At 43.1% G+C, this 72,089-nt stretch overlaps 1 protein-coding gene across 1 annotated transcript; it reads right to left on the bottom strand.

Annotated features, from left to right (window-relative positions):
• Positions 1-12,161: 12,161 nt before the first annotated feature.
• Enpp1 (ectonucleotide pyrophosphatase/phosphodiesterase 1) lies at positions 12,162-68,752 on the bottom strand. Its single transcript, XM_051164205.1, has 25 exons — positions 68,529-68,752; positions 44,633-44,705; positions 43,203-43,319; positions 41,737-41,862; positions 40,463-40,523; positions 39,304-39,401; positions 37,467-37,546; positions 37,210-37,329; positions 36,518-36,627; positions 34,601-34,666; positions 34,234-34,306; positions 30,852-30,960; positions 29,344-29,475; positions 26,849-26,880; positions 26,214-26,341; positions 24,927-24,996; positions 24,136-24,223; positions 22,036-22,205; positions 21,112-21,163; positions 18,897-19,051; positions 18,285-18,414; positions 17,056-17,136; positions 16,153-16,285; positions 15,758-15,920; positions 12,162-13,080 (listed from the first exon to the last, which is right to left on the bottom strand). The coding sequence occupies exons 1-25, from the start codon at positions 68,712-68,714 to the stop codon at positions 12,910-12,912; spliced, it is 2,724 nt and encodes a 907-aa protein (XP_051020162.1). The 5' UTR covers positions 68,715-68,752; the 3' UTR covers positions 12,162-12,909.
• Between the last annotated feature and the right edge of the window lie 3,337 nt (positions 68,753-72,089).

The following is a 72,089-nucleotide window of genomic DNA, read 5'->3' as shown; positions in this document are numbered from 1 at the left end:
GACCACCGAGGGGTGGGAGTACAGAAGATGTGAAGGTGACAAAGGGCACACCAAGGCGCAGTGTGCAGTAAAATATAACAAGATGATTGAAAACGAAAAAATAATATTAATAAGTTGCTTGGACTCAGATGGTAGGATATACTGGGAGGCTATCCTGCACCAATAAACCAAGGCCACCAGCATTAGTGAGCATCTACTATGTGCCCAGCTCCACGATGGCCACTACGGTCCCACACTGTCACAGACACAGGACTGAGAGCCCTCTAAGAACACAAAACACTGTCTATAGTCACTCAACCTTTGAGAAAACACACTATGAAATAAGAGTAACCTTGTGACGTAAGAAAATGATTTGGGAAGCCAGATGTAAGGGAAGAAGTGATTGTGGCAAAGTGATTAAATTCAGTGTCACTGGGGGGGGGCAGGTAGGTTTGGACTGAATTTTGTAGAATGAGGTGATGGGAGGTTTGTATGTTTGTGGGGTGTTTCCCACAATGTACAATGGATATCATGGGACCTCCCCACATTGTGGCAAGGTTGCTAAGGAATAGCAGAAGCATGCCTGTACAGTGGAGTATTGGTAAGTATTTCAAAGCCAGTGTGAGTAGAAGGAAGTATTGATTGTGGTAATAAAATCCATCTATTGCAAGTTCTTCCACCCCAGAAAGTTTCAGGCTAGTGAGCTGAAGTCAATCAAAGCTTGCAACATCTGACGGTTTATGAGTGGCTCAGTTTACCACAAAAGAATGACCCTACCAAAACACTCTTTGCCTTGAATGTGTTAATCTGAGATGAGTGCGAGGAATCTAAGTGGAGGTGAATAGCTAGACTTACAGACTCGGGCCTCCATAAGATGATAGTCTAAAACAGAGAGTGTATTCGACACGCCCAAATGCGACTGCTCAGAGAGGGAGGGAGAGGCGTTAGGAAGTTGACTCTGGACAGCAAGTCCAGATTCATCTCTGGTGTAAGTTTGTTTATGCCAACTAAAAGAGCAGTTAGCTTGATATCCCAACCAAAATCTCTAACCAGACACGCAGAATATTCAGTGTCCTTCTGGAGTTAGCTTCAGCGCCCCATCCCTAACTCCAAGGCCCTTTACACCTACTTTACTGTATTTCTCGTGATCACATACTGCCACCTGCTGGGTGGAAAGTTGTAGCACAGAAGGGTATAGTATCTAGAAAAGCCACCCAATCCTAAACAGCTGTGGCTTCCAGCTCTTTGTTTTCTTGTGTATCACTGCTAATTGACATGAAGTCTGACATATTAACGAATGTCCCTGGTGGCTTCCGGATCCATTGACAGTCCTACCAAACTCGTTCACAGACATGTTGCTAAGTCCATCGACAGGCCCAGACTTTATAGACCCTCGAGATACAAAGAAAGCCAGGCCTCCCTGTGTGATGTCCCCCTCAGTGCTGAGATCCCTCATAAGTTAGTCAGATAAGCAGGCTTAGGACATGTTTCCCAAGAAACTCATGTTGTACCTGTGTACCTGGTCCACAAACACCAGCTTAAATGCCCCAAGATTGCCTAAACCAGCCACAATGAAGGACAATATTTCATAGATACAATGCTACTACAAAGGTGCCATGATATCTATTGTACATAAACAATGACATGAGAGATGGATTTTTGGCAAAACGACTATAAGTTTTCAATTCTACATGAAATATAATTGAAGGGGGCAACCAGAATTTGTTGCAATTTATTTTCTTTAGGATGAGAATTTTATAGTATGGGGAGAAAATGGAAGGTACAATGATCATTGCAGGAGCGATTATTAATGTAATTGCTGATTTTCATATAATTACGAGGTAAAATTTAATTATAAATATTGTAGTTATAATAAAAAAATTTTCCCAAAGTACAAGTTTTTCTTCATATTGCTTTTCTAAGTGATTTTTAAATGCACTTAGTAGGTGTGTGTGTGTGTATTGTGCATGTGTGTGTGTGTGTGTATTGTGCATGTGTGTGTGTGTGTTTGTGTTTGTTGCTAAGCCTTATGTATCAAGGTGAAGGCTCTACCATGGAGCTATAATATCAGTCCAGCAAGCGAGATACTTATGCCTCAATATGAGATGTTATTAGGAAACAAAGATTCAATTGTGTTTCTTGTACGTTATGGTGAAGTGGATGTTGAAATGTTAAACTTGCTGTTACCATTAGAGACTACCACTGTCCTCAGCACCTGAGAAACCCCTGCAATGTTTGCCGAGTGTGATGTAATCCTTGATGGGATCAGGCCAATGATGGTATCACTCACCCACCGCTGCTTTCAACATTGCACCACATATTATGGCCCAACAAGTGAAGAAGCAAGGCCACAGACATCAGAAAATGAAGAGGAAGATTCTCCCAGTTGGAAGTGGCATTAGTGCCTATGTGAAACTATCACAAGGAATTAAAAAAAACATCCTAGTAGTAGAGCTAAAGTGAGTTTAGCAAGAGTATGGAATATAAGACAGTTTTACAAAAAAAATAAAAAATATTTTCAGTTCTCTATGTTAGTAGTGACCACTGGGATTCCAATATTGCAGCCACTGAAAGAAAATAAGAACACAGATCTAGATTAAAGATAAATGCACTAAAGCTACCAAACACTCATGAGAGAGAGGCTGAGTCAGATGTAATCACGGACGGACCCAGTGAACCAGTGAAGCGCTCATCTCTCCCTGCGTTGATACAGGACTTCACTGCATCGGTACAATGTGGCGGCCTAAGACCTTGCTGGACTCTTTCTGTGTCTCTAGAGCAGTGGGTCCCAACCTTCCTAGTGCTGCAAAACACAGTCCTCATGGTGCAGAGGCCCATAAAGTTACATTGTTGCTACTTCATAACAATTTGCTACTGTTATGAATTGGAACCTAAATACATGACATGCCACCCCAGAGGGTCACAACCCACACGTTGAGAATTGTTTCTCTGGTGGCTTTGTTGGTTTGCTTTTTTTTTTTTTTTTTTTTTTGGTTTTCTCTAGTGGTTTGTAGGTTATCTGGGGTTTGTATACATAAACAATTGTGACATCTATAAACTTGGTTGTGTTTCTGCTTCACCAATCTGTATAACTGCTATTTCCTTTTTTCTCATTGCACTGGCTGGGACATATAGCACCATGTTTAAAGTAGAAAAATTAACAGGACACAGACAGCTTACCTTGTCCCAGTTATAACCTGGGTAGAAAGCCCTGCTGCCGTCCCCGCTCTCCCCACAACCATGGAGAATGAGCTGCCCATTGCCTACATCTGAACAGGGGGTCTAGATTCACTGCATGCATTGTCCTTGGTTGGTACAACAGTTTGTACAGGGGCCCCCTGGGTCCAGATCCACCAGCCTTGATGGTCTCCTTGTGGGGCCTCTAAACTCTCTGGGTCCTTCCATCCACTCATTTATCCATACCACACTCTCAGCGCTCCATCCGGGGAGGCCAGGCAGCACACAGAGGAAGAGGGTGAGACTTGGTAGGCTGTGGCAATATGGTGGGGTAGGAAGTCCCCTTCTGTCAGAAGTCTAGGGCAGGGGAATAGGTTGGAAGAGGGAGGGAGGGTGGGAACAGGAAGATACAAGGAAGAGCATAACAAAATGAATAAATTATAATAATTTTATTAAAATTAAGAAAGAGAGAGAGAGAGAGAGAAACCCCTGCTGCTCGTCAGTTCAAAAGCCAATGAGCAGACAAGATCTGGGGTTCACTCAGAAGACTGGCAAACTGGCAAAGAGCCGCAACTTCCTCTAGCCATCTCCCAGTAGTATGTTTGTAAGAAACCAGAAGAGAGTTTAGCTTTGGCCCTCTGGTCATGTTGTTCTCCTTGACTTTGAGATTCATCATGCTGGTGCTGTTCTCCTTACTTCCCCTTGGTACCACCCCTCCTTGTGCAGGGAGTTTTATACACTGCAGGGTGGACTATGAGTCTTGATGCCTCATTATCAGGGTTACCCTTAGGTTAAAGATTAACTCCAGTTCACAACGTGTACTTGCTGGGTAGTCATGGCGTGCCCGTCCAGATGCCTTCGTACAGTTGGAAGTACAAATGTGTTCCTGTGGCCCAGAGAATCAAGTGCCTGTATTCCTTTGCACAGTATGAGGTACAAGTGTGCTCTTAGAATCTAGAACACAAAGTGTCCTGTCCCCTGTCACTGTCAAGTTTCAGCAAGATGTGTGTTTCAATAAAGACATGGGTACCTTGGAATCGGGAGATCAACAACAGAACTAAAGCAAATATAAAACCCAATGTAAATATAAAAATAAATAATCTGGGAGGATTCATTCTATATAAAATATAAAAATATATTTATATATAAGTATAAATATATACATAAATATATGCTTACTACGTAACAAAGCAAATTCCACATGGTCATTAAATAGACAGAAATAAAAACAGTATGTTCACGTAAAAACTGGGAACCCCACAGTCATCCTATATGCGACGGATTAAATATAGAAACAGTCCACAAAGTGTCCATCAGAGGGGAATGAGCAACCTAAGTTGTACAGCCATTACCAAGAACACTACTTGCTCATAAAAAGCACAGCTGGACTGATCACAGGAAGGTGTGCCCACTGAGGGGACAGTTTTAAAATGTCACGCAGTGTGCGTTCACATATGTTCTTGAAATGATAACTGAATTTTCTGCACTGACATGAAGCCTGGTTTTCACATCCTTCTCTGTGTCAGCGCTCACTTCCAGACGGAGCATCGTTTTCTCACAGACTAACAAGTGTCTAACCATTTCCTCTGAGATAAAACCCTTCCACTTCGGAGAGAAGCTTGTTGAGATGCAGGCTGTTGGAAAGCAGAAGCAACAGGATCTGGCAATGAAAGATGAAATAGCCCATCTTTCAGGCAAGCTCACTAAGCCCAGTTAGGGGAAAACCCAGAGGCTCCAGGAAGTCCCTGAAACTGACCAGATACAAGCTATGTGTTGGCTTCACATGATGACTTCCAATTTCCAGAATCCTGAGGACAGTCCTCTCAGCCAGATAGCTCTTCTGTCTGCTCTCTGGGGTCACTCAGTGAAGGGCACCGAGCAGCTCCGCAAGTGCCTTACAGTCTGAGTCGTCTTTCCCTTGTGTGAGTCCTTGATGACCCCTGTCAACATAGCCTCTGTCTTCACACCATCTTTCTTTACCTGACAACCTAGACTGCACTTCCTTGCCTGACTACAGTGGAGACAGAGGGTATCTCACACTGTTCCTTACACACATTCATTATGCAGCATGACTAAGTCCTAGAGATGCACTTGCAGAACTCTGCCTAGACTTCAGGGCACTTCTAGAGCAGCGGTTCTCAGCCTGTGGGTCAAACGACCCCTTCACAGGGGTCACATACCAGATATCCTGCGTATCAGATAATTTACATTATGATTCATAATAGTAGCAAAATTGTAGTTATGAAGTAGCAATAAAATAATTTTATGGTTGGGGATCGCTGTTATATATTAAATATGTGCCACACAACGCGTATGAAAAGAGATTTATTATAGAAAGGGAGAAGAGAGAAAGGGAAGGGGGTAGAGGGACTCCTCCGGGGGAGAGACAGAGAGAGAATGAAAGAGGAAGAGACAAGGTGGGCTTGCCCTTTTATATCCTGGGCTCCTGGTACATACCTGGTGCTGAGCTGTGATGATGTCAGAGGTTGCTAAGCAACTTAGAGGCAGCTATGTTAACAATCCCCACAACGTGAGGAACTGTATTAAAGGGTCACAGGATTAGGAAGGGTGCGAACCCCTGGAAGACTGGGAAGAGACACTGAGGAGGAGTGAGAGGGAAGGCGAGGGACAGAAGAGCCCAGAGGCAAGGAGAAGGGGGGGAGTATTCTATTCCCCCATTCGCCAAAATAGACGCGTCACCACTGCCACTTAGAAAGCTGCGGGTCGTGATTTATGTACTGTACAGCTTTCCACTTGGCTGAATGGAGACAGGCGCCATATTGTCAGACGGTGCCCTGTTGTATGAGTACTCGGTGATCTCTCCAGCGAGCCAGGGTTCACATTCAATAGCACTATGTTTTTCTTTTCTTTTTAATTTTTTATTAATTTATTCTTGTTACATCTCAATGGTTATCCCATCCCTTGTACCCTCCCATTCTCCCCTCCCTCCCATTTTCCCCTTACTCCCCTCCCCTATGACTGTTCCTGAGGGGGATTTCCTCCCCCTGTATATGCTCATACACCATGGAATACTACTCAGCTATTAAAAACAAGGAATTCCCGAAATTTGTGGACAAATGAATTGAGCTAGAAATGATCATAATGAGTGAGTTCACCCACAAGCAGAAAGACTCAAATGGTATATGCTCACTTATATCTGCATACTAGCCCAAGGGGCATGTCCCACAAAAGCCTTCACTTACCAGGAAACTGGGACAGAGGGGAGGGCATCCTATTGGGACTCTAGATGAGAGAAGCACTATGTTTTTCTAAAGTTGTCTACCGCTTCCCTCAAAACAAAGAACTGAAGAAATTCGTGTTATAGTTTATGAACTATTCTTCAATCTTTTGAAACAAATTATCAGCTCACCCTCAGTGCAACAATCCCCAAGATATAGCGGTCCAGAGCCCCACCTCGACTGGGATGGCTGAAACATTGCACCTATTCTCATGCGCAGAGTTTCCCGTGTGACTTAGTAAATGAGAGAAAATATTTTCTGTGTTTGTTAAATTTTGCATCTGTTTCCTGTCAGTGTTATCATCTGCAGCATCACTTGCTTTTCAGTGGAGAATTAACACCTTTCTTGCTTCATTAGCACACTTCTACTCTCCTTAGTAGTGATTTTCTACTTGCGGGCACCGTCTGCTGTCTAGGATCTGAGGAGACACCTCAGTAGGTAAATGTACTTTCTGTGGAAATGTGAGGACCTGAGTTCAAATCCCAAACACCTGTGTAAGCCAAGTACATTTTTTTTTTTTTTTAGTCCCCACACTGGGAAGCAGACAGGAGGTTTACTAAGGATTGCTGGCTGTCAGCCTAGTTCCAAGTCCAGTGAGAGACTCTTAAGAGGACTGAGTGGAATACTTTACTCTGGCCTCCATGTATGCATTCTGCCATACAATGCGTATATACAACACACACACACACACACACACACACACACACACACACACACACACACACACCAATGGAAGTAAAATAAGATTGAAAACAATGTTGCTTAAAAAGCACGATTCTGGTTTGGGCAGAGACCTTGAAGAGTGAACTTGAACATGATAAACATGATTTTAAACAAACGGGACATCTTGATTACATGTATGAACTGGTCATAATGCAGGCTCAAGTTCCTCGCCAGGGTTAGAATTAGTGTTCCTATTACAGACACGGAAGGCATTTAGAGCAAATATTTGAAAGAAAAGCAGCAGGCAGCATCAGGTGATAGAACCATCAGCAGCATCCAGTGACTCATCTTCAGGGATGCCTTTGCAACCTCAGCATCAACAATCGCTGGACGTGTGAACATCTATGCTCCGTTATCACTGTCAGCCTCTCGTGGGACACTGAAGGATGAATGTGGAGGCCAAGGCACTGTTTAGTTCTCTGAATTTGAACCTAGATTCACCCCATCACCTATGAAACACTACACTGGCAGACCATAAATCTTATCGGCTACAGTTCTGGGAACCAGTTCAAACAAGCTACGGTCTCAGCAAGCTCAGCAGGGACCCAGGCTGGAAAATGCCCATAGTACAGCTTCTAGGGGACAGGGCGCGTCTCTGTTGTCTTATGAAGTTTGTGGTGATGGCGTTCTCTTTAGGAACAGACCACGCCAGAGCCCTGTTGACCCTGTGGAAGCTAAGGACCCTTGCGTTTGAACATGTGGCCCCACCTAGTGTTGCTGCCCTGAAATCTCAGGAAGTGCCACCTTAGAGGGAGGAAACACGTGCAGGGGGATCTGAGGGGGGAGAAGATGGGGGGGCGATGACAGGGAACAGGCTTTGAGGTTCTGTAGCCTGACCCCACCTCCTGTGTTCTCTCTGCTTCCGACTGCAGGTAATAGGCAGGTAGGTTTTCCCCCTGTGCCAAACTTTGTTCACCAAAATGAACTGTTATCTCCTTTTCACCAAAAGCCAGAATGGAGCCATTCCACCTTAAGTTGCCTTGATTAGGTATTTTAGTGCCACAATGTGTGAAGCAACTGAGCCATCTCGAAACTGCTTTATTTCCCCTGCTGGTTGTAGACACTGCCATCAGCAAGCACGTACTTGGTGTTGTGTCTAGGGTCTGGGTACAACTTCCTGTGGCCACCAGCCCACCAAGGCAGGAGGAGCAGAAGACGCAGGCCTGGAAGGCCGTAAGCACGACAGAGGTCAAACACTCTAGGAACCACTTCAGGAGATACCTCAACTTTACTCAGGGAGAACAAAAGCTATATACTCCTTGGGGAGTGGTTGAGGGGGGGCTTCCAAGATAGGCGTTCATAATTGGTTGAAATCAGGTACTTTAAAGATGCTTGGGCTGCATTTGGCAGCACGCTCCTATCATGAACAGGAACACAGTACCAATTATCCTCTAGGTGCAGGGTGGGGGAAGGCTAGCAGGAAGCTGTGTCAAGGGTCATGTACCAAGTGTGGTTAGGGGCATCTGTGTCTAAAGACTCTCCAGATGGAGTCAGGCAGAGAGGTGGAGGCCGTGCTGAGGAGAGGGAGCCCTGCACTTAATGCCGAGCTCAGAATGGCTATCCGAACGTGGAAGACTGCAACCTCATCCAGCAAGGTCCTTCCAACACTTCCTGATACACAGTGCTGTCTAGCCACACAGTGCACAACCTACAGGACAGCAACAAATTGTGCTATATACCCACAGCCATGTTAAAGCCATGTAACAACTAGCATTTCACATCTTGAGGGGGTCTGACAGATCTCGGACTAAAGCAGTGCTTCTCAACCCTCCGAATGCTGCTGCGACCCTTTACTACTGTTCCTCATGTTATGGTGACCCCCCCCCCCAAAGACCATAGAATTATTTTTGTTGCTACTCCCTAACTGTAGTTTTGCCACTGATATGAATAGTAATGTACATATCTGATGTGCCGACTCCAAAGGGGTCACGACCCACAGTTTGAGAACCAATGTTAAAGGCTAAAGTTCAGCTTACCCTGCATGCCTCACACCCTGACATGAGCTAAGCACAGCTTTGGAACTCGCTTCTGGTTCTGCTCTGGTTAAATATTAGCAGGTCCCTGTGTTAAAGTGGGCTGAGCAGAACACAATGGCCGTATCTTAGACACGCATGCAGGGCACTGCAGGTGCTTGTAACTTAATCTGCATGCGCAGCTCTTCAAACCGGCGACATTGTCTGGATACAGAGCAGTGGTAAGGTTCCAGGATTAGAGAAGTCACCCAAAATACTTTTAAAACAATGCAAATTTGAGCAATGAAACACATCCACTAGATGAAGAAACTTTGTCTCACTTAAAATACTTTCAACTTTTCCATGTTAAACTTCTAGTTCTGAGGCCTTTTTGCCACACACAACACATTGTTACACATATAGCTGTAAAGCTTTTGTGTGTGTGTGTGTGTACACACACATCAGACAGCATTTTTCTACATAGCCCAGGCTGGCCTTGAACTCACGATCCTTCTGCCTCAGCGCCCCAGTGCTGAGAGCACAGGCATGTGCCTCCATGCCCAGTTCTATAAATGTTTTCTATAGTGAAAATTATCTGGGCATTTGAAGATAAAATCCTTGAGATATCACTAACAGTCCTCTCGTCTTGTATAATACTGTTCTGTATCTTTACCATGTGAGTGAAGGCTGAAGTGAATTCTACTTCTGAATTCTGATCCTTTTTATTTTACGTCTATGAGTGTTTTTGCTCGCATGCACCATGTGCGTGTAGTGCCTGCAGGGGCCAGAAGAGGCTTCAGGACCCTCAACAACTGGAGTCAGACATCTGTGAGCCTTGATGTGGGTGCTGGGAAGTGAACGCAGTCCTCTGGAAGAGCAGTCAATGCTCTTAACTGCTGAGCCATCTCTCCAGGGGATGAATTTTGAATTTTTGGTAGATAACAAAATTGGAATTTTAAGCCAAAGCATTAATTCTTATTAAAACCTGAAATTGTCCCCTGAACTGATAATTTATACTTAGGCATAAAGTTATTTTGAAACAGTGTTGGTTGCGGGGGTGGGGTTGGAGTGAGCATTAGGTGAGGTCAGCTGCATTTTAAACTCATGGGATATAAGAAGTCTCTTCACAGAACAGGAGGAAGGAAAGGCTACTCTGGAAAGCAACGTGTGATCTCTGTGACATCCATATTGAATCTTCTGCTTGTACCAAGTCAGGACACACTTCGTGCATTCACAGTTTCTGCTAATAGGTACAACTTCTCTTCAACAGCCTTTTCTTTTCTTCACTCGTTGCTAAAAGTGGGCGGGACAAATGCAAAACCTCCACACTGAAGGGTTTTGCAGTTTTACAAGTGGGTGGGTGACCTTTCCTCCAGTATCTGACTATCACAGACACTGGAGCAATGGTCATGGGCACTTGCCTCCAAAGTGGATGCAAGGTACAGGCTGGCAGTGTCTATGGATCTCAAGTGAACTTTACTTCTTTTTCTCCTTCTAGCAACACAGCCATAGTCTAATGTCGACAACACATGTACAGGGTATCATTTTCTATGGGGAGCTCCGCCCCTCCCCCTCTGCCCGCTCCTTGCCCCCACACATAGCCATGTAGGAAAGCTGCCAAGGCTCAGCATATTAAAGTTTTATTAAGAAACCTATATTTCTTAGCATGGGCACGCCTATATCCTGTAGAAGAATATTTTTTTTTTGTCTTTTATAATATTTAGGCTGACCAAAACCAGTCCCCATTGTCCCTGCTTTGTAGCCCTGATAAACTTTAATTCAGTGCTTATGGATGCATTTACCCTCACCCCTTCCTCCTACAAGCTTCTACATGAAGGGTGGTTTGACTATTCCAACGTTCAAATGCCAGTTCCTCTAGTAGATAAGCACCATGCCCACAGGATAAAAGTTACTGTGCCTAACAACAGAAAAAAAAAAATCAAGGGGGACAAAACTCCTCTGGGAGAGGCAGTCATCTGCCCTATCTCATCATAGCTTAAAAAACATAAGGAATTGGTGAGACACTTCTACTGAAGCAAAACATGTTTGGGACAAAACACGTTTGCAAGACGTGTTTAGGACAAAGCCTTTGCATTACAAATAAAACCAATCCAGGAGGACTGGACAGAGGATAGGCAGACTTGAGTACCTCAGGACTCTAGAATAGTGTTGGACTATGTCCCACGGTTACCTTTTAGCTCATGTATCTGAGACTTGATGAGGAAGGAACAACATGAAAACACCAGAGTTGGGGGTAGGGGGACACGGCCTGATCTCCTCTCCCCATCCAAAGAGCAAGAAAAGGGCAAAGTAGGGCCCTTAAACTAGCAACTGCAAACACACATGAAACAAGTGAAAAAGTTGACACTCAATAGAAGTGATAAAAATTCTCAGCAAGGGAGATGGAGAGATGGCTCAGAGGTTAAGAGCACCGACTACTCTCCCAGAGGTCCTGAGTTCAATTCCCAGCAACCACATGGTGGCTCACAACCATCTATAATGTGATCCAATGTCCTCTTCTGGCCTGCAGGTGTATATGGAGGCACAACACTGTATACATAATAATAAATAAATAAATCTTTAAAAATAATCTCAGCAAGTAGAAGCATAAAAAATTAACATTTTAGAAATGAAACGATAGCTTATGTATAAAATTAGTGGGAAGGACCAACAGCAGAATGGAATGGATAAGATAAAATCAAACAAAGCATCAGAAAGAATGACAGGCAATACTAAAACTGAACAAGGAAAGAACAGACTGAAAATTATGTGCATCAGAGACAATGGGCTAAAAATAAAACGACGCTTTCTAAGTTTTATGTAAATTTTTTCTTGCAAGTTTTATTATCTGAACATCTTTATGGATGACACAAAAATGATTATCCCATGAAGAATGTATGAAAATCTTCGGTAGACTAATATCAAAAATGGACCCAGGAAACCTAGAATTTAACAAAGCCTTTGGAGGTTCACAGGGTAGAACAAAGGCATAATCAACGCTGAGGAAAAATTGCCTTCATTGTGTCATTCGCTGTTGTCTTCAGATCTACTCAGCTCCAAGCCAAGCTCAGAGCTGAGCCAGGCTACCTGTGGACCACAAGAGCCAACAAGTTCTCTGGTCATTCACCCGAATAAAACCCAATTTTAATGGACTAAGAGAGCCATTTTCAAGGCTGTTTTCAGTTTCTGTTTATTTCTCTGTGTGTGTGTATGTGTGTGTGTGTGTGTGTGTGTACAAATGTAGAGAACAACTTTTATAATAACTAGCAATACACGAGTCAAAAATTTCCCATCAAAGTCCAATTTGTGAGAGCCACTAAATCTGAAGAGATCCAATCACCATTTGTTTTAAAAGCACAAGACTAATGATTTGGCTTTTGGAGGAGGAGACAGAAAAGACAGAAATGGGGCCTCAAAATAATAGTTAAAACTGAAACTCCAAGTAAAAATTAATCCAGGACCACTTTCTATTTTTCAACGTGACATGGACTGCCCCATCCTTTAGTTAGCTTTGTCAACAATAATTCCACCACCAGGTCTGCAGACCATGTTCATGGCCCCTTCTCCCTGACCCAAGAGCACTTCTGGGTGTGAAGTAAAGCCCTGTTACTCCCAGTGTGCTAATAACACATCTAATTCTCACACAGGAAATCTGCACGACACAGGACAGGAACACCCCGCCAGTGTGCCGAGTCACCCTGCAGCCCAGAGATGCTGGCATCATGCAGGATTCCCAGTTTCAACTCCACTTGAGAGTTTCCAAACAATGCAAAAGTGTAACAGACGGTATAAAATATAAGATCCTCTGAAAAAGATTTCTGGTGCATTAAAAAAAATATTCAGTCTTCTTGGCTATAGATTGGCAAATGTGTTTTCAACCTCAGCAGGTCTGAAACTGACTCTTGACGCTCATGGTAGAAGCTGAGGCCAGTGATGAGCTCCACATCGGTGACCCGGGCTCTGTGCAACGTCAGCAACTCTTCGATCCACGAGGACTCCCGCTTCCCGTGCTGGAACGACAGAAGATGGGAGAGTCACCAGTGACACTCAGCCCACTTCTCAGTAAGGCCTCTCTCTTCCCAGTGTCTATACTTAGGACGTTACAGAGTGTGAGATGACAGAAGTCACAGGATCCATTTAGGGCATGAACCACACTTTTGAGTAGCATATTTTCCAATATGCACAACATACATGTCTGTTGAATGATATGTATAGAATTTGAGGGAAAGAAAACAAACTGAGAATAGATGGTTACATGTTGCATGGGTGCAAAAATAATTATTGCTGCAAGTTAAAACAAATACCGTAAGATGGCAACTATATAGCATGGTAGAGAAGAAATGGGAGTGGAGGGGCAGGGAATGGATTCAGTTTCTGGTTACATGAATGTGTTGTACTCCTTTCCCATATTGTTCTAGGGGAGTTATTTTATTTATTTTTTATTGAAATTTATTTATTTTGAAATGTCATACGAATAGATATTTTGCCCGCATGCATGATCTGTGCACCAAGACAGACAAGGTGACCGCTTCTCCCAGAACTAGAGCTACAGATGGTGGCTAGCTTCCATGTTGGTGCTAAGACTCCACCCCAGAGGTGCTGAAAAAGCAGCTGGTGCTCTTAACCACTGAGCCATCTCTCCCGCCCCTATGCTGGGGGGGGGGGGGGGTTAAAGATCAAGTACAAAGAGGCGAACAAGTGCATGATATAAACTCTAGGTACCGTAGGAAGGTGTTATCCTTATGGCTGCATGAAAATGGCACTGGGAAATAATGTGAAGGGCAATTTCACTCCTGAAGAGAGTCAAAACTTAGATGAGAGCGGAGCAGAACCACAGGCAGCCTTTCTGTGCAGTGGACGTAGAGATCATAGCTAAGTGAGGTAACATGGATAGAAACGATTCACCCATACACCGTAAGCATTTCTGAAAATGGCCATGGAAGGAAGTCAAAAACATGTCAAAAAGGCCTATGAGGCCAGTCGATGGCTCAGCAGGCAAAGGTCCTTGCTGCCACACGTCACTGCATGAGTTTAATCCCCTGGGCAAACGTGGGAGCAAGGAAAGAACCAATGCCTGAAAGCAGTTCTCTGAGATCAACATGGCATTTGCACGCACACACACGCATTATAAATAAATGTAATGGCTACATTCTTGGGACCTTATTACTTGAAAAATGACAGACAGACCTTTCCCATACAAAGCAGAGCAGCCACTTCCCACCAAGCTTCTTCCGTTTCCTTCTGCCTACTGCTCAGTTCATCCCTGGCCACAAGCCTCCCCTCTGGCTTTGAGGGGAGCAGCTGACTCCAAGAACTCCTCACCAGTAGGTAGTTTCCATTTGTTTCAACATTCACAAGTATGGGCAAAGAGTACGCATAAAGAGAGTGTCTCTTCAGGCAACTAATCTTTAGTCACTCCTCCAGAGGTGGAGCAGAAGGACCAGTGACTATGTGTGACACTCCTTAAAACAACCCTCTTTCTGGCTTACGTCCCGTATTTAGCATCTCCTAAGTATGCTGCCATTAACAAACTGGATACAATGTTTCCATCAACAAACGGAGGCGGTCCTTCTTGGAATGCCAGAGTAGAAGAAGGGAGGGATGCCTGACTCTTGACAGTCAACATCATTTTGATGAAAGAGTAAGTTTAGCACTGCTTTTTTTTTTTTTTTTTTGCAGGGGAGGGGGGTGTGCGGGGGTGCAGCGGGGGAAGCTTGGTACAAAATTCAAATGTGAAATCTAAAAAGCAGAAACCATTGTTAGCTCAGATAGTCCCAAATCACACGCTAAGCATGGTGGGACAGAAGAAAGGAACGGCTTGGGTCCCTACAGCACCACTGACTCACACAGCAGGGCACCAAAGCGGTTTACTGCTGAACCCCTGCTACAGGAGACTCCCTGTTCACTTCAGTCTCTGTATTGATGTTTCAGCTACTTGCTCCAGAACATACTTAATGTTTAGTACTTATTAAGCCATTCCTATGGGCTTATAAAACATACTGGGCAACTGGTGTACTTAATAACAATTTTATCTCTCAAGGAAAAGAAGGGATGAAGAAAATAAACAATTGCTCAACAACAAAAAAGCCTCCCGCTGGCATGACAAATACTATGTAAGAAAGATTTCCATAAAAAGTTACACGTGAAAACTTTCTTGAAGCGCTGTCTGACTACAACATTGCCCACTCATCTGTACTAGCGGAATTACAAGTCTAGTGTTGGAATATCAAAAAAATTCTTAACATAAAACAGTCTAGACTTTAGCAACTGATCCATATGAGAAGTTTCTGACCTGGTTTTTTAATGTTTGTAAAAATAAGGTATTCTTCTACAAAGATGTGTCTTTTTCAAAATCAATTTCAGAGCCACAGAGATGAAGACTGAGTGGGTAAGCCTGACTGCCTGAGGTCAATCCCTGAATCGCACATGGTGGAGGAAGAGACTCAACTCCTCACACCCATCCACGGGCCTCACATGCATGATGCACCAAGGCATGGGAGCCCAGAGATACTCTCTCTCAAAACATATTTAATAATATAATATAAAAACAAGGACTATGTGTAACACCATCATATAACTCTAAAGCCTATGTACACCTAGGGGTCTGTTTCTTCCAGAGTGTGAACAAATGTAAGACACACACACTTTCCACGTCAGTGTGTGAGGGCGGCAAGGAAGGCTGCTTACCGTGCAACTCTCAATGTTATCAGGCCTGTGAGGCAATATGAAGGCAGAGGAGTCCAAGCCTGCGCAATCTAAGGGAATCTGAGACCGTTGTTTGCAACTGGTGAGCACGATAAAGAAGTGAGTTGGAATCAGAAGTTCTTGGCTGCGGATGACTCTGCTGTTTCTGTAAAAATACACAACATACACTTTCATTAAGAACTATCTTTTGAGCCCAGTGTGGTGGCGCACGCCTTTAATCCCAGCACTCAGGGAGGCAGAGGCAGGTGGATCTCTTGAGTTCGAGGCCAGCTTAGTCTACAAAGCGAGTCCAGGATAGCCAAGAAAGCATAGAGAAACCTTGTCTAGGAAACCAAATAAATGAATAAACAAATAAATAGTATGAGATATGTTCTTACTGTTTCAGGGTCGCTAAGGAGTCGTAACGTCCGTCATAATCAAAGTCAAACACGGGACCGCTGACAACATTGATGCCGTTCTTCTCTTTGGTGTACCGCTGCAGTAGGGTGTCATGAAGGTACTGCCATATAACTGAAAGACAAGAGGAGATGCTACAGGGTCAAAAGGATGGCGTGCCCCGCCACTGTGTGAAACCAGCTAACGACACAAAGCAAAGGTAGTCTTTGTGATAAGTGAAGACTAGGTCAAGATTGGCTTAAGTCTTAGGGCCAGCCTCACCCCCCCAAAAAAAATCGATGACTCCCTTTTGGCTTTCAGAGGGACTAAAGGGCAAACATGGGATTCAGCCCTGTCCCTGTATTTAGAAATATGCACCGTAAGCTGTAGTAATGATCATGTGACCACAAGCACCAAAGCAGCAAGAACAATGATTCAGACTCAACTACTCATGTCTGAATTGGTCCTCTGTAAAATATACATGAATCATAGACAAAAATTGTCCTTATTTGTGGTATACTGTGATATTCTGTATCATAAGTTTACATAGAAATGCCTACTTACTCTTACAGGAATCAGATACTGAAATGGCTAATGATGCTATTCATTTAAAAAATAAAAATAACTACCCAAACTTTATTTATATAAGGAACCATACTGAAAAGTGATCTGTTAGTTGATGGGATTCACTAGGCAACTTTAGAGGAAATGCCATATACTTTTTTCCCAAAAATATTTGTAACATTTAAATACAAAGCAAACAGATACTAGAATGTATATGTGGTTTTTGTGTTCAAATACTTGAAGAATGCATTTGATAAGTGTACACTTGTAATAAAAACCATAAACTCTATTACATACCAACCAAATTTACATTTACTGAAACCATCATTAAAGGCTTTTACCTTGAAAACTCTGGTACATTGGCACTATATTAGAAGTAAGCAATGCTTCAGAATATATTTGAGTTGAAGCTCTATTTAGTCCTGTAAAGAAAAAAAAAGAAAGAAAGAGGACTCTTTCATACGGCAAAAGCAGTGTTTTGCAACTTCCTGTGGTGCAGACAGAAACATTTTACAAGTTAGCTGAGTGTCGTCTGCAACTTGTGAGAGCTGCCTAGGTTCTAGGAGAAGGAAACGCAATACATTTTCCCAAGTTCCTTAGAAAAATAAAAGATTTAAACTCATTTCTTTATTCTGATTACTTATCAAAGAAACACAAATTTTAATAAGAAAGCCCCAAGCTGTATATTGTCAAACTTTTACCTCATTTGTTTTATTCCAGCTGACAGAGTATTGTGTTTACAACCTTCTTAAACTTTTTTTTTTACAGTCAAAGGAAGAAAGTTCAGAAGTTCTGGCTTCAGCACACCTACCACCCAGAGAAAACCACCCGGGAGCCCACCCCAGCATGCCACACAAGGCTCCTTTGTGTAAAATGAGTTAGCTCTAACAGTCCAATGGCCAAGTTTTGTCTGTGGACACTTGCTGGGGGCTGGACTGGAAGCTGAGGGCTTGGAGACTTGGAGACTTTTTTTTTTTTTTTTTGGTTTTTAAGGCTGGCCTTAGAAAGTCTTCTTGTTGGGAGCCATCCCTTCAAAAGCGGCCATTCTGGAAGCTCAACAGCAATGGACAAGCTTAAGAAAGTGCCACCGTCACCTACTTCCTTCCTCAGTCACCTTCACCATTACCAAGCTGTACCTCCTTCCTAAGAACTGGACACAGCCTTTCACCCCCCACAGAGCTTTCAAGGAAATGCAGGAAAAAGGCATTTGCACCAGGTCAATCACTCCCCCAACACATAATGAGTCACACATTCAAGCCTTAGACCAATGTCACGTTTCCCACATTGTGTTCCTAATGTGTAATTTTCACTAGTAATTTTTATTTTTAAAAAGGGGAGGGAGAAAGCTTCACACAGTGTCACAGAATTCATGGAAGATATTTCTCACTCATTTATTTTATTACTTTCGTTTTTGCTATTGTTAATCTGATGCTGACACTTGGCCCAGAGATTCCCAAAGGCTAGGGATATTCTCTGGCAGTGACTCACATCTCAGAATCACGAGAGGTTTATGAGTAAGCTGAGAGAGAAGGGAAGGGAAAGCTATGGGGCAGAGGTGGGAGGTACTTACGCGGAGGCATGAGGAACCCGTAACTGAGCTTAGAATTGCTTTTATAAAAGGAACATTTGTGGGTGAGACTGGGAGGAATCCTAAGGTCCTGGTATAGACAGTTGGAAAAGTCCTCTGTAGAGAAACTGTCCTGAAGAACAAACAGTGACGAGTCAGCAAGTGTCACACGGGGAGCAGAGAAGGAAGCAGAACACTGCATGGCCCAGGCATGGAGTCACCACCCTCTCCAGCTTCCCATTGGCCTATGGGTGTTTTCTAGGAAAAGGACAAATGCTCTCAGGTAGTCCTTGTATGTGCAAACAGCTTCTGCTGTGATGGTTTTGTGTTTTGCTCATACACTGTAAGAGATAAAACTCTACTTCGTCTTTCATATCAGAAATCACAGGCAAAAGTTGCCGAAGAGAGGAGAAGAGCCACTGGGGCTGCAGCCAAAGTGGCTTCAAATGGCTTTGCTTAGCTAAGAAAACCAAACTCAAGCAGAATGAACAAGTATACCACCAACTACAGCAGTGTGCGACAATGAACATTGATGAGCACCAACCGTGGTGAATGCTACATACTAACGCCAGTAAGCTGCTTTCCACATAGTTGGAAGAGGTAACAGGTACTTGCATTACTGAGGATGGTGTAAGATGTCCAGAGGGGCATGAGGAGGTCCTGGCTGTATCCACTCACAAACTGTCGCTGGTAAAGAAGACAGATGCTGTGCTTCTTCTGCAGAATCCGGGGCCTTCCGTAGGGTAGAGTACTACCATCAATATCCGCTACTTGGGTCATAAGGGAAGAAGAGAACCACGCTTTATGTTATTTGGTGCCACACAATGGACAACTCATCTAACCCTCTCCTCTTTTAAGCATTAACCCTCTCCTCTTTTAAGCATCATTGGCGTAATGTTTTTGCGGCCTGTGTACAATTTACCCTTGTTCATTCAAATGCTGATTTCTCTGCCCCGCTGTCTGGTTTCCAGCTGGACACTGGGTTGTGATGTTGATTCTAAGTATCACCTGTCTCAAGTTTGTGTAAACATGCTCATCATTTGTTCTAGGGATTGCCAATAAAACACCAACCAGCCAATGCTGAGCAATACACAGAATAGGGCAGGATGTCTGGGACCAATGAGGGTTGGAGAACAAGAGAGGAAGTGGAGACTGAGCCAGGAGAGAGGACCAGGAAGCATCGGGAGGAATGAACTGGAGCTAGGACATCATTAAAAAGCAAGTACGGCTGGGAAATCTGAATGGAAGGAAACTAGACTGGCTTGGAGGGTTAGGATGGAGTAATTATTACTCAAGAGTGTGTTCTAGGCTAATTAAATAAATCATAGTCTCCGTGTATTGTTATTTGAGTACACAGCTGGTTAAAAAGTAACAACTGCGTTACTAATAATACGAATCAATATTAAATATTTATAATCTACAAAGGACACAAAGAAATTAGCTTTTAACCATAAATATGTAACAGATACTACAGAGTACAGAACCACACACAAACATGAATCCCTGAAACTTTGCCATTTTTACTGAAGTATCAGTGTTTTATAAAAGTATCACAAGAGAACACTACATTGAATAACTAGAAATTGTTGTTCATGAGGATTTACACTACTAAAAAAAGAAAAAATTCTTTTTGAGACAAAGTCTCATGTAGCCCAGGTTGGTCTCACAATCAGTGTGTATGTAGCCAAGGATGACCTTGAACTTCTGCCTCCTGGGTCCTGGCATTACAGGTGCATGACACCATGCCTAATTCTACATGGTGCTGGAGGACCAACCCAGGATTTCACAAGTACTGGCAATCAACCTACCAATTTAACTGCAGCAGAAGTCCCCTGAAATTCCTTAATATTATTTTAATCATTCTTCACTTGGTTAGTAGGTGAAGAAAACACACGTGGATATTTAGAAGGCAAACACTAAGAAGAAGTGACTGACACAGCGACACCTTGGACAGTGGCTTGATGGCCTTTTTCTAGGGCTTGGGTACATCACAGGACTATGGTCATCCTGTCTCCTACATCCTCTTAACAAGTAAGCCTGTACCTGCTTGACAGATGAGATGATGGAAGCCTGTAAGGAATAAACACTTTGCCCACCCTGTTGCTCCTGAGCCCACAAACTCAGCTCCAGAGTGGTCTGAGGCTATCAGTCTTTACCACACATTGTGTCACCATGGGGATAAAAGCTTTCCCCAATCCCAACAGTTACAAGAGTAATTTCACACAGAACGCCTCAACAAGGACTGGCGCAGAATTCAGCACTTTGTTCCAGCAAAGAGAAAGTATCAGTGAAATCATTTCAAGATCAATATTGGAGCAAAGTGACCCTGAGCGTCCAGGTCACAATTATGAAATGCTGCACCTGTCGCCTACAAAGCCATAGCCTTCATTGAAAAGTATGGGATAGGAGAGAGGAATGAATTTTTTAAATTAATAAAAACGTTGTGAGGAAGTGACTTTAGACAGATAAGCCAACCTATAACATCTTACAATTAATTAAGGACCAAGGAGACAGAAATTCACCAGGTATTTTAAATGGAAATCAAAGTGTTCTTATAAACCTACAAAAATGTTCAAAATTTCAAAAACACTTTCAACATGGTCTAAAAGACATGGTTTTCCCAAAACACGGTGTATACCTTTTCAGTGTAAAAATGACATTTCTTGCCTTATGACTAACAGACTGGACTATCTGGTGACAAAAACTCATCAAACGGCTCCCTGTTTTCTCATTCTCCTGGTTCTTTGTAAAGAACTCCCTGAACATCTCTGAAGCTTACACCAGGAAGGGCCTGCTTCCACATTTCAGACCTGAGGGTAGCACGCCTTACCATCTTCCGTGGTCAGATTAAAGTGTTCCTCAAAGTTCTCCATAGGATCAATCTACAAGGGATTTACAAAATAATTATTAAGGATTTAAAAGATATGCTTTAATTGTATACTATATCATTTCTGTAGCTTAACTAGTCCAAGAAAAAACAAAAAGAAAATTTAGCAAGTATCATATAAGTGAGAGGTTTTTTTTTTTTCCTTCTTCAACAAGAAGAGTGAAAGACAAGCAACGGCCATTGCAAAATGAGACAAAATTATCTCTGGCAATTCAACCTATAAATCTGCTTTACAATTCTGATCCAGATGCTAAGTCTAAATCAAAGGTAAAGCAAAAGAGAAAGCATGAAATAAATTCTGATTACTAACTTTACGAATGTTGTCCATTTGGCTCATAGACTGCTAGGTACTTTTACAACTAAGACATTAGCACTGTGTTTAGCACAGTACTTAGCATAGTACTTACAACTAATGAAAATGGAGCAGTGTATTATATCCATCTGAACAAAGAACATTTCGCTCCCCCTAAATCTGCAGTAGGTTATGGTTTATTTTAAAGAAGGAACATTCAGTAAATGGGTTTACTCCACTCAAAAGATTCTCTAGAATTCACTCCATCTGCCCCAAGGGGTCATAACACCCAGAAATAAAAACAGCTAAAGATGTAGAAGTTAGATAGGGAAATGGCAAATAAGTAGTCCTCTTCATGTGTTTTTAGTTAAAAGTAAATGTACAGGTGCTTAATAAACATGTTACATCCAACTTCTACATTTTAATTTCATCTCAGCTGGTTCAATAGCACATTCTACAGGAGGAGGGGGCGGAGAGGGAGAGACAGAGGAGACAGAGGGACAGGGACAGAGAGACAGAACGAGACATGTGTACACACACAATGTTAAGCTGCTAAGCGTTGCAGCTATACCTACCCAGGGGTCGCACGTGCATCCAAGGTTATCAGCTGTTGATCTGATTGGACACTGGGACACGGAGGAGCTCTCTTCTTTGGGATGACTTGGTGTGTAAACAGGCTTCTTTAGAAGGTGGTTAAGACTACCATGACTGCCATTGTTAGGAGCTGGGATCAAACCCAATAAATCTGCATAGTACCAAGAATGTGAAAGAGTTCGTCGGGAAGTTTTAAGACCAAACAAATAGATTTGTACCATGGGTTTCATTTTATTGTTTTAAATCCAATGTATTTTATTCTCTTTCTATTTAACTAGCATGGAAAAAGATAGAACACACTTGACTTTGAAATATAGGAATCTGGGGTCCTTTTACCCATATACATGGTTTTTATTAGTATTATTTTTAATTGTATGTGTGTGCACATGTGAGTATAGGTACCTGTGGAAGGCAGAAGAGGGTGTTGGATACCCTGCAGTTCGAATGTGATGCTGATGGTGGCGCTGGGAGCTGAATCTGAGTCATCTGGGAGAACTGAAGAGTCATCTCTCCATGCCAAATGTGGTGCTCTAATACTGACGTAAGTGCTATGCCACCAAAATGTCTGAACCTTTAATTTATGTAAGATTTATTTTAGGCAGATGGTTGCATATGCCTCCTGCCTTTCACCCCAGCAATCCGAGGCCGATCTGATCTAAACAGTGAGTCCCAGGACAGCCGAGGCTACACAAGGAAATCTTTTCTCAACAAACAAAGGAAAAGATTTATTTTATTTTTAATCATGTGTATGCGTGGGTCTATGTAAGTATGAGCACATGAGTCCTGGTGACAACAGAGGACATCTTTTCCCACAAGAGCTAGGGTTATAGGTGGTTGTTAGCCACCCAATATGGGTCCTGGGAAGCAAGCTCCGGTCTTCTGTACAAGCAGTGTTGGGTCTTGGTCACCGATTCAACTCTGGCCAGAACCTGCTGTTCTTAACACAGCGTGCAGCATATATGACACACTTTCCACAAAATCATCTTAACTTTGAGTGTGTAATAAATACAGTTAATCTGTGTTAAATAAGATCCGTGTGAACAGCTGTGGTGATATTCTTCAATTTAATCCTCAGAATGACTAAGTTATCACCACTATTTGGTAGGTGAGTGCTGAAAGTGTTTTACCTAAGTCATCACAGGGTGGGCTTGGGAATCAAGCACAGCTATACTTGAATCTAAGACTCACAAACTAATAGTAACAGATGCATGTATATCATAAAGCACTTACTTTACACAAGATATTACTCTAGTGGGGTGAGGATCTATACACTCAAGTTCATAAGTACTCGAGAAAAGACATAGCTAACACTCTGAAAATGCCCAATACTACTATCAAGAAAAAGAAAAAATTCAGGGCCTGGAGAGATGGCTTAGCTCTTCAGAGTTGTTACACTCCTTCCAGAGAACCCACATACAGTCTCCAGTACCCACATCAGGTGACTCACAGCCACCGCCACTGGGAACTCCAGCTCTAGGGGGCGGGGGGCAGAGGGAGAGATGCCCTCTTCTGGCCTCTGTGGGCACCCCCACACACTTGACACACATCCACATGGATACATATGCAGAAACACACACACACACACACACACACACACACAAACAATTTTTAAGAAAAGAAATAACATTTTAAAGTGCAAACTTCCACCATAAATCCACCAATCCAGAAGTCAGGGGTCAAGCAAGTAATACTCATCATGAAACTTCCTTTCCATTCTACTGACATTGTCATCCATTTAACTAGCATTGGTATCAGAGATGCTGGTGTTCTCGACACCTCTTAATGCCCCCAAACTCTTTTCAACCGTTTCCACCACTGCTGAGTCCAACATCATATAGTCTAGCCCCAGGCTCTGAGTGTTGGACTTTTATCATGCGTTGTGTAAATGGGACTTCAATGAGTCATAAGATGGCATGCTCTGCATGGCCTTCCAGTGGCCCCCGGTCAGGAGAAAAAAAAAATGTTGAAAGACAAGGATCTTTCTTGCTTCATGAGCACGCCTGCAGCTAGTGCCGCTGTGCCAAGGGTGCGCCCTCCTCCACCTGGCTTCAGAAGACAGGAAATGTACTGTTCACACTTACCACACATTAAGTTATAGACTTCAATATTTTCAAAGGAGTCAACTTCAGCGCCGTGCTTGAAGGCAGGTCCGTAGCCAATAAAGAGAGCCTGAGTTTGCCGGAAATGTAAAGGATTATCAGTTTCATTCAGTTATGCACGGAGCTGTTCAAATTTTTTTATCGTCTGTATTACACACATGTATGTGTGCACACATGCATATGTATATAAGTGCCTTATAAGAAGGGGAACACTGTGCTCAGTGGGCTGTCTTAGATACTGTTTTAATATTCATTGTATATGTGACTTAGATACCTAGAATATTTCTTTTACTACAATTTTCAGCTCGATGATCAGAACTGAATGAATGATGAAATTTTATTTTTAATCTATGAAATGGGACAAACACCTCACATTACCCACCTCATAAAGTAGTACAGAAATTTTTGATCACTATCACAACTACATTCAGAAAAAAAAAAAATTAAAGCACCAAGCAACAATGGTGTTACCTCCCTTCAGATCATAAACATAGCAGCCTCTCATCAACCGAATCACTGACTTTTACCATGAGCCAAGAGAGTTCACAGAGCACAGATACATTCGGCATGCCCATTAGCCACTTAGGAAGGCGGCCAATGACTTATGTCCACGGAAACACTAACAACCTAACAAACTCTCTAACTCTTCCCAAAGAAAAAAAGCTCAATAACCATCTTTCACTATACATCCAGCTCGTTTTTAAGACTCAGATTTTATTTACCTGCCTTTCTTTGGGTTAATCCTATCGGTGGAGCATAAGAGCTTTACTCACTTGCATATTTGAAAACAGGTTGTCAGAGCCATGAAATCCACTTCCACAACGTTTCCCTTCTGATGAACTCCTAAATTTTGACACATATAAATCAGTAACGTAATCCTAGCCATTGGACAAAACATGAAGCACACCACCACTTTCTTCATAAAAAACAAGTGGTAACTATACATCAACATAAACGAAATAAAACCACCTCAGTATGAAAACTCCTGGGTTTGTCCTTTACACTGTTTCACTAGGAGCTGAATTGTTCACGAAACAAAAGGCAGAGGTGACCAAACCTTAGCACAGAGACAGAGGGGAGGGTCTTGGAAAGCTGACTGTGGTGTGGCTATGCAGCTGTGACTGCAAAGAATCTCATTAATTGTCACTCCACTTGGTTTCAACTCCCATTGTGTGTTGTCTGTAAAACCTCAGTGATGATATGGCTTATAAAATGGCTTATAGTTTTGCTGTTGTTGGAGGTACTGGGGATTGAACCCAGGGCCTTGGATGTGGTAGGCAAGAACCTTACTACTCAGCTATATGCCCAGCCCTCATATACAGTATTTAGATAGTCACCATATACCAAACCCCCTCAAGGGTAATTAATGACTGCCCCACTCATGTATCTTGTGGATGTCTAGCTCTCCAATAGGGAGGAGAGGGCACGACTGAGTTGACAAAGCTTGGTTTCGCTGCTCAAGAACTGTATGGCAGGGACATCTGTCACAATTAATGATTTTGTGGGTGACTACCAAAATATTTAATGCTCAAGTTTTGCGATATGAGCATTATCAATCATGCAGACATTTAGGTGAGTACCCCAACAGGCTGAAGTTTCTTGATGGGTTGGTATAAGAAAATGAAAGAGAGCGGCTGTGTTTGATAAAGACACTTGCTTGTTGTAAAGTGCATTCACAATTGCCAACTTCGGAAGGGTTGTTAGAAATGACTGTTATATAGAAGAGACATGGTGTAGCACACTAATACAGATTATTCGAAACTATCGATACGGATGTGAGAAGCCAGAGCAACGGTTCTGAGTCAGAGCTGATCGCTTCTCCCCAGGAGGTGCTAGATATGTCTAGAAACATTTCAGACTGTCAGAAGTGGAGAAAGAATGTTTAAAAACGAGTCTAGGTGCCTGCCAAATTTCCTACAATGAACCATGCGGCTCACGGTGACAAGAATTAGCCAGTTCCAAACGTTTAGAGTTTAAAGCTAGAATGAAGAGCGTCCTACATGCACTGTTAGAAAGGGACCAGTCTTCCCCTCAAGTGGATACGTAGCTCCATAACTTACAACGCAAGCTGCCACTGCGGGTCCAGATAGAATGTCAGCGGCTCGATCCTGTCGTTTTTAGCGAAGTGCAAGCGCTTGGGTAAGAAGTGCTTCAGGTAAGGCCTGAAGTGCTGGTTTGGTTCCCGGCACTGGTGTGGCAAAAGAACAAAAGACAAAACAAAACGGCTATTCTAGCATGATCTGGGACACAAATATCTCTTTAACTTCAGGCAGACATCACTCGCAAGCATTTTTACCAGGTGCAGGCAGGAAACTAATGGTTCCTGCTAGTTACGGAATTTGAATGGTAGTTGCTACTTCTGCTGGGTATGATAATGAGTACTGAGCAGAAGGCCCAGGGCTCTTAGAGCATCACTGGGTCACAGTGGGGCGGCAACTGATGCACTTACTTCACATGCCCCATTCAATGCAACTATATAAAATTCTTCAATATTTAAAGTGTATCAGATATGAAATATAACATAATGAAGCCCAACTCTAGGACAAAGAGTATGTTTTTAAGATAATATTTAGTATAAACCAAATAAAAACCAAGATTAGGGATGTGAAGTTCAGTGGGACACAATTACCTGTCATGTGTATTACCCAAACCAACAACAACTAAAGAATTTTTTAAACAAAATTAATATACTCACAGAAAGATTTTTTGCGAGGCCTTCATAATTAACTGAAGAGACAAACAAAAGAATTAATCTCTAATAATCTGCTATAGTTAAAAGTACAAATAATACAAGATGTGCACTGCTTTATTGCCACACTCACACTCATTAGTAAAATACCAACGCATATTTTTGCTTTCCTTTTTTTTTTTTTTTTTTTTTTAAGAGAACAGGATCTCATGTTGGCCTCAAATTCCTTATATAGCTGAGGATGTCGTTGAACTTCTAATCCTCCCACCCACATCTCTGGGACTACAGGCATGTTCCACTATGCCCAACTTGTGCAGTTATTTGGATCAAACCCAGGGTTTCATGAAAACTAAGCAAGCTCTCTCCCAGTGGAGCTACGTCGCCAGCCCGAAAGCTGCTTTTAAACAGTTCGCCCGATGCATCATTGCATGGACACTGGAAAGAACAGACGAGTCCTTAGGTATCACTCTGTCCTGACGGCCAAGGAAACAGGTCACACCGTTCCATTGTCTATCTACCCATCTATCTGTGCATCCATATGCTTCCTCAGTCATCTATCTAACTCTTCATTTGTCCGTCAGTCCAAACACTGATCTATCCAAGTATCTGTCTGTACAATCCACCCACTTAGATCTAGCATGATGTCACTGTGCAATAATAAACATACTTGCTTTTGATACATTACAGACAGTGCTCAGGAAGACATACTCCAAACCTAACAAGGTGTCTCTACAGAGAAGAAATGAGTTGTGACACAGAGAAGGAAATGAATGGCCTTTTTTTTTTTTTTTTTACTTATTTCACAATTCAGTGACAATTGTAGAATTTTCAAATGAAACAGACACAAATGATAAGGCAGGTAGATTAGTGTAAAAGCTAGATTTAAATGGTAAGTTCACTAGATTTGCCTACTGTTCTTTGTGCTATATATCAGTAACTGTCGAGTTTTCTAAAATCCCCTTTACGCCTGTTTTTAGGAACATAGATTTTGGAGAAAACTGCCCATGTAAATAAATCAATAGTGTATGTATATAGATAAATTGATACACAGCTGTTGCTTTAATTTGGACACTTTGTAGTCCTAACTGAAATGAAGTTGAAGCTAAGGCTTGGCCACGTGCCAAACAGCACTCAGGAACGTCAATCTATATGCTAATATCAGCCACCCAAAAGGTCAATGTCACTCAGGAATATCATCAGTCTACCTGTTTTCTAATAGGTTATTAACCAGGCACAGTCACGCCCCAGTATCCACAAAAACTATTTCTAGGCCCTTCCTAGAGATCCTAACATCCTCAGATGCCCAAATCTTTGCATATAACTTACATGATCTTTCTGTATATTTTAACTCATCTCCGCATTACTATAATGTTGAAGGAATCTCCTGTGTGTTGTATGGATGAAACACCTGTCAGTTAAGAAAAAAACTACAGCCTATGGCTGAGGCAGGAAATGGGTGGGGCATCTGGCAGGCAGAAGGCATTCTGGGATAGAGCGAGGTGCCCAGGATTGCTATGAAATGTGAGGAGGAAGAACACATGGTACCTGAGCTCACGCAACCAGCCACCTGGCAAAATGTAGACTAGCATAATGGGTTATTTGAAGTCAGGAGCTAGTCAGAGAAGAGCCTAGCTATATGGCCTGGGTATCTGAAGATAATGATTGAGTCTCATAAGTTATTATTCCAGGAGCTTGGGAAAGAGAGGAAAAACCTCCTCCTAACTATAATGCCTAAGATGCTACAAGTGACAGGCCACTAATTATCAGACTGTATTATTTAGAGAATAGTGACAACAAAATAGCCAACTGTTTCTACTGAGATTATTTCATTGCAGAACCCAAACCTAACCCAATCTTGACAACCCAGATACATTTATATTACCATTGGAAAACTAGTTGTAGCAAACAGATAAAACCAAAGATGGAAATCAAAAGGGTCAGTAGAGATGAGGAACAGCTATGCAGTGAGCTTGAGCTGCAGAATAATAATTATCTTTAAATATGTCTTGCCGGTCTGGTATTCCAAGGCAATCAGGAGAGAAAATAAAATTACTCGTCTTTCCATGTGTAAAAGGCATGTGCTATGGCTTTGGAAAATTGTTTAAGGAAACCATTTCTTAGTAAAGAAACTGACTGCCTACAGAATGAATAAAAATTTCTGCTGCATTGCTCTTCACAACATAATATTATTATAAAATGATGAGATATTTGAATGGAATGCTGTTAATTTATCTAACCTTTAAAAATACAGTTGAACTTTTCCCGCAAACAGTGCACAAAATTTAAAAAGCAAGCCACGGGCCGTAATATGAAACTATATTAAAATTGCCAAGTAATGTTTAGTCCAAGAACATAAAGCTGGTGAGTGGTTCAACTATCTTCACCCCGATGAAACTCCCTGAAGTAGAGACTTAACCGTGCTCTCCTAAGGCCGGCCCAGAGTGATGGGATGCATTTGCTTCCTCTAGTGACAGCGAAGGGTGACAAGTGGCTGCACTCACATGAATAGTACTTTTCTGGAACATCAGAGGGTCTCAGCCGAGCAGCAGGTCCATAGACAACTCTGACGTCGTTCACATCGCCCAGATACTTATTGAGGTACACGTACTTCTTACAACTGCCCTGCTCCATGCCTGGGAGGAAGAAGTCACAGAATGTGTCACCCCACCACTGAAGAGGGCAACATATAAAGCTTATTCTTTCACTCTTCCAGAATCGGTTTTGTCCCTTCCTTGTTGTTTTGTTGAGGCAGGGTCTCTGTATTTAGTCCTGGGACTCACTACGTTAGACCAGGCTAGCCTGGATCTCACAGAGACCTCCCTGTCTCGGCCAACCAACACTTCCAGAATTTAACTTATTATCTATCTACACACATAGAATTTAGTACTCACAATAATTGAACACCTGATAAGGCACAAAATGCCAGCTAGATGCACAACTGCACGTTTTCACTGTATTTTTCTTTTTAACTATTATTTTTAATTGTGTATATGTGCGTGTGCCTACATGACGTATGTGTGTGTATGTATGTGTATATATATGGACTTCATCCCCACGTGTGGCATTTAATTGCATGTTCCTTTTTACTGATATCCTATGACATGACCATGTGAGTAAAGCAGGATGTCTTTCCACAGTTGAAGATGGCAATTTACCCCAAATCACCTCATATTAACCTGGAGTATATGCGGGAAGCAGGAGATCCCCGGGCATGTAGTGTTAGCCCTGTTTCCTAAGACAACTTTCTACAACTATTTCGGAAGCAAAAACAAGTGCTATTAACAAAAGGAAACAAAAAGAACCTGTTTTCTATTTTATTGTGTGGATGGTGCTCTGGAGACCCAAAGCTGTATATAATCATGTGTCACAGAAACTGCACGTAGGGGCCAGAGAAATAGCTCAGCTGGATCAGGCACTTCTACAAACCTAACATCCTTAACTCTACCCCCGGAACCCATGGTGGAAGGAGAGACTGACTCCCAAAAGTTGATCTCTGACCTCCACATTCACACCATGATGCATGTGTGTTCACACAAGTAATTCATTAAATTAACACTGTTAATAAACTGCATTGTGAGAAACTGAATTAAAAGTAATATGTACCACCTCCAAAGTCAGATTGATCATGCTAAAACAAACTGAGGAGATAAGTAAGAATGTGTCCCAATTAAAGCTAAATTGTAGTTACCCAATCAATTACCCAAGTTAATCCTGGAGACTATTTTTAGCACTTTAAATTCCAGTGTAGAATTTTTCAAATCAGAAATTAGGTTATGACTGACTACATAAGTTTATCTAATTTTACACTTTACTTATAGTCTATATTTAATGTATGTTCCATTAAAACCTATCCACAAGACACCACATTTTAAAAATGTTTTACCTACAACATCCTGTAAAAATAATGAAACAAAAATCAATCAAGCCAACTTTAAGAAAAAAAAAACAAAAAACAACAACAAAAAAACTACCATTTAATCTACAGAGTAAATGAATAAGCCCAGATTACCATGGTCTGAAATGAGGATGAGGTTCAGGCACTTGTCCAAACTAAGGTCCTTCAGGCCGTCCATCAGCATGCCCACCATCTTGTCAACCTTCTGTAAGGCCTTGATGACCTAGAATGGGAAGCATCTTTGAGTGATGCTCACTATATTAATGCTATTTCTATATAATCATGATCTACTGGAAGGGAGGCAGGGAGGAAGAAAGGAAGAGAGGGAGGGAGAGAGGGAGGAAGGAATAGCAAAAGGGAGGGAGGAAGAGAAGAAGGGACTATTGAGGCATTGATAAACTATGATAAATTCAAATTAGACCAATACAGGTCAAGACAACAAAACATCTGCCAACCATTAAAAATTGTATGTCCCGGATGGCCCAGATTCCATATTTAACCATATAGCCTGGGCTACCATTAGCTAGTCCCTCCTAAGATTCAAGTATCAAACTCAAACAAGACTCAATTAAACCAAAATAATGCTCACTCGAGTCTGCAGTGCCCGAGCAGAAACCAGTGCATTCTTAAACTAGCATTTCACGTTCCACTATCAATGTCTTTTTGAATGTTTTAATCATTTAAATGGTCACTGTATGAGCAATGTCTCCTGATTTTCAAAGGGGTTAATGTTAATGCTTAAATGCTTCATATACTTCTATGTACTAAAAAAAATACAATTCTCAGGAACAGAACCTCTTATTCCCTTACAAAATGCACATATTTTGTACACTGATATCCAAGGCCACAGAAGGGCTAGAGTTTGGGTAAGCGGCTTTGTGGCATTTTCTTTTCCCCATGCCTTATAAAGCCACCCAGAGAAAGTCTTGCCTGTATTTTCTGTGCTCTATCTTTTCTTATAGCTTGTATGCCTCACTTCATTATGAGACAAGGTCCCTCAATATGGTCCTCTACTCACAGGAAGACAGCCAAACGACATGGGTTTTTAATTTTAAATATCAAGGTGATTTTGAGGTGCCAGTAACACTGAGAGTGAACAGAGTTTATAAGTTGAGGAATATGATTTGAAAAGTAGTGGGCTCATTCAGAACAAAGATAATCAGAAAAACAGGAAAATCAGCAAGTTAAAAAGGGTTGCACAGTATTAATTATATGATAAACAAACAAACAAAAAATGTTTTTTGCCAAAGTGACCTTGTGATGGGCCTTATATATCAGTGAAATAACACAAATTAATAACTAAAGCAACGAAAATCACACTGGCTGCCTTGTCAGTTGTTCACACCATGGCAGTAAGCGTGAGAAGACCTGTTAGGATGTCACTAAGTTCTGTCACACTTCTTCATAGCCCCGCCTCTACACGGACCATGTCTGCTTTACTGATGACAGAGTGAACACAGGGTACAGTGAGGGTGCTAACTGCCATGGAGCTGCTGGGCACATATTTTGATGGAAAGACTACGGAGGACAGAAACGGACCTGACTGAGGACCAATTTCCCCCTCTTTCATCTAATAGGAAAGCAACACAAAATAGTATCTGCTCTTTCAAAGGTTTCAAGTCCATGCCAGACACAGGGCCAGACAAACAGGGGAAGATGGTCTATTCAGAGATTTAAATTCAAGTGGGTGGGGAAACGCTGCCTATTCCCTATTATAGCAACCGTCCTGCATTTAGACTGAGGAGCACAGACAGGGTTACATCTGTGCCCACAGTAGACATGGCAGACAAGGCTTCTATCTGAATGAATGATAAAGAATCCTCAGGACTCACAAACTACCCTACCCCCACCTAGGTCACCTGGGCAGGGAGCTAACCTGAATGTGGGGTAAGACTTTATCTACTAAGGAAGAGTGTGATTTTGTATCTTCCTTCTAGACTCATGGGAGGAGAGAGACAACTAGATCTTCATCCTATTATGGCCACCAGGATTCCCAAGTCCTTAGTTTCTATCTTTATTCACATCTTGGGTCACAGAAAAGAAGTCACGCCTCAGAAGAAAACAGAACATGGATGGACAGAGGAAGCAGCTCAGGTCACCTTGGGTACTGATTCCTTGACATGCAAATGGCATTGTGATGTGAACTCTGAAAAGCACTAAGTGGTGCTTTAAACTAAAGCCTTGGTTGGTGCTTCAGACTCCATAGACCACTCTGGGCCCTGGTTAGTTGGCTCTTCTTGTGGACCTCTTGTCACCTCTAGGTCCTTCTATCCTTCCCCCCACTTTTCCACTAGACTCCCTATGCTTCGCCCAATGTTTGGCTGTGAGTCTCAGCATCTGCTTCAAACTGCTGCTGGGTGGAACTTCTCGGAGGACAACTATGATAGGCTCCTGTCTGAAAGCATAGCAGAGTATGTTAGTAGTGTCAAGAATTGGCTCTCTCTCCCATGGGATGGGACTTGAGTTGGGCCAGGCATTGGTTCGACCGTCTCTCATTCTCTGCTCTATCTGTTCTATCTTTATCCCTGCATGTCTTATAGGCAGGGCAGGTTTTGGATTGAAGTTTGTGTGGGTGGGTTGGTGTTCTCCTCCCACCAGTAGGACCTAGCTCCTCTACATAGATACAGATGATGGGCATCTCAGGCTTCACGTGGGTCTACTAGTAAGGGGAGCAGGGCCTGTCTCTGACATAGATTCTGTTGCCTGCTTTTTTATCACTTCTCCATGATGGGACTGCCATGCCAGGCCACTGGGGCAGAGAGCAAACTAAGTCCCGATATGATTTGTAAGCTGGAGTAGGGGAGTAGGGGAAGGGGGAATGGGGGACGGAGGGTGGGACTGGGAGGAGGGGAGGGAAGTGGCTACAACCAGGACACAAAATGAATAAATAAAATTAAAATTAAAAAACTTAGCCAAGAGAAGGCTGAGTTTCTAAGTCATAGCTGATCAAAGAAGACCCACCATGACCTTCACTCCCTAGTTACTGGTCCCCATCTCTAGTGCCGCAGTGACTAACATAAATAATTATCGTTTGCCCAGTCCTTCACTTTTGATAGTGTCTTTCATCTTGTCAAGTCCCAGCTCTCTTATAAACATGGCTCTCGGGCAAGAGAGTATTTCCCAAGAAGAGGTTGTTTCTGCTCTGTAGCTCACTACCCGGTATTTCCATAGAAATTTGGAGTCTTGGATATTTAAAGACTTCTCATAAAGCATGCAGGTTTGAAGCCAGGGGGGACTAGGGGGATATGGAACAAGAATAAAAGATTCAGAGTTGAAGATACACAATTTAACTCAACAGCTCGATTTAGCACTGTGAAAATGTAAGCAAAACCAGTGCTCTCGGCTCTTGTTTTGTTTGACTTCTCTCTGGTCAAACAGAACTTTGTGTAATACTCTCTCTTTCCAGAAATCACGGCATCTTACAGAATGTTCTAGAAAGAGCCCACTTTAAGAATACTAAGTTTAATGACGTGATCATAGATAAGAATGAACTTACCTCACTGCTGACTGGTCCATATGAATGCCCTGAGGAGTCTGGTTCTTCTAAATACAGAGTGTAAAAGTGTGGTCTAAATCAAACAGTATCAAAATGTAATATTTTACGAACACATTGAAAAACAGAATGGACAGAATAATTCAACAGTTGATCCTGATTAACAATCCTACAGCACTGGGTAACATCACTAGAACGCTGAAGAACTATCAACAGGCTTGGGACGCTTCAAAATGAAGCTGCAATTGTTCGCCAGTTTCTTTGGATATGAGACATCAGAGCAAACAACAGTTTTGTTATAGTCTGTTTGTTAGAAGCACATGATGTCTACAAAACAAAGCAGCCTTTGTACCAGAAAGCGCCTGCATACCTTTCATTGCTAGGAAGCTGCAGCCACTCGAGAACAGATAAAATCCTTTCTTCAAATGGTACTGACCTGCAGTTAAAAGATAGGCAAAAATTAAAATAAATATCCAATAATTATATGTCAACTGTAAACATTTTTCTTTCTTTCTTTCTTCTTTCTTTTTTTTTTTTTTTTTTTTTAAGCTTATTGAGAGAGGGTTTCTCTGTGTACCCCTGGCTGTCTTGGGCTCAATTTGTAGATCCGGCTGGCCTTAAACTCACAGAGATCCCCTGTCTTTGCCTCCTGAGTGCTGAGATTACAGGCGCTCGGCATAAATATTTTTCTTACTGGAAATAACATTAAGTGATACCAAAGCAAGCAGAGGCATCTACTTTATTTAAGATTTACTTGCCACCCTGTAATTCCAGTTCTTAGGAAACTGACACAGAAGTAACGTGGGTTCGAGGTCAGGCTGGACTACGTAGAAAGACCCTGCTCCTCCCCCACCAACACCCAAAGAATGTATTGTTTTCAAATTTAAATTTGCTTTTCTAATGAAGCCAAGAATTAAACTTTATACAGATGAATGCTGTGATTCAAAAAAACAACGTTTCTTGTCTTCTTTTGAGGTATTATACATTCAGCTAACAAGCGCTATTGTCAGATGAAGAACTGATGGGTGAGAAAGACCGTCTTACTGGTGACTGGGAAGCAGACACCGTGAGGACAGACTGTAGCCCTCCAGGCAATCTTCCTTTAATGAAATTAGTTCCTCCTCCTCTGGCCACTGTGTTTTGTGGACACAGTCCCTCCGAAGCCCTGCTCGCCCTCACATGGCATCGGCTGTGCCCTTTCCGTCCAGGAAACCAAGCCTGTTGCTCCTATACTCTGTGGGTTCATCCAGGCTCGTGAGATCTCAGCTGATCTCACCGGCCATCTCAAGCGATCTGTGAGATGAAACCCATGGCAAGCAATCGGGACAGACAGGAACAGACAGCACATGCTGCATCCGTGAACCATAGGGTAGCATCAGACGCGGCCAAACGAATACCATCCTTCGCTAGTCTGGGATTTGTGAACAGGTTCGACACTCTTCTGGTAAGGTATGCTGCATTGTTGTTTCATCATAAACTTCCAAAGTATAAAAGAAACTACTTGGGTGGTTTCGCTAAAAAAAATCAACCAAAAAAAATCTGCCCTAAAATGTCTATATGATTTTGAAAGACAGAGAAGATAGCCTAATAGGCTCCCACAGAGTAAATATAGTAAAATAATTTAGAAGTGGGAATACAGAGACACAACAATCTTCTTTTAAACAATGTTCCAAGCCCCACCTATGTTTTCTTTATGCAGCAGTCACCTGTGCAATAGCTCCTACCTGTGTATTCTTTAATCCATCCACCCATCCCTTCCCTGTTCTTTTCCTTCCTAGAGTTAAAACATATAGCACCTTTATGTTCAGAACTCTGTTTCCATTGTAGCGTCCCACCCCCACCCCCCGCCGCCCGTCTCTGCTTTTTGTCATTTGTTTTATTTGAAACAGACTCTGATTACGAAACTCAAGGTGGCCTTGAATTCGCATAAACTGGCCCTGATCCCACTCTGTAACCTAGACTGGCCTGAACCTCTCAACCATCTCTGCCTCGGTGCCCAGCCACACAAAGCACAGTCTTGCACCAGCATGCCCAGTATCGCCTTGTGTATTTAATCACCGCCTGAAGAGTTAAACACATCCTGTCAGTGTTTCTATGAAATGTTTGTATGATTTTTACTTTCTGTTTACCATCCATCTAAAACTTGGTTTAAAAACAGTTCTTATTCTGGAAACCTCTACTTCACGGTGCCATTCCAATGTTGGAACTTGGGACTCAGTAAAAAAGAAGAGCACAGGAGAAATATAAGTTGTTCTGTATTTAAAAAATCTAGGAAAAGTCCACCTACCCGTTATACACTTTGTAGATATCTGGTAGAATTCCATCGATCTCCACATCGGATCCTGGCCAGAAGTATGTGCCAGACCTAACCTGCTGATGCTTAGCTGTGACCCAGATCTGGGGAAAAGGATGGAGGAAAAGTCAGAAAATGAAACTATTAACCTCTAAAGAGAAGAGAGCAAAACCAACGGTGTCTACTTCAATGACGCGGCATTTTCAAGGACCAGAGGTTAGACTGCAACAATTGTGTGTGTGAAGCTTACTATCAAACCACGGTACTTACTATCTCTATTTCATATTATTTAAAAAAATAAATGTTTTAAGAAGCTGAAAATATGAACTACACTGATTTGGTTATCATGCAGGGTATACACACATCAAATTAATACCGTATGCACCATAACCATATTAAGGGTAAATAATAACTAATTTTAAAAGTGTCATGACAAACAACTAAAACTACAAATGAGGAGACTCAACCTCGGAAAAATAAAGAGCACAATCTATCTCTAAAAGAAACTGCTCTTAATCATACGTACTTATGAGACACCAACATTCACCTGCACGGCGAGAGGGCAGCCAGAAGCACAGGGAGACCAAACCAGCTGCTAAAATTCCTAGGGACTCAGCTTGTTTTTCTCTTATTAAAAAAAAAAAAAGTAAGAATAATACACCTAGTAGCCACGACAAACAGCTTACCGGCTGTCCTTTGTACCACCGCGGGTTGAATTTCTCTTTACTTTTTAGTGAGAAAGAAGCATTCATCTTGGGATCATACATCTTGTTGTCGATGATGCCGTGGGATTCTGGGTAAAGTCCCTGAGAAAAGATCAATTGCAGATTACAACTCACACTGCAAAGCAAATCCCTTCATCCTGTTCTGGGGCTGAATTATTCTGCTGCGGCTTCCCATGCCACCTCCCATACGAACACAAAGGGCTGTGGTGCCGACTCACCGTGACAATGCTGTAATGATTGGGGAACGTTTTTGTAGGGTACACGGGCCTCATGTTTTTAGTGTACGTCCCACACTTTTCTAGACAGAAACAAAAGACACAGAGATTGCGATTAGACGTTATCAGATAAAGTAAGCATCCCAGGATGCAAAGCAAGCAGCCAAATCAAAATCCAGAATAAGTCAAAAGCAACACAATTACTACAAAATTTGGTATTTTCAATGACAATAAAAGGTATGTGACCCGGGCTGGCATGGAGTTTGGTGGCTAGCAAGGGAGAAGTTGAACTTGGATCTTCCTGCCCTGTCTCCTCAGTGCTAGGATAGCACTTGTCCACCGCCGTGCCTGGGTTACGCAGCTCCAGAGAGTGAACCCAGGGTTTCCTGCATGCGGAGCAAGCCCTCTGCCACCTGGGCCACATCTCCAGGCCTTACCTGTCTAAGAACAGTAAGCGCAGTGAAAGGACAGCCAGAGGCACAGGAAGACCAAACCAGCTGCTAAATACCTAGGGACTCAGTTTGGTTTTTCTCTTATTAAAAAAAATAATAACTAAGAATAATAAGCCTAGTAGCCACACCAAACAGCTTACCGGCTGTCCTTTGTACCAGGCAGCTAGCCTACATTTATCAGTAGTGTTAAGTTCTAAGCAGACTTGCAATATCACGATACTCAGTGAACAAATAGCTAACTACTAAGTGAGAGGAAAAAGCGGCTGCACCCTAGGCGAAGTCTGCAAACGAAGACTAAGAAGATGCAGCCGGTGACGTGACGTGACGGATATAAAGCACAAACCAGGAATCCATGCATGAGCTTAGTGGCTGCTTTCAAGACAAAAGGCGTGTCAGGAAGTCCGAGAATCCGGCTGCTGCTGACGTCCCCCTGGTTTATTTACAGTCTTCCTCCTCCACATCGTCTACTCTTGCTACTGTTGTCTACTGATACAGTAGATGATTCCAGTACTTCAAATGCATTACCTGAAAACACTCCCCAGATCAGTATGTGTCTGCACATATATGACCTTTCTAAGGCACCAGGCACAACCCGAACACAGCGGGTGACCCAGTCAGTGATGCACTTTGGTCTTAGCAGGCCTTGATTTCGTTTAAATGTCACACATGGGTGCTGACAATTCCTGAACTTTGAATTCAGGGGCCATGTCACGTACCATGGAGACAAGTCTCTTCAGGAAGAGAGAAAGGGCTGGCTAAAGCCTTCAAAGTGCACTGTCCTGATCTGTGGTGAGTGATTATCTGCAAAGACTATCCTCTAGGCAGACATTAAGAATTAAAAATTTAAATTAACAGCATAGTAATATGTATTTACTGATAGTAAGTTTAATTTACTCAGTAATTTAGCCTAGGTCATATGAGACCTTGTCTCAGAAAATAAAAGACAAAACTGAATGGATATTCATTTTGACTCAAATGATGACAGAGGCTAACTGACCGCTTTAGCAGTCTGCACGAGTAGTATACGAGTTTTCAAATCTTTCACCTTTTGCCTTTCTCTTTTAACATGAATATCAAGGAAGTAAATAAATATTTTTCCAGAGAATCCAAAAAAAAAATCTCAAAAAGAATAAATATGAATAGCCAAGGCCAAGGGTTAAGATACTAGGAAAACTGATTAAGTTGAATGTGTTTTCAAGGGCAGTTTCCAGGCTCTACAGTGTCAACACAAACGCACTCATAACTTCATCACTTTGCAATGGAGAAGTACGGTGAAAGACAGCGAGACGCTTCACAGTACTTTTCCAAAAACTCCCACCCCCCACCCCCGCCCCGTCACCCTTCTCCAAAGCCGTGACCCTCTAGGGCTCAACTCTGAAGTTACTCACTCAGCTTGCTAATAACAGGAAGAAGTCCACCCCAGGTGTGCAAATACTCAGCTCTGAACCCATCCAAGGAAAACAAGAGAGTGGGAGGTGAGTCAAACCTGGTAAAGAGAAGAAGAAAACTGCGTAAGGAGGCAAAATGAAGACATAATCCAACAGACACTCTTCCCCAGCCCCGCCCTAATGAAGGTGTCTCACTGACATCAGTGGGCAGCTGAGGCGGGCTGAGAAGTCAGCAAGGACACTCAAGAGAACCTCTTCCAGGCATCGGTATTTGTATGCACGGTTTACCGAGGAGTAATTACATGCATGTATCATCAACAGTACTTATAAAGGACCCATACTGTCCTGAGCTACAACAAAGAAACTTCACTCACGGTTCCTGTCATTCCACAAGTTTGGTCAAATGCTACCGTCACATGATAGGCTTTTCCTACTTTCTAAGAAACTAAATTGGACAAATAGCCGTGTGCAAACTACACCTTTCTCATTAAGTCTTTTTCTGAACAGACCTCTGTTTCTTCTTCAGTAGATGGTGCCTCATTAGGCATAAAACACACGCTACAGTTAGGTTTCTGTTGCTCTCTTTTCATAAGCTGCGGATGAAACCCAGGTCCTTACTAAAGCCAGACATGCGCTCTCCCCCTCGGCTGCATCTCTGGCCTTATCGAAGTTTTAAGCTCAATATATTCTAAAGACGTAAGCATGTGATGCAGAAGCCTGAGAGATAGTGTGTCCATACACTTAAACACTGAAGTGAGTTAACCAAGAATCAGAGATGTGTGCCACAGAAAGCCAGAGGGAGCATAAAACACCAAATATACCATATGTAACTGGCAAGAATAGCTATGAGTTCAACACCAAAAACTCCAAAAGAAAGCCAAGATGCTTCTTCCCAAGAAGGCTGCAAATGCCACACCGCCTGCAGTCAGGATAACAAACGCTATGACTTGTGGTATGTCTCTATTAGTTTCCAGACTCAAGATCACACCACGCAACCACAGTCCTCTGCAGAACCGGCAGCGAGCATGAGGCTTGGTGAAAACTAACGTTTAACCAGCCAGTGATTTATTACTGTTTTTATTCTTAATTTAGAAGCGGGGTGTGGGGGGGGCCCTTCTAAAAAGGGGGAAAACATGTGCATTTCAGAGCATGGCCTTACTCTTCTGGACACTGCGGTGCGTCGATGCTTTCACACGCTTCTTCCACCCAGCTTTTCTTATCTGGAATATTTTTACAAAAATAAAAATAAAATAAAGTAAGTGCACAAAGTTCGGACACAGCAACACAGATTTCCCCCCCCACCCCCCCTGACAGCAGAGAACAATCATGAATACAGACAGTTATTCTATTTCAAAATGACAGTTCACACTAGGGCAGTAACAAACTATATAAGTGCACAATCAAAATACATTAGTATTCTCCTCATCTCCAAATATTCCACATCCACGGATCCAACCAAGTGTGGATCAAAAACATTTTTTTTAATTGTACCTGTATTGAACATTACAATTTATTTCCTAAATAGTGCCATGTATACCAATAATTTACATGGCGCTTGCATTCCATAGGTGCTGTAAGTAACTGCAGAACATTTACAGTATATGTGAAGGTATGCACAGGTTATGTGCAAACACTATGCTATTTAATATAAGGGACTTGGTGTCAGCGGACTGGAACAGCTCACAGGGTCTTCAACTTGTCTCCATTAAGATACAGGAATGATCGTGTTGTCTATGTGCAAACTGATATATCCTTCTCTTTTCTCAGTCTTAATATTTTCATCGAGAACTTATTACCTATCCCGGCCATGCCACACAATTGGGGCTTTGGTGTCTAAGTTCCCTCACAGTTAGAGTCAGGTTCTGTTGTGGGAGTTCAAGAAACCTTGCAGCTCTTGAAGAAAGCAGTCGAGTACGGTCCGCAGCGTCCTTGGAAGTAATTTCCCATCTCCAGCCCTTCCACCCAGAATGCACCTGAGTTCGTCAAAGCCATTTCACACTCTGGCGACGCAAGGCAGGCTCTGTGCTCCCTTATTACAAGGCCACCTCGGCCAGCACTGGAAGAGGAGCCTTACACAAGTTAGTAAGTCCACAGGCGCTATCTAAATGGCATGGTGGGGTGGGGGGGGAGGGGTGCGAGGGTAGTAGGAAAAAGGAATAGAAGAATGTCGGCAGGTGAAATAAGGCCAACCATGTACGGATGATAACTATCATTAAGCTGGATGACAGATCACGCGTTTGTAGGTCTTGTATACAACTGAGCCATCCTGTAATAAAAAGCTTTACGAGTCTTTTTCAGCAAGTGTAATTGGCCTATTAACACAACTGCTACTATAATGACAATAAACGTAGCTGCTCCTGTAAAAAGACAAAGCCCTCATAAGGCCCTGGAAGATGCCAGGCTCTTGGAAAGCCCTGTGTAGGGGAGCCTGACCTTGACACACAGAGTTGTAGTTGACGCAGCAGTCGTTGTGGGCCTTGCAGTCGTCTGAACAGGAGCACACAAATCTGGACAACCTCTTTTCACCACACCTGAATTTGTTGCAAGTCCATATATGTGCTAGAAACCAGCATTAAAAAAAAAAAAAAAAAAGCATTTAAGGTTCAAATTCAACACATCTATAGAATCAACACCATCTTGGACACCTGGCTGAGAGACGGAGGCTCATTTCATAGCCAAGGCCCAAGAGTCCGCCTCGACTCAGCCCCTCTGAACTAACAGGAGGCAAACATGCAGGCACCCACCATTATCATTTCACTAGAAACCCAGCATTCCCTTGTCTTAAAACTGGGCCACATCATCATTATTAAACAAACATAAGAAACCCTTGGCTGGTCCCAGCAGCCACTTTTCAGAGTTCTCAAATTTTTTAATCTAAATCTTAGATTTAGATTAAATCTTTAATCATTATTTATATAGTTTAATCTAAAACTATGCATGATAGTAAACAACTATAATTCCAGTACTCAAGGAACAGAGACAGGAGAATAGCAATCTGGAGACCAGCCAAGGCTACAAAAGAAGACCCTGGCGTAAAAAAAAAAAAAAAAAAAAAAAAAAAATCTAAATCTGATCCCTTACCTCAATTTTTCCTGTTTCAATGATTTTATTTTTAAAATGTTCAGTAAATAGCCAAGAATTTTCTCTTTAACAGGTCCATAATAAAAATAGTCACTTTATTTTTTTCTTCGAGACAGGGTTTCTCTGTGTATCCTTAGCTGTCCTGGACTCACTTTGTAGAGCAGGCTGGCCTTGAATTCACAGCGATCCACCTGAGTCTGCCTCCCAAGTGCTGGGATTAAAGGGGAGCGCCACCATGCCCAGCTTAAAAATAGTCACATATTTTTAAGTATTTTAGGGCTTAGTTTTTAAAAATTAAACCACAAGTTTTGGCATACTTTAAACACCTATGCAACCCTATTATTCATAAAACATTTGGCAAAGATGGATTAAGTGAAGATCTCTCTGTACATTTTGAAATGGAGAGGCTACATACAGTAGAAAATATGTACTCTAAATTAGAAAAGAAAAAGACAACCTAAGCTGGGCATCGTGGAGCCATGACTTTGAGCTCTATACTCAGGAGGCAAAGGCAGGTGGATCTCTATGAGTTCAAGTCCAGCCTCATCTACATAGCAAGTTCCAGGCCAGGTAGGGTGACATAGTGAGACTTTGTCTCAAATAAATAATAAATAGAGAGAAAGAAGGAGAGAGGGAGGGAGGGAGGGGGGGCGACTAGAACTAGAAAATAAAGAACATTGAGTTCTTTCTATCACAGACCTGGGAGAGGTGAGGCAAGGCTTCCCTGTCCTGATTTCCGGGCACTGGTGACCACGCCCCCTCCCGTGGCCCCGCCCCCTCCCCGTGCCCACCACCACCAGGTACCTCACCATACTTACTTGGTTCCACACAGGTCTCCTGGAAATCCAGACAGCAGTTCCCAAGGCTGACACAGGCAGCGTCGCATCGACAGTTGCTGAACGTCCTCTCAAAGCAGCGGCCTTTGCAACTTTTTACTGAAAATTATGAGTAAATTCATAATTTATTCCTAAAAATAGGTGCCGCCAACCACAAATTAACAAAGCATGCACCAGCTACGGCAGGCACACCTGAGTCAAGACACCACTGTGGAGTGTAACTTACATCTGCCACTTGGAAACCAGGCAATTTTACAAAGAGAAACAGAATTTCTAAACTTCTAAGACTGAGGAAAACTAACTTTCCTAGAACTGCCTGGGAGTTGGGGGAAGTGCACCACAGTAACAGCTGTTATTTCATGTGCATCTGGCAACTGTTAGAACAGAGCCCACTACCGTGAGCTCAGGTTAAAATTGCCATTTCTTAAAATGTCTTTGATATGAGGTGAGATTACTTCATTTTGCGAACAGGTGTGTAGCTAGTACAAAGGCCCAAGTTTCACTTGCATTAAGCTTGCATTAAGCATTTGCTCTAGGGAGTCCTAACCAGACAGGTAAAATTAGCATATTTCAAACAACCGCTAAGCATTTTAGACAAGTAATATTATAGTAACAGGATAGTTGAACAGGACAAAAATGTATTTAATTTTGAAAACCCTGCCATATGGGGTATAGGGGGAAACACTACAGAATCAAAAGAACGGCCACTAACATTGCCTGTGCTTCACATTCTTTATATATGTGGTAATTTTCCAGGGCTGTGTAGATCCTGCTCTCGATACTAGAAAAACACAATTAGAAGTGTGATGACTTCATTACTACTCTGAAACTAGCAATGGCAGAAAAATCTAAAACCCTCTGAGACTCAGTACCTAGGGATGCTAACTGGTCTCCTAGTAACCCTCAACGTTGCTGTAGCAACAGCTCCTTAGGGCTTGTAGCACAGTGTCTCAGGCATTCCTTGGGAAGCTAGAGAGAAGGCCTCAGGGCAGCATGCAGGAATCTCTGGCCATGTTTTCATGGGATTTTGGGGGGATATTGGTTTTTGGTCTAGACCCTACTTCATATTTTAATATAAAAATTGATAAGCAAAAGCTTTGTATGGCTAAAATAAGACTTCAAAAAGAACGCTTAAACCAACATCAAATTTATCAAATTCCCAATCTCTGTAGAGCATACATGGGACTTGGAGATCACAGTTAACTCAAGCATACTGTAATGCTAAACACATACACATACACACACACATATACACATACACACGCATTTGTGCACACATATATACACGCAGATGTAAGTGTACACATATGCACACACAGAGACACCCAGAAGCACATAGGCACACAGGCACACATCCCCACATACATGCAGAGGTGTACAGACACACTGTACCCCACAGTGTTGTCAATTACCTTCTTTGGCACAGCTTGGTTTCAACCCAAATATACAACCAAGAATCGTTGTTAGCACACATACTGACAAAACCTGTGAGTAGAGAAAAAGACGGTTAACTTCCTCCAATGTCCTCCTGTTCCCTCTAACACCATCCTTTTCAGTACTTCCGACTCCACTAGTGCAGGTGTTTCCAGATGTGGCAGCTGTGGCAGCGTCGGGTTCACTTTCTGAACATTTCAGACCATACCCTTGTGCTTTATGTCCTGCTGTGAGAGTGTGACAAATGTCCACGGCAAACTTACTTAAACGTCAGCAAGTCTCTAGACCATCCAAAGTTAGCATAAGGAGGAAAACATTTCGGCTAACACAAGGGACTCTGCCAGGAAAAAAAAAAAAAAATCCTAATCCTTAAAAGAGAAAAATCTACTAAGAGACTCAACTTCCTACTGCAGTCGAGGAACATTCTAGGCCCCTTTTAGCCATCAACTCATGGACCTGCACCTACCATAGCATCCTCGGATGCCTCCTGCAGCTCATGGAGATGACCATCGGGGAGAAGGGGGCCGTATTCTGGTCCTGGAGGTCGCCATGAGCTGGCAGTATGAGCTGAGGGGGTGGCTTATGAGTTCTAAGCATCTGTTTTGGTTATTCATCTATAAAACTAGGGAGCTAGACTGCACCAATCTCCCAGAATCCCCCGGTAGTACCGTTTTCTCACTTCCTCTCTCCCCACAATTCTTGCCTTTAACATTTAAAAGTAAGTAGACCAAGATTGGAACCTCTAAGGTCAATACAACTTTTAAGGGTCAGAGGTCAAAGGAGGAGAATAAGCCACAAAGCAATACCACCTTTCTCCCCCCCCCCCCCACCCCAGTCTGGGGTTTCCTTTAAAGCATCCTGGAATGTCAGCTTACAGGGCATCTCAACAAAACATTCACTGAGGAAAAAGACCTATGTGCAAAAAGGGCCAAACGGGAAACTAAATGCTACCTCCGGGGCTTGGGAGTGTGGCAGAGAAGGCAGAGACAAATACATATGCCTAGGGGTATGCACAGTCGCCTCTCTTTATCTGTGCCTTCACTTTCCAACCTCAGTTATCCACAGTCATCCACCATCAGAAAATATTAAGAGGAAAAGTGCAGAAATAACAATTCATAATTTTTAACTGGTACACTGTCCTGAGTGGGCATAGACTGTGTCCCACAGTAAGCCATGCCTTCCAAAAGTTGTTTGAATTTCAGTTGCAGCATTATTCTCTTTTCTGTTCACCTCTGCACTTCATTCCTTTATCAGTCGGCTGCCTTGTCAATTACCCACTGTTATAAAATGTCACGTAGGCATGACCCTGGCCGGCGAGATATCGGTACAAGTACATGTTGCTGTCTGTGGATGAACTGACTTAGTTGCCTGCAGACCAATCGTTGACAGACTCTGAGGTACATGATAGGACTGGCCTCTGATGATGTGTATCTGTTATTTACATAGCAATCTGCCCACTCCTGAGCTAGCAACAAAGTTTGTATCTCATGCAATTGCTTGTGATTAATAGACCTAAAATTCGAACTATTTGTTGGGAAGCCAGTGTTAGCTAACTAAACAGTGTACATATCAAAGAACCAGGAAAACAGCACTGCCTACACACAGTTGCAAGCCAGCAACAATTATCTAAGCACAGTTACTTCAAAATTGTTTGTACTCAAACAAAACAATGGAACAGAGAGACTGGTTCAAAAGGTTGAGGTTTTTTTGTTTTTTGTTTTTTTGTTTTTTCTCTACTATGGAAGCATCTCCAGGAGTTGGCCTCAGAGACAGACATGACAGAAGACTGAGAAAATAAACAAAGGCCAACACCCACACATACACAAGAGCCCGGGTGTGATAGGAAGGCGGAAACTGCTCCAATTCTTAGTCAAGCAGAGAGCACCACAGGGAGTGAGGAATTCATAGCAGGTTCTGGTGTAAAGAAGGGGATGCCGGCTGCACCATGGGAATGGGCAGCAGGAAATGCAGAGGTGATGAAGACTAAGTGATCAGGGACAAGCAGGAAAAGACCCTCCAACTCTGGCAGCCTGGCTCAACCTATCTAGATTACAGGGACCCAAATGCCAGGAGGGTCTAGGATAGGATGGGAAACTGGCTGGGAACTTGGCACAGTCTGGGAACTGGAAAGGGAGAACCAACAAAGCAGAAAAGTCGACTGGAGAGTCAACGTGTGGGTGGAATGGCTAAATAGGATCGAGTGGACATTGGCTATTTGTGTGGGAGAAATGGGTGGGAAAGAACGGAGGGTGCAAAGCACTGATTGTAAGCAAACTTTTAAACTGTGCCCATTGCTTTAACTGCTTAACGGGTAGCGGTATACATGAGGCTCCTGTCCTCTTGCCAACCAGCAAGAGGCAAATGTTTCGTTTTCCTAACTAGCTCTTCACTATCAAAAAAACAAGTTCCCTGCATTTACACTCTCTAACATAACGTGTAAAGCAGTATTAACACGCGCACGCATACATGACGAAATAAAAAAACAAAATTTGCACTATCTGCCACTGCTATAAAAATCTTAGTCAAGATGATTTTAGTGGGAGATGTCCCTGGAACATTCCAGAACTGTGAACTCTTGACTCCGTTCTTCTTGTCAAAGTAGTTTAACCCAATGTCAAAGTCCGCCCGGCGTTTGTTTTGATATTTTTACTATGTGTATGATGTGCCATCTGCTTGTATGTATACATGCCCCATGCATGCCTAGTGCCAACACAAGCCAGATGACATCAGATCCCTGGAGCTACAAATGGCTGTGACGCACCACAGGGGTGTTGAGGAACCGAGCCCAGGTCCACCTCTCCAGCCCCTCACCAAGCTTTATTTACCTCTGGAAACAATGCAGATAATTTGATATTTTCTTGAAAGTTATAGAAAAACATTTCCTGCAAATCCAAGATACATGGTGTAAAAGCGAAGCTACTGAAACATTCTGCCTCGGTGTTAAAGAACGTGTGCTCTTCAGTTTCTTGCTTGTGTAGTCGCAGTCCTTAACTCAATCACAAGGCTTTTCCTTGACAATAAGTGAGATAAGAGACAGACATTCCCACAGCCTCATTTTTCTCATAGATTCCTTCAAACACACTAGCATTAATTTTATATCACACTTATCTATCACTTAGTGTAGGGGGGGGCAGTTGCTTCTCATCTTCAACAATCAGGTCTTGAGGACTCACTGAGGTCATTAAGCTAGGTAGCAAATGTCTGTACCCACTGAGCCATCTTGCCAGCTCCACGTTAGCATTATTTTAATTTGCATTACTGTTTCTTTATCAAGTATTCACCAAAATATGAATGCATCCCCTGTACTGACAGCCAGGGAGGCAATGGAAGCAATTCTAAGGCTATGAAGAAATAAAGTGCAGGGCAGCGGACATTCAAATAAACAAGCCAAAAAGAATTTGACAAGAGCTACAGTAGAAAAATGCAAGAGATGCTAACATACTGGCAGCACCGTGGAGAACCAAAAAGAAGAGGTAACAAAAGGCTACACAAAAAATATTTGGTGGGAAAAAAGCAATTTCTTTCTCAACCAATAAATGTTTAACTGTCTGTAGTGTATGATGAAACTAGGTCCAACAGAGAAGCAAGGACACCAAAGGGATAGAATCTCAGAGCAATGGTCTAGCGAGAACAACTCTGCAAGAAGCCTTACAAACACGAGAAACACACGAACCAGCGAGAAGCAGCCTCACCATTAACCAATACAATCACAAGGCATGCTGAAGCCCCGTGCAGGGACAGAAGGGAACAGGGAACCTGAGAAAACCACCATAATGGCTGTCACTCCTACAGCATGCCCTACATCTTCTAGACCTTCATGTTAAGTCTCTTAACCCTCAAAATAGCTTCTCAATGCAAGTATGATGATTACATATGTTTAAGAAAATTGACCTACAGAGAGATGAATAAGTCGCCAAGGACCGTGGCGTTGAATGCAAAAGTGACAAGTCTGGAACTCAGTAAGGAGTGGGGCACGGGGCGGGGGGTGGGGGGGTTCATAAGGAGATCTGGTAGGTGGAGAGATTGTGAAGCCTTTAACTGTGGAAGTCACATGGATGGATTGTTCTAGAAACTTCTAGAAAAGCCCTTCCACAGCATCCTAGAAGGCTGTGGTATGCTTCCACGTGGTAAACTAGATCTTGGCTGCTTCAGTTTGGAAGGGTGCTGCTCTTTGCTCCCTAGAACTAGGGTCTGCTCCCTTACATTACAGCAGCTCAGACCATGGATGTGAGGTTGTTTATTTGCCTGTCTCTGACTGACTGTGAGCTCCAGGCCTATTTATTTACTTCTGTACTTTCCACATCTAACAAGGCGCCTTGCACATATTAGACCTTCCACAAATAAACCTTGAGCAGAAAACCGGCAAGCAGTAACTGAATTAAAATATAGTTTGTGGAAAGAAGCGGAAATCTCCCACTTTACCCTTATTTGACTTCACCTGGTTGGTCCATTTGTTAAGTATGTTTATGCCTGAATGTTATAAAGAATACCAACAGTAAATACATACCAAAGGGGAAAAAAAATCAGAAAACAGTCCACTGTCATCTTTGCAATTCAAATGTGATAGGTGAGGAAAATGCTTATATTTTATGAAAATGGATTAAGGGACTGCATTGCCTTCCAGACCTGTAACCTTTGATCACACTGCAAGAGAAATTAAAAAAAAACAAAAACAAAAACAAAAAACCAACCCTGTGGGAACTCAGACCTCAGCATCATCATGTTTGTTTTCTGGAGACTTCCTCCATGGTGGATAACAACTAGACAGAAGTAAAGCCAGCTTTCATAGGACGGACAAATGCAGACTTGAGGTTAATATTGTATTGGTGACCTTTAAGTACTGTGAAGTCCAAAGCATATGCTATAATCTTCTTGTGAAGTCCCCACATCTGCCCAGGCAGGCGTTGATGCCCTGTGAGTCTATCCCCCACACATGGGCATCTCTCCCCAGCTGTATTTGACTTATGGCTTGATCTCCCCAGCTATAATGGAACAGTATCTGACAATGCTCCCTTAAGATACTCTCCAACCCCTGTGGCATCGCATTTGAAGGTACTCCTGTTACTGGAAAAGCGGGGGAGGGGGAGGCACGGGGAAAGGGGCTGCAAGCCTAAGGAGACACTTCATACAGGCAAACCTCATGCTCTGCATCCCCATGAAACACTAACACTGAAAAAGCACACACCTGCCTGGCAAAAGGAACCCCAGCTTCAGATAAGATGGTTCAAGGCCAGTTTGCTTAACCGGCATTTCTTAAGCATTTCCACTATGTGATACTGCAGACAGACCAGGGAACAAAACCCAAGCTTCGTGGGGCTTGCATGACAGCAACTTCTAGAAAACCCGCCAGCAGCGAGGCCTGGGAACGCTTCATAGTCTCACTGGGACGTCTGGCTTCTGTTCAGTTTCAATTTTCGACCACTTATGGAAGGGCCCAGCCCTGAACATAGCACAGAAGAGATTCCCAGACAGACAGATGCCTAGGGCCAAAAGTAAATTGGGAATTCACCCAAAGATTCTTCCAAGAGAACCATCTACTATACCGTTACCGTCATGAGCGCTTAACAAAGTGGAGTTGGTTGACACCCTTTCTAGCTCCCGTATCAAAAATAAATTAATTAAAAAGCCACACACACCTTTTTCAAAAGGACAAATTAGATGAAAAAAATAAAAGAGGTGGGAAAAATTTTTGAGGCACAAAACAAACTCTTAAATAACTCAGCACACGCACTTTAAATAGTTTTTATGTGTCACTGCTAACTGGGCCTTGAACTGTTTCCTGAGGGGAAGGAAAGACAACAGCGGATATCTTCAACTTTCTCATGATGGTGCCTATTGAGTGAAGACAGTGGAGACCAAGCCTGTAGCTAGTGGAAATCTGACAACAGAAAATCAGGTGCAAAGTGCTTCGGACTAAGCACAGCACAGCGTGGGCTGGACAAGTCTAGCAGACAAGACTTCATCAGATTACTTCATAAACTACAATTAAGAATCAAAAAAAGTGTTTTGGCACCTTGGATACTTCAGTCAACACCTACTTCATTATGTCTCTGCTTTTTGATGAGCCCGTCTGATAAATGAACACTTGAAGGAAGGGCTCAAAGACCTTTTCATTCAGAAACCAGGGGCATTGCAAATTATAATTTTAAAAAGGTTTGAGAAGGGCGGGCTAAAGGGAAACATCAAATTTAAAGGCCAGTCTGAAAAAAATGAAAAAGAAACTATAAATTAAGCTGTTAAGAATGGTCTGCAAATTATAGGCAGCCTTGGTTGACACAGCTCGGAACTGTGAACAGTCACAAGGGCCACTGCAAACTTCAAACCTCTAACCTGAGTTAAGACATGAACTACATTTTGGACGTGATGTCCCTGAGCAGATGCACCTTCTGCCGTCCTTCCCCTGGCAAAACCCAGGGCTATCTGTGAACCTATTTCTCCCTGACAATGCAATTTCTTACATCTTGTAAGGGAGAGGACCACTGGTATCAACTATGAGGCCTCGAGCATCAGGAGAGGGCGGTCATCAGGAGCTCACCTTTGCCATGTTCTTCAAATGAGAGATCTGTCGGCGAGATCTGCAGAGAGCCCTCTCTTCTTACGGTCATTCATGTGTGTTTAATAAATGCCAAGTGCTTTACAGGGAGAAGAATAAATAGTATGCACAGCCTCTGCCTCAGTGAGCAAAGGCCTCCTCCACTCTCCCAGAATGTGCTCCCACGGCCCATTTCTCCATGAAGTTAAAGGCCAAAGAAGAAAATGTCCATCTGATAGCATAAAGTAATGGCTCTGCTCAGCTTTGATGTCAACCTCCACCACGACTTAAACGCCTTCGCTGAAGTCTGAGGCACAGCAGTGTGGCACTCTGTCAGTGCAGGAAAACCCACAGGAGGAAAGCAGGGTCAATCTTCAAAAGGCTAGAAAGCACACCACAGACAGCAGCCTCCCACAGGAGAACTTCAGTTTACACCCACAAGGGGTACATGCCCTGGAGCGATCACGCAGTTAGGAAATATCACCAATATGTTCTACTTCTGAGCATTTAACTATCTTTTTGTCTTCAGTAGAACTTTCTGTATAACAAAATATTCTTATGACCTTTTGGGACTCTAGATGAGAGAAGCATGGGAAAATAGCAAAGTAGAAGGATCCAGAGGGTCCTAGAAACCTAAAAGTAGAACATTATGATAGGCAGATTTGGGCCCAGAGGTCCCGCTCAAACAAAGGCACCAGCCAAGGACAATACAGGCGGTAAATTTTAAACCCCTACCCAGATCTAGCCAATGAACAGAACATTCTCCACAGTTGAGTGGAGAATGGGGTATGACTTTCACATGTGTGCCTCATATTTGACCATGTCCCCTGGAGGGGGAGACCTGGTGGCACTCAGAGGAAGGACAGCAGGTTACCAAGAAGAGACTTGATACCCTATGATACAGGGGGAGGAAGACCTTCTCAGTCACAGTCATAGGGGAGGGGAATAAGGGGAAAATGGGAGGGAGGGAAGAATGGAAGGATACAAGGGATGGGATAACCATTGAGATGTAACAAGAATAAATTAATAAAAAAATAAGAAAAATAAAATAAAATGATAGATGGAGAAAATATTTAAAGATACGGAATGAGAGTCTAAAGAGATGTCTCAGTGGATGAGAGTGCTTGCCCAGGACCTAAGTTCATAAAGAAATCATGTGAGCTACTCTCACCTGATAGTAGACAGTGTGACCCTGGAGGAAAGCAATCTCACGGCTCCTTTGAAGGGAGGAATGCTGTAGAAAGAATCCAGGAGTGCTGGAGCCTTGCTGGGCACTCACACTCAGTGTTAGTGGTAGAAGTCCACCCAAGGCATACCCATAACTGCCTGTAACTTCACCTCCAGAAGGCCCACCACCTTCTTCTGGCCTCCACAGGAGCCCCATACATGTACTAACATGCATGCACATAAATAAAATAAAAATTACATGTTTTTAAAGATATAAGATAAAATTACTAAAATGAAAGATGATCCTGTAGTTTTTCAATTGGTAGGCTAGAGAGATGGCTAAGTCTTAGGCTAGGGTCGCAACCAAAAATATAAAATTGGCTGGGGAAGGATGACAACAAAACCCAGAAATAGAAAATATTCACTTTCATTTAAAGTAAAAAGCTATGGCTCAGTGGTAGAGCAGGTTGTGAACCAAGCCTGAGGACTTGAGTTGACCTCTCAGATCCATGTGGTGGAAAAAGAACAGACTTCCAGAAGTTGTCCCCTATCCCACATACATACACAAATAAAGAAATGTAACTTCAGCACTCGAGACACAGAGGCAGGTGGATCTCTGAATTCGAGGCCAGCCAGGTCTACAAAGGAAGTCCAGGATAGCCAGGGCTGTTACACAGAGGAACCCTGTCTCGAAACAAACAAACAAACAAACAAACAAACAACAACAACAAAAAAGTAACTTTTTCTAAAAAATCAAAAACTATGAATTGATGATATTAACAAGCACCTAAAAGACTGATAATAGTCAGGCCAGGTAAGCAACAGGTGTTTTTATACCATTTTCACAAATGCTTACATTCCTTCGAAGATCATTTAACTAAATCAAAACTCAAAATGGGACATCTTTTCCTCCTATGATCCCAACCCTTTCTTAATTTACCTGAGAGAAACACTCACATAAACACACAAAGATGTGCACATAAAGACATGTATTGGAGCACTGTGACATCAAGCAAACCTGCCAGCAGTGGGCTACATGTGATAATAAATGCATTTATCTTCACTCTTCTTTCAGCCCTTATCTGTGATTCCTGTCTTACAAGCCCTCAGCAACTAGATTTCTCTCACCGAGAGCACGTCACTGAAACACTAATCTTTCTTCCTGGTAATTAGCCATTAGGAAATCTTGTGACCTACCCTTGCCTAACAGTAGGCAACAAGACACTCCCTCATTCCTACCCTGGAGTAAGGAAACCTCATTCCTACTTTGAAGGGAGGAATGCTACAGAGAGAGGCCAGGAGTGTTGCAGCATACGAGCCCCGCTGCACGGGCGCGGTCAGTGTATCATCAGTAGATGCTCCCCTTTGTCCTCAGACTTCAACATGGATGCCCATGCCTCAACCATGTGTGAAATCAAGTCTCCATACAAATCCAGAAAGACAGCAGCATCCAGAGAGGTTTCTAAAACAAAGAGACTGGGGAAAGCTTTCCTTAGAGCCAGCCAGCCAGAAGCACAGAGCGAGAACAGGTTGAGGCTTACAACAAACAGATAAACCGGAAGCGGGGTACAATTTTGGAGAATAAGCCATAGAGTCTAATGCCACCTCCTCCAGGTGGGCAGAGTCAGAACTACACTGAATTAGAGGAAGCATGGCTGGACACAACTACGGAGCCACTGGCTTGCCAGAGCAGAGAAGTCCTCACAGCTTCGGAGACAACAGAAATCGGTGTTAACTGTTGTGGTTAGGGAATAGAGGGAGAAAGACACTTGGGGTTTTTTTTTCCAACCTATGTGGAAATGAAGACATCAAGTTAAAGGCACATGATGTGAAATACCAACCAACCATTTAGAATTACACATATTCATGTCTGGAGTACATGCCCTTAAAGCCTCCATGCCTGGTGTAAACGCTTCCACGGATTAAAGCGGTTCTCTTACAAGTCAGTGAGAAAGCTCAGACTACGGGTGCACAGAGACCATACTCAGAGACTCCAACATTACTCGATGAGAGAGGACACACCCAGTCAACACCACGGTCGACTATGCCTCAAGGACATTGCAACATTGGCCATGTCTAACTGTTGCTAACCCTTTCCTGGATTCCCCGCCCACCAAATACCACAGGAGAGGTTGGAGTATACAGCGCTGATTACCAGATTCTGGGAAGATCTGAATGTACAGTGCTGGCTAATTTTACATCAACTTGACACAAGTCATCTGAGAGGAAGGAACCTCAGTTGAGAAAAAAAAAAAAAAAAAAAAAAAAAAAAAAACCACCTCCATGCCACTAGGCTGGAGGCAAGCTTGCAGGACATTTTCTTAATTAGTTATTGATGTGAAAGGGTCCGACCCATTGTAGATGGTGCCACCCTGGATTATAGAAGAAAACAGCCTGAGCAAGCCATGAGCAGCAACTCAGTAAGTATCATTTCTCCTTGGCCTCTGCATCAGCTCCTGCCTCCAAGTTCCTGGCCCGTTTGAGTCCCTGCCTTGGCTTCCCTCAGTGGACTAGGATTAAAGATATGTAAGACAAACAATCCCTTCCTTCTCTGAGCTCCTTTTGGTCATAGTGTTTCATCACAGCAAGTCGCCCTAACTAAGATACACACCCACACACACACACACACACACACACACACACCAACGGGGGCAGAAGACTCCCAAATAATTCATAAAGACATCCCATCCTGAAGATGAAATATAGCCAGATAGCCAGGTATAGTGGTTAAAAATTGTTATCCTGGCACTTGGGAGGTAGAGGGGGGAGAGAGAGAAGAGAGAGAGAGAGAGAGAGAGAGAGAGAGAGAGAGAGAGAGAGAGAGAGAGAGAGAGACTTTATAGAAAAGCAAAAAAGACCAGCCGGTTAACCAAGGTTAGCATCATCAAGGATAAGCCACATTAATAACATGTACTCTTTTACATAACGGCTAGAACAGCACTTTACCCCTTCAGTCTGCCTCCCAAAACATCACCATCCAAGTCTAACCACGAGGAAAATATCAGATAAATCCTAAATGAGAAACATTACACAAAATACAACAATCCTCTCCAAACTGCCAATCATCCAAAGCAAGAAAAGAGGAGCTGGGACAGGGCCATTCCGTGTAGTGCATCATTCCTGGATGGGGTCCTAGAAAAATAATGACAAGAGAAGGGGACCCTGAGGACACTGGTACTTTATTTAACACAAGCTTGTCTCTGCCAGCGACAGGAAAGGGTGTGGGACCTCTCTGTACTAGCTTTACAACTTTTCTGTAAAATAGAGTATTTACTGGGGGAACAGAGAAATCAGCCAAATTGGTATTACCCTACTACAAAATTTGTTATTTTGCTTAAAACTTTTGGTCTATTTTCATTTTTTTAAAGTGCACTAATATTCTTCTGTAGCCATAGGGACCTAACTAAGAAATTATTCTACATGCAGTTTTGATTCATATTTTTGCATATAACCTGATTTAATAATCATTTTGTTCATTAATACATATTTTAAATATCCATGTATCTTAGTTTTGTGGGGATCTACAGGTTAGAGCATAGAAATACATAGTCTATGGTTTTGTTATGTGAGGAAAACCAAGTTGAACGTTTGAACATTTGTGTGCTTCAGCAGTGTGCGATCAGTATGTGGACATTATTTTCACATCTGTTTCCTAACTGGACACTCTGGAGAACACTTGAACAATTGAACTCTCCAGGGATGAAGGGACTCTACGCCATGCCCCCCCCCCCACCCCAGCTGTTGGGAGTGGTCTCCTACAGGGATTGCCTTGGCAAGGACAGCCACATGGTCAAACACTTTTCCTGAGATAGCTGGTCCCTCTTGACAACTTCAAGAGTTCCCTCAATTTAGGACTGCACATGACATAGCAGTGTCTGCGCTGAATGTGGCTCCTACCGGCTGTCCACAGAGCATCACGGCTCACCTTTGCCCTCTGCACAGTTGTGTGTGCTTGCTTTCACTTCGGTGCTGACCCCAAGAGCAAACCCTGGCGAAACGCAGGCACAGTGGTCTAGATCTCTAAATCTGTCTCCAACCCTGTTTACCGAGGACACCAAAGCTATAACACTGCTTCCTCCTGACCTGGGGACCCCGAGAAATGGCCTTGCCTGGCTCCATTATCCAGGCTTCCTGGATCAAGCCAGAATAAGCCAGTGGGAAATGACGGCAGAAGACTAGAAGGAATGGAGAAGAGAAAAAATATGGGGTTGCAGGTATGGTCTCAGTGAGCAGGGGCACAGGAGACCTTACCCCTCTCTGCTGCTATTTAGGGACCACTGACAGATTCATGTTGAGGGACCATCATTGTCTTCAATGTGTGCCTGCCAGGTTCCAATGAATGGTTTCAAAGCCCTGGTCACACAGACCCTGTGGTTTAAATTCAGTAGTCACAACACAAGACAAAAAGTTACGAATGTGAAAAGGGGACTTATAGGGAGGAGTGTGGGACAACCGGAGGAGGTGGGCGGCAGTAAGAGAATGGGGGAAAGAGAATAACCAGAATGCGTTATACACATATATGAAATGGCCAAAAGACAAATTCAGTAATAAAGAAGACTCAATAGAAACCAAAGGAGAAATTCAAATGTATTTCAGTTATATTTGTTTCTTTTTACTGCGATCAGTATACAGGAAGATCAAGTGACATTTAACCTTGGAGAAAGGCCCAGGAGTTACTCCATCACAACCACACTGGCAACTTAAATACAGAACTTAGATGCAGGTGATGGATATGTGGGTTTATAATTTGGGAGAGAAGGTAGTTCTCCAGCCATAACAACGTTTAACATGTTTATTATGACTTGAGTCAATTTAATTATATGCATTCACGTGAGTAAAGAATCTCAAAATTATGTTTGTAAAAACATTTCGGGTTAACCCTTTCAATTTGTTTTGCTCTTTTAGTTAATGTATCTTTAACAAGTATTATGTGCTCTTATTGTTATGAGTTGAAGAACTATAAAGGGAAGAAGGAGGAGGAGAAGAAGAAGAAGAAGAACTACTACTACTACTATTACTACTATTACTACTTCTTCAGGGCTGTAGCTTCGTGGAAGGGTGTTTGCCTACCATGTACAAGGCCCAAGGTTTGATCCCCACATTATACAAATAATGCAAAACATCTGTGACATCACAGTGTATAGTTGCTGCCTAACAGACATGTTCTATACATTTGTAAATCTCAATGTGGTGGTAAATCTGAGTTAGTAGTGCACATTGGAAATACGGCTCAGGTAATTATTTTTTACTGTATATAATATTAATTCACTAGAATATTAATATAAATAGCTACATGTGTCCACCCTGTGGGAGAGAAGTTACAAAGTGGTAAAAAAGTGAACTAAGTGTGTCTTTTTGTATCCACTCAATTTGTTCCTACAATTGATGCTAAAACTATCTTTTTAAATATGTAATTGGACCTTATCTTGTTGCTAAAAACAAAAAAGAAAACAAACAGCCATCAGAAAGATACTTCAGTACTTTCCAGTCACTCCGAGAAACCCAGACCCTAGACTAACATTTCGAGATGTGGGCCTCTCTCTCCCTCTCTGCCTCTCTCTCTCTCTGTCTCTCTCTGCCTCTCTGTCTCTCTGCCTCTGTCTCTCACTTTCTCTGTCTCTCTCTGTCTCTGTCTCTCTCCCTGTCTCTGTCTCTGTCTCTCTCTCTGTCTCTCTCTCTCTGTCTCTCTCTCTCTCTCTCTCTCTCTCTCTCTCTCACACACACACACACACACACACACACACACACACACACACACACACATACACACACAGGGCCTCTGTCCAGGATGCAGCCTCCTCCCCTCAGATCCTTTTCTCCAGGCCTGTTGCTTCCTCAGGGAAGGGAAGCCTCCTCACACCAGGACCTCCGTTCTCCTACTGTCCGCTCTCCACCCTGTGTACAGCTCCTGCGCAGCATTTCCCACAGCAGCTGCTTGACCTCGCCCTTTTGTGGTTCTTGGACAGCTATCTAGGCCCCTGGGCATAGGCTATGAGAACAAAGAGAGTATCTTCCAGGTGCCTCTGCAAGCCAGACTATCACGTGATACAGCTCACCCAAGGAGCGCTAAGCTCTCAGCGAACAAGTCACAAGCCACACAGGGACAATAAACACTAGTTCAGCATCTGGAGTTTATCAGGCATAAAGGTGGCAACTGTTAATCCTTTTCATACAGGTGAGGAAACTAAGACACAGGAAAGTTGGGGTCTTGCCCAAGACACACAGCAGTTATTGGCAGAGGTAAGATCAACATCCCAGCATTCTGGTTCCGACCTGTGCCCCTAGCCACTAAGCACTGCGGCCTCCACATAACTTAATAGCAATGGGCTCTTCGGGGCATGGGAGATGGGCCACAGAACAGCCGCCAAGGACTGTGTCAAGTGAGAGAGTCCATTGAGGTAGATCCCAGGGAGCCAGGTTGACTGAGGAGAGACAAGGGAGGGGCCCTCCTAGGAGATCCTGTATACACAGCTGTGTAAAGTGCCATGCAAGCTAAGCTCAGTAGCCAACAACCATGTGAAAAACGGGACATGGTGCTGTGTGCTCATAATCCAGGACTGAAGGGGTGGAGGCAAGCAGAGATTCTCAGGTTCCTGTGAAAGAGCCTGTAGGAGAGAGCAAGATGGCTCAGCAGGTACAGGTGCTCACTGCCCAGACTGATGGATGACCTAGGCTCCACCCCTGTGTCCCACATGGTGGACAGACAGAACAGACTACAGGAAGTTGTCCCCTAACCTCCCAACATGTGTGCAGTGGCGCGCGCACGCGCGCGCGTGTCAGATGCAAAACACAGAAGGAAAAGTAAAATAAGTAAATCTAATAAAACCATTTTTAGGGAGGTGATTAATGATATCCAAGATTGGTGTTGGAGATTTAGCTCAGTGGTAAAGCACTTGCCTAGCAAGCACAAGGCCCTGGGTTCAGTCCTCAGCTCTGAAAAAAAAAAAAAAAAGATACCCAAGATTGATCTCTGACCTCTGTATGCATGTACACACACACACACACACACACACACACATTCACTGCACTCGAGGGTGGATGGATGGATGATAAATAGATAGATAGATAGACAGGCAGACAGACAGACAGATAGATAATAGACAGATAGATGGATAGATGGATAAACGGATAGATGGATAATCTCCTGGCTGGATGTAATGAAAGGTGTGAGCAAAGCTGAAACATTTGGTAAAAGGCATCTTGACTTCTTTGACTCTCTAACCAACAAGAATTCTGAAGAGAAGAGACGATCCAAAAACACCACTGAGTTCAGAAAGGGAAATCACACCCTGTCAGCCAAGAGGTTTGTTCCAGCTTACCTCATGGATTTGTGTCATTTGAAGAACTAGAAAGGGATGTGACAACTGGCAAGGCCAACAAAGGTGAATATGCACTTAGCAAACACAGGGCCCTACTGTGCGCAGGGCCTGCTGGGTGCTTGTCAGATACTAACCCATAAGTAGTTACTCGAGAACATCACAGACTACTGGGACTTCTGCTATTAAAAGTGTTTGCCACAAGCCCTTGGGTGATAAAATTTAATGGCACTCAAGTAATAAGAAATGGAGCTAACAAGGGGCCTCGGGATTCTAAGCAAAGAAGCCCACTTAACCCAAGCCCTGAAATTGAAAGTCTCCTGGTCAAAGGTCACACTGCAAACAACTCTCAGTTTGTACTCCATGTGATCTCTGTCACTTTTGCTTGAACCATTCCAGAAAAAAATCAATAATGCTTTTTCTTTCTCTTTCCAAAAGATGACAAATGGATACACACTTGTGTCTGCTGGGGTTCCTCACAGCACCTTCCTTTAAACTGACTGGATGGGATATTTAAATAAGCAACATACAAATGTTTTGTATTCATTTCCCCCCAGTAACTCAAAACCAGCTAAGATTGCGAGGATACCCACAGTGCTCCACACTCTCCTGCCTGAACAGACTCTATTTATACTTCCTTGAGTCCCAGAAGTTCAAATCTCTGTGATGCTGGGTGGCGCTTTATCCAAAGCCAATGTTTTTGGACATACCAAATAAATAAACTCGGTGTGGAGAGCATTTCATTCGATTTGACATCATCTAGGGGACCCCTTGGCTTGGCTTTGTGTTAGTATCTGCCCTGTTACAGAAGGCGCTGCTATAGAGAGAGCTCAACTGACGTGAGCTGTAAGAGAAATCAATATGGCATCTGGAAAGACAAACGGCAGACTCAGAAAGACACCAGCTGATGACAGGCATAGCAGAAACTTGGCTGCCACTTAGAGCAACAAAGGGCAATTAAGGGACAAGCCACTGCAGAGCAAGGAAGGGCAATCAAAGTAAGAGCCACAGACACGGGCTTGGATAGTGAATTCCCTGAAAGACAGAAACTGTGCCTCGAAGGCACGGTCCATCATCACAGTGGCCCATTGCTGTCCAGGGAAGCATGGACCAACAGCAGCCAGCAGTGCCATCAGCACAACCCCAGGTCACCACAGTCAAGCCCAGGAGCACTTGGCTTTTTTTGTCTAGTTCAGTGTGTTTAACGTGTGATATCAATGGCGTAGCTGGTTAGAATTCCCAGGTAGGGAAATCCCCATGTGTTGGGCCTTGTCGTCCTATGCCATGCTAGGACGCTTTTTAACTTGCAAATGATGGCCTAGAAGGTCTGGGGTGGAGCCTGGGACAGTTCACTTCTCACGGATTCCAAAGGGGATGACTCTGATATGTCACAAGGCCACACTATTAACAAGAAAAAGAAATACTTACTCAGAGACCGCAGCATGCCACCTAATATATATTATCTGACTCTCTTGGCAAAACTCTGACATAGCTTTATCTCCACAACAGTGAAAGCTGATATTCAGAAAATGCCTTTTCCTACTCCATCAGCTAATCATTAATGTTAGTTTAAACTTAATTCTGTCTGCCCCAAAACTATTCACTAAAAGCCCCAGAGGTGAGAGTCACAGATCTTAGACTATCACTTAGCCTTTTCTGAGATGAGACATTTTCATCTCCAACAAGGGCTAAAGGCAGACTGGACCAAATGATGTACTACATGAGGAACTGTTCTGAAATCTATAAAGGCTGGGAAGATGGTTCAGTGTGTGCATGCTTGCCGTACAAGTCCTGAATCTGATGTCCAAAACCCACATTAAAGAGCCAGCTATGGTAGCACATGCTCGTAACCCTCCCCCTCCCCCCAAAAAGGAAGCCATTCAGTTCTAAGTTGGCTGCAGGCTTTCATTTCCTCCAGGAACCTAGTGTACTTTCATCACTGGCTGGTGTGTTATATGTACACTTTCAGTTCTGTCATACAGAAAAGTTAATGATGACTAAGCTTGAGATTTAACAGAATCAATATAATGAGGGATGTGTTTACCGCTCCACCTGGGACATTCTTTTAAATTGAGATGGGGGGGTGTAGATATTATTGATGTTTCAATAGAAATCCATGAATACTTGTCTAATTGATCCCCTTGTGTTGGCCTCCTTCCTCCAAGGCATCAATGGATTTATTCACTCCATTGCACCAGGACAGTGTCACCTAGAACCAACATGACAGAAGGACACAGAACATCTTCCTGTTATATTAAGATAATATTGATTAATGCTGCGTGTTGGTGCACACCTTTAACCCCAGCACTCAGGAGGAAAAGGCAGTGGGATCTCTATGAGTCTGAGGACTTCCTGAGAGACATAGTAAAACCTTGTCTATAATGATGATGGTGACGACGACAATGATGATGATGATGATGATGATTCTCCTCAGAGTTCCCCCTGCAAGGTCCTTAGAGAACCCCTAAGGATCCGCTAACCCCGCTTTGAGAACTGCTGCGTAAGTATTGTGGAAACTTTGCTCCAGCTGTGACATTTTCAATTATAAACACAGATATCTAAAATGACATGAAGATGGTCTAGATTAATGTGAGATTCCACTCTGGCAATACACATCATATCACCACAAAAACTACTGAGTCTCTGTCTTGTTCCCTCCATAAGAGACTACAGGTCTCAGGCGGCCCATTATAAGTCTATGTGTATATGTGAATCAAACAAATTTTCCAATGGCAAGAAACCAGCTTGAGAAACAGACATTTTTCTCAAAATTGTCTTGCTGAGGAACAAGCTAGAATATTCTTTATGGTTCCCAAGTTGCAGCTGAAGAGGATTTGACAGCTAAACAATTGCAAAGTCCTATAGTTCAATGAGAAGTGTAAGCAGTCGCACATTTATAAAAACTAACTCTCTCAGTGGTGTACCTTAGAAACTCATAAAAAAGTTTCTGCTGATCTAAATGGTAACAGTAAGTGCACTGATTATGGGTTCTACTGGGAAAACTTAGGCAGCAAATTATCAAGAGGAACATGTCTCACTGTACTAAGCAATCTGTTTTTATCACACTTCCGATCTCTTGGTTTTCTGTCGTGAAGAACACAAAGGAAAAAAGGCGAAAGACTGTGGCATCCCAGAAATGATAAATCTCCATCTAACATGACCTCTATGGAGAAGTTAGACAAATGAGTTGGGATTAGGGCCAAGGTCTTCATACAACTAACGCTGTGGCTTTTGCTTAGAAATGTACATTTCTACAAGCGGAGCAAATGAACAACCTGCACGGTAATACCCTGAGTCATCCATTAATGGCACACCCGGGGCTGAAAGTCTAGCTCAGAGAGTGAGAGTAGGAAGCGCTCGCAGTGCCAGTGCAAGGACCTGCATTCAGTCCCCGGAACCCATGGAAGGAAGGAAACACACACACACACACCACACACACACACACACACAGAGAGAGAGAGAGAGAGAGAGAGAGAGAGAGAGAGAGAGAGAGAGAGAGAGAGAGAGAGAGAGAGAGAGAGAGATTCCAGACTCCTTGGATGCATTCCACAGCTCGCAGATCTCCCAAGTCAGAACTTGAGGCCTCAGGAATCTACTCCTTTAAGGCAACCCCAGATGGTCTCTAGGCACACTAACATTCTACAGTCCTGAGTGAATCCCTGCATCTGTATTCTTAACTGCAAGACAGAACTGACTATTACTACATTTTCCTAATACAGGACTGAGGTATCAAAGGTCAATTAAAAACATATATGGGGAGGAAATGCTTTTGAAAATTCCCTTACACTACATGAACATTTATAACCATCAAGACTTTACCAGCCACATTTCCACCAATTCTTCTGAAAACTAGAAAGAAAACAAGCACACAGATGTTATTCAACTGTTGTGCTGAAGCTTGGCTAACTGACACACTGTGGTCGAGTGCTCCAGTTAATGGGTAACACAACATTCTTGCCACTGCTCTGAAAAACCTTCTTAGACTCTTTCTGTCCTTAGTAAATGCATAACTTAGACACCAATGTTGAATCAACATTTTGATTATCTATCTATTCTTCCAGGGCAGACTTAATGCTTACATAAATAACCTATGGTCTGTCTATCTTGACCTCAAAAGACCAACATTTCTTGTTTTTTGGTGGGTAGAAGAACATATTTCATGGTCAATGAAAGCAAGTTTAGTTTATCCAAAGACAGACATATGGTTATAAGTTATCCTCCAAAAGCTTATATGTTTATATGTTGTTTGGGATTTGAAATGCCACTGTTTCTAGCAATAAATAAATAAATAAATAAGTTATGGATCATGACTAGGTTCTCTGGCTTGTCCCCTAAGCCTGTAATACAGATGAAATATATCTACTATTCTTTAAACCCTTTCTCTCTCCCTCTCCCTCTCTTTCTCCCTCCCTCCTTTTTCTTCCTCCCTCTCTCTCCCTCCCATTTTTCAATGGTATTTATCAAGCTCAAAAACAATACTGCCTATAAAATGATTTTAATTCTAAATATTGGTATCCAGAAAAGAAAAAGCAGTTGGAAGAAAATAAGGAGTTGGTAGACCAAAATTTCTGTCCATATTCTGGCATGGTTGGTGGCCTCCAGTTCTCTATTATCCATGGTGTTTAACACACTCAGCATGCCCACAACAGCTCCTGCTCAGCGCGCTCAGCATGCCCACAACAGCTCCTGCTCAGAGCCCTGATGAAGATGTTATGGGGATAGGGAAGCGGCCAAAGAGAACTAGAAGAGAAGTGAAAGGGGTGTGCAAAAGGTGGTTGTGTCCCGAGAAAGAGGCTCCATGGAGTACAATCAGCTGGGCTATAAGAAGCACAACAAGAGCGGACGAAGCACCTGCAAGAGTCGCTACGGCCATACTTAGGGCAAGACAGCATAGCTGCCGAAGCTTGAGAACTCTTGGGACAAATGAAGAAGGCTTGTTTCATCTCCTTTATATATCCTGGCTGGACCACACCTGAGCTGTGTTTGCCAAAGCGGGAGAAAGCTCAGGACTGCGTTTATGATTCCGAACTCAAATTATGACAGGCTCAGTAGGGGTTCTGCTTAGGTGTGCTGGCTTTCCTTCATCCTGTCCCTTCATGGCAGCCTCCTCTATCTCCGTCACCCAATCAAATTGCTATTCCAGGTTTTATCTCACCCCTGAGGGTTAGACTCAAGCGTCAAGCAAATTCGGATTCCTCACATTCTGAGTTTATAACTGACTGCTCCGTCTTCTCACCTTGCTCTTTCCCAACTCAAAGAATGATTCTAACTAGAAACAGAGTGTATAGTGTATTCATTCAAGTAGCCGAATGCGGGTGAGTGTCAGGTACATACGGTCAAAGGCCCACGAGAAACGCAACAGGCCTGGGTTCCTCAATGCTCCATGCCTAATTACAGCATAGGAAACAAATACGCTAGAGACAAATTTTAGACTGTTCTAGCATTGAAGATAGCCTGGTCATTTTGAAATAAAATGTTAACACTTTGGCTAGGCAGATATTCAACTTGAAGATCAACAGACATCGATCCAAACCTGACGGAGATGGTTATTCCGAACACTCTTCATGTTTTAGTCTAAGGGTGGGGGGTAGGAAGGGGAAAGAAATTAAGAGCATTAACCCTTCACACCCAAGTCTCAGTAGACCAAGGCCAACTTCTGTTTCTGGGAAGAAATTCTTTTGTGGAAAGGTAAAAGGAGCTTTCAGTTAGCCCCGATCGACAGCAAAGCCTGTGTCACAGAGCAGATCTCTATCTTCACAATTACAGGAGAAAGTCACAAGTCACAACGGCCATGCTTCAGAAGGTCTGCCTGGAGCATGCAGTGCACTACACTTGGAAGCTGCCAATCCTGTCAAAACTATTAACAAGGAGCAAGGATATTTCAGACAAACACCTGCGCCCAACACAACTTTGGTAGTGAACAGGTTAGTTCAAACTTGATCTGGAGCCCAGGGGAGGCATTTCGTGCCCAATGCTGCTCTACTTTGGATTGCATATATCTACACAGAGCTTTATGAGCCAAACCTCTTGGTCCACAGGGCAGTGCTATGAGGAGGTGGTAAATTTGAGAGTCTACCTCATGTGAGACTCATGACTCATAGATGGCGTTCACTTAAAGGGGACTATGGGACCCTGAACTACATCTATGTTTGCTTTATCCATCTCCATCCCGGTTCCCACCACAGACATCCAGTGTTCTCAGCAGAGGCCCAAAGCAATGGAACCTCCAGTACCATGATGGGCTCAGGCCTTTCTCTTAGAAACTTAGTTGCCAACATAGTTCATCTCAGCCAGAGAAAGCAGGCACCGGCCTTAAAGGACACTGAAAGTGATTCTTGCTTTTCTGTCTTGCTGTTTCCTTAGTCCTGTTGAGTACCACAGCAGCATCATGACCAGGACTCAAAGCCAAGGTCCTGGGATCAAGGATCACTCCGGCAAGCAAGGCTAGGACAAGATCCCCCTTTCTACATTTACTCTGGTGCAACTACACCTTTTTCATTAATAAGAGGAAATTCTGAGAAAAGTGCAAGACTGTATCACCGCTGTTTCATTCTCCCTCTGCAAGGCACCCCATAATTATCCTGTTGTATTTGTATTCTGTGGCTAGAGAGTGGGGGCCCTCTCCCCAGGATGCAATTAGTCCAACCTGATTCTTCAGCTTCCTGCAAAATGTGCTGGTGCTTAACCTGAAAAAAGAAATAAGATAAATCCAATAATTACAGCTGTCTCCGGAGAACGCATCCCAGATTGGCGGCGACAGTTCTCAAACTCCTTTGAGGGCCATAGACAGACAGTTATTACAGCAGGGGAGGAAAAGAGACAAAAACAGGTTTCACCGCCAGCTCGGTCCTGAACTAAGAGCTTCAGTGATAAACTGACCAGCTTGTATTTTATGACTCAGTAGTCCATCAAAAGATATGAGACTGGGGCTGGAGGGAGGATGCAGCAGTTAAGCCTCACTTGCTGTTCTTGGAGAGGACCCAGGAGGCTCAGTTCCCAGCACCCATGTGGTGCCTCATAACCATCTGTAAACTCCAGCTTCAAGGGATCTGACACCCTCTTCTGGCCTCTGTGGGTACCAGGCACACACATGGTGTAGTGTACAAACATCTATAGAGGCTAACGTTCACACGCATATATTAAAAATGTATAAATCTTTTAAAAATTATCTGAGGCAAGTATTCTAACTCAGTATATGTTCCATAGAAACATCCCATACTCAAATGTAGCAAATATTCAGAGTTTATCTGCTTGAGGAAATTCTAGGGCACCTCCATAACAACTTCTCAGAGGCTTCGCATTTAAAGCCATTTGTAATGATGGATGCCATCCAACCAGCTGACTGAAGGTGTCAAAGAGGGAAACCTGTATCTACAGGTGGACTTTTGCCAACGTCTATAGTAGGCCTATAAACAAATTAGCAAAACTGAATCCAGCAACTGGAAACCCTTTAAAGACTTAGAGTAAGTGTATAAACATGTTTTATATTCGAATTTCATAAATATTCAGTGTGTGTTTATTGACTATCTCCTAGTATGCTAAGTACCCAAGGGTACTGGTAGTAATTTATACTTAACACTTCAGGTCTTCCAGAAAGAAGAAGGAAAAACAAAAAACAAAAAACATCACCAACAACATGAAGACTCACTAGTCTCAAACTAAATAAATGCCCATCAATATCATATGGTGACATACGATACAAAATTATACCCTGGATGCAACAGTCTGTGGTTTGGAAGACTTTTCCTTTGAACCTCGGACTTATTTTTAAAAACTAAGGATATGACACCATCTCTTAAGTCTAGGAATTCTGGTTCTCAAAGTGCTATGGTGTCTGCATGGAACCTTAAATACAGCAGAAATCGGAAAGATTATAAAACAGAGACTTCGCACATCAGAAAGGAGATTTTTCAGCAAAGCGCTGCTCAGTCATAATATGTGACAGTATGTTTCCGGGTACGCTATCCACAGAAAGCTGTGATTCGCACATGCTATAAAATAACTACATCTTCCTTTGGTTCTGAACTTATTTGCCCGCATCCACTGCCCCATATGAATGCCTGTGAAATTATCCTCTGTGCTGGGAAAAATCCCGTTTTAACACAACAAAACTGGGCTTGGGGAGAATAACAGAGGCCCTTTTCCCCCATCCCCACCCCCACCCCCAAAAAATTTTAGAACCACAAGACTCAGCCTTTCTGACCCTAGAAAGGTCCGGAGTGAAAAACCACTGTCCTGTTTCCAAAAGTTGCCTGTGGATCCTGTAACTGTCCTAACAAAACAGCAGAGGAGCAGAGCAGGCAGTCTTGGCCAGCAACACACACAGTGCTGCAGCCTGTGGTTAAAAGAGCAGGCACTGAATCCCAGCCTGCTTCCCGGTCACACTATGTGAATATCCATGGAGTTTCTAAGCAACTGCTAGGAAATACCATGACAGAGCCAAACCATAAAGTTCCTGGTAGTCTACAAAGCTGTGGTGAACCTTTTCAACTGTAATGAATTCATCTAAAGCCATGAGCACCTGCACCCTGAACCAGGCCACCCAAAAGGTTACAAATGTCGCTGCGCTATGCTAAGACTAACTGGTTTTTTGCTTGCTTGCTTGCTTGCTTGTTTGTTTGTTTGTTTGTTTGTTTCCGGCTCTAAATAACCTTGTACCCTCTACAGGAGGAGAGTATTTCCTGGTGACTATTTTAGCAGCTGCCAGTTCCTGCTAGGCGAGGGGCAGGGACCCTGCAGGTCACCGCGTGTTGGGGCAGGAGGCACCTACGCTCTCTGGCGCCCAGTGCTGACCGCGCTCTCTGCTCTCTCTCGCTTCCCTCCCCCTGTGTGGGGTCGCGGCGGCGAGCGCTGACCTACCAGCGACAGCACTTTGTAGGTGTTGGGGTCCTTGGCCGTGCGTGCGCGCTCCGCCTTCTCCAGCGGCTCCTCCCCTAGGTCCATGGGCGTTAGCAGCGAGGCTCCGGCTAGAGTCTCGGGATCTCGGCCGTTCCCCGCCGGCCCATGCCGGGGCCCGTGCCCTGCTTGGTCGCCTTCCCGCTCCATTGCCCAGCTCTGCTCCCGCGGCCTGAGCTTTAATAGGCTCGCAGCCCCGCCCCGTGCCGCCCCCGCCCGACCCTTGGCTCCAGGCGCTCTGGGCCCGAGCAGTTCAACGCCCCGGATTATTTGGCTTCCTGTCTGATTTCGGGCCCAGGGTGCGTGGCTTATTTTGGGTCCCTGACGTGGGCGTGTCTTTAACTTCCACCCCAAACTCTCTTCCCGCCCGCGATCGTGGCACCCTACGAACCCTTGCAGGAATCGCTCCGCGAGGGCTGGACTGGAATTGCTGTGTGGTCTGCAGAGGGTATGAGATCATGGAACCCCCGAAATAGAGCCCTGAGAGGATGCAGAGACCCGAGGTCTCAAAGGCAGGAGACTACCAGACCGGCGCTTTTCACCGGGGAAATGCAAATGAGCGCGTGGAGAGGTGACTTTGTTTTTCTCCCACGAGCGCAAACAAGAATTCTCTGCCTCCAGCTGCTAGACGTGGGACAGAGGGTTTACACAACACTGATGGGTTTGCGCAAGCACACAGATGGAACCTGTGGCTTCTGGGGTTGCTATCTTAATATATTTACTAATTAGTTATTTCAGACTTCCAGAGGTTTCCAGGCCAGCACTTTAGTTGGTGAGCAGTAGTACAGAGTCTAACTCTATTTGATATGCAAAGCAGAACATAAGCGGTAGGATATAACTCTTGATGGCTTTTGTGTCACCTTTGATTCTTCAGCTTTTACAAGCCCCTACTCATGAGCAGAGCCACACCTCCCAGTATCCCAAAGCAGAAGCAACGTGACCAGACACAGTGACTAAGAAGAAACATACATTCACAAATCATCTTTTATTTGCCTTGTTTACGTACATATATACATTTACATGTGAAAGTAGATGTTTAACGCGTGTAAATTGTATTTTTCCCCTTTAAAACTGTCAACACTGGACAGGGCAGTTCAACCAGTAGATAAAGTACTGGGTAAGCAAGCTTGAGGACCTGAGTGCAAATCCCAGACTCTGAGGGGGGAAAAAACCAAACCCTGTAAATCTGAGCTTGTAATCACAAAGACAGATGGATCGCTTTCCCGCCCCTCCAACCCCACCCCCACTCCCCCACCCCCCACCCCAGCCCGGCATAGCTGGCCAGCCAGCCTAGCCTCCTTCCTAAATTCCAGGCTAGTGAAAAACTATCCAAAAAAGTTGAGCCACACTCCAGAAGAATGGCTGCCAAGGTAGTTTCGACCTCCACTTTCTTGCATGTGTGCGATTGCAGAAGCGAGCGCACGCATGCGCGCGCACGCACGCGCACACACACACACACACACACACACACACACACACACATACACACACACAGAGAGACAGAGACAGAGACAGAGAGAGACACAGAGAGAGAGAGAACAATGTGGAGACTTTCAATTTATACTGATTTCATTCGATCAGACATTCAATAATGAATCTTTCAACACTCTGAATGCTATATGTATATATGAAGAATTAATAAAATGTATTTCTCTCTCAGAGGGGGAAAGTGAAGCAAGGGGGTAGAGTAGGACCAACACAGAGAGAAGGGTCTACATATAGGTACGCAAGTCACCTGTGTGCAACAGAGCCACACATAGCATATGAGAGGTTAGCAGAACAGATGATTGACAGTAGAAGAAAAAGCACCCCTAAAAGCAATCTTTATTTTTTAATAATTGTCACCACTGAGTCAGCTTACAAACCACCCATGAGAAAAAGGTTTTTTCACTATTTTATAGTCAAACATACCTTTTTTTAACCCCAAACTTCATTTCAATTTTTAATTTGATTGTTTCCAGAAACCAGATTCGAAGGGCAAAGTTTTGCTTTGCTGAAACTGGCCAAATACATGTCAGAACTTTTCAAAAGTGCTTAGCAGACACTTTACAAGGCAGACTTGAATCTGAAGCAAAGAATGGAATAAGTGTATTGTTGGCAACCAATGACGAATATGCTGTGCTTACTGGAAAAGCCAATGCAGTCTGCAAGGTCACAATGTGTCAAGCATCTGAGGACCACCAGGAACAGTAAATGAATTAGGCAGCCACCTACAGACAGGACAGAAAGTGAACAAATAGGCCCATTGGTAATGGTTGCCATGGTTATACAAGGATTATAAGCCTAAGGTAGAGGCTCAGGTGTTTTAAAACGCATCCTCAGGGTGGACCTGGAGACAGGCCACCAGGATGTGCCTTCTGCCCTGCAATGATGCCTAGCCTGCACCCATTGGCTTTTTGGAAGTAGTTATGAGAATTCGAAAATCAGAAGAAACAGCCACGTCCTACACTCCGCTCATGGTTAGCCTCTGCACTGCCTTTGATGAAGTCTTGCCTCAATCTTGTTTAATTCTGAGTGGTCAGGGCCACAGCATCTCATTCCAAATTACAATAAGATCACATAAAACAAGCAACACAGCTTCTCTAGGTACAGCAAAGGTGGAAAATTAGCATCTCTAAGCCTAAATCATCTGCTTCCAGGACCCAGGACTCACTTAGCACAAGAGCAAAGATGATACTTTAAGAATGGAAAATGGGCCAAGCATGGTGGTGCACACCTTTAAGCCCAGCACTCAGGAGGCAGAGGCAGGCAGATCGCTGTGAGTTGGAGGCCAGCCTGGTCTACAAAGTGAGTCTAGAACAGCCAAGGCTACACAGAGAAACTCTATCTCAATAAATAAATAAATAAATAAATAAATAAATAAATAAATAGACAAACAATGGAAAAGGTTTTTATTTTATAGTAACATGTAACTATGTAAATGTGCCCATCTTGGTACCAGAAGTGGTAGATGTTGCTAAAGGCAAAAATACCAAATTGAACCGGTCCATCTGCAGTGGGACTATGGCATCTCAAGGCTGAGAGACTGTGAAATGCTTGATGAGTTTAGCAGCCACCACCGCATTCTCCAGCACTTGGCCACGGAAACACCAAAAACATCAAGGCAGGTCTGAAAGGAGAAAGCCACACTAGATTTTCATCTGTATGAGGCCCAGGAGAAAATAATAATAATAATGACGTCATGGGCTTTGTTTATTTTTAAATTTCTGTATGGCATCCTCATCTGTCTTTCTCCCTTCTATTTTTAAATAGAACCCTCTGCTTCCAAGATTGCGTAACTCTGAGTCCCTTCATTTAGAAACTGATATGGAATTGCACTGTTATCTCTCACGGCTAAGGAGCTGTTCTGCATTTCCCCGAACTTTATCTGAAAATCCCAATGCATTCTTTCCATAGTTAAATCACCCAGTCACCATGCCTAAAGGAGTACAGAGCTATTTCATAAATTATATATATTTTATACGTAAATTTGAGGAAGGGAGCTGTTGGGGGCATTCGTTCAACTCGAGGTCAGGAAGGCAGCTC

Source organism: Acomys russatus, chromosome 21 (assembly GCF_903995435.1).
Source record: "Acomys russatus chromosome 21, mAcoRus1.1, whole genome shotgun sequence".
Lineage (NCBI taxonomy): Eukaryota > Metazoa > Chordata > Mammalia > Rodentia > Muridae > Acomys > Acomys russatus.
The sequence above is the reverse complement of the archived record's forward strand: the minus strand, read 5'-3'. Positions and strand labels throughout refer to the sequence as shown.

What these genes read in the sequence shown, in the direction of transcription:
- Enpp1 (XM_051164205.1), bottom strand. Translation starts at nt 68,714, where the DNA reads ATGGAGCGGGAAGGCGACCAAGCAGGGCACGGGCCCCGGCATGGGCCG. An exon ending in TCCAGAAAAGTACTATTCAT is followed by an intron (nt 26,881 to 29,343) that starts GTGAGTGCAGCC and finishes TTGTCTCTTCAG; the next exon opens with TTAATTATGAAGGCCTCGCA. An exon ending in AGTCTATAACTTAATGTGTG is followed by an intron (nt 22,206 to 24,135) that starts GTAAGTGTGAAC and finishes GGTACTATGCAG; the next exon opens with ATTTATTGGGTTTGATCCCA.